Source organism: Vitis riparia, chromosome 13 (genome assembly GCF_004353265.1).
Source record: "Vitis riparia cultivar Riparia Gloire de Montpellier isolate 1030 chromosome 13, EGFV_Vit.rip_1.0, whole genome shotgun sequence".
NCBI classification, from domain to species: Eukaryota; Viridiplantae; Streptophyta; class Magnoliopsida; order Vitales; family Vitaceae; genus Vitis; species Vitis riparia.
This window is the reverse complement of record NC_048443.1, coordinates 17,437,766-17,509,854: the sequence shown is the minus strand read 5'-3', so window position 1 is coordinate 17,509,854 and position 72,089 is coordinate 17,437,766. Positions and strand designations below refer to the sequence as shown.

The 72,089-nt window shown below is 33.5% G+C and overlaps 4 protein-coding genes across 4 annotated transcripts; 2 read left to right on the top strand and 2 right to left on the bottom strand.

Moving 5' to 3' along the window:
- The first annotated feature begins 14,030 nt into the window (after window positions 1-14,030).
- Window positions 14,031-18,213, top strand: LOC117927692 (L-aminoadipate-semialdehyde dehydrogenase-phosphopantetheinyl transferase-like). Its single transcript, XM_034847345.1, has 5 exons — window positions 14,031-14,188; window positions 14,736-14,868; window positions 16,128-16,372; window positions 17,443-17,614; window positions 17,722-18,213. Exons 1-5 carry the CDS (start codon window positions 14,031-14,033, stop codon window positions 17,956-17,958), a joined length of 945 nt encoding a protein of 314 aa, XP_034703236.1. The 3' UTR covers window positions 17,959-18,213.
- Window positions 18,214-21,837: 3,624 nt separating this feature from the next.
- On the bottom strand, window positions 21,838-38,286 carry LOC117928695. The gene is made up of 15 exons (XM_034848675.1): window positions 37,951-38,286; window positions 37,362-37,605; window positions 33,063-33,340; window positions 27,804-27,974; window positions 26,908-27,678; window positions 26,714-26,808; window positions 26,330-26,392; window positions 26,141-26,229; window positions 25,982-26,047; window positions 24,932-25,612; window positions 24,561-24,635; window positions 24,163-24,233; window positions 23,989-24,046; window positions 23,144-23,381; window positions 21,838-22,830 (listed from the first exon to the last, which is right to left on the bottom strand). Exons 1-15 carry the CDS (start codon window positions 38,178-38,180, stop codon window positions 22,100-22,102), a joined length of 3,861 nt encoding a protein of 1,286 aa, XP_034704566.1. The 5' UTR covers window positions 38,181-38,286; the 3' UTR covers window positions 21,838-22,099.
- An 8,909-nt stretch (window positions 38,287-47,195) lies between these two features.
- On the top strand, window positions 47,196-58,285 carry LOC117929173 (ACT domain-containing protein ACR12-like). Its single transcript, XM_034849402.1, has 10 exons — window positions 47,196-47,357; window positions 49,226-49,280; window positions 49,889-50,011; window positions 51,849-51,943; window positions 53,689-53,770; window positions 53,928-53,987; window positions 57,034-57,089; window positions 57,293-57,398; window positions 57,471-57,539; window positions 58,056-58,285. Exons 1-10 carry the CDS (start codon window positions 47,224-47,226, stop codon window positions 58,116-58,118), a joined length of 843 nt encoding a protein of 280 aa, XP_034705293.1. The 5' UTR covers window positions 47,196-47,223; the 3' UTR covers window positions 58,119-58,285.
- A 612-nt stretch (window positions 58,286-58,897) lies between these two features.
- On the bottom strand, window positions 58,898-60,949 carry LOC117927785 (protein trichome birefringence-like 36). Its single transcript, XM_034847466.1, has 5 exons — window positions 60,449-60,949; window positions 60,152-60,323; window positions 59,879-60,060; window positions 59,582-59,740; window positions 58,898-59,489 (listed from the first exon to the last, which is right to left on the bottom strand). Exons 1-5 carry the CDS (start codon window positions 60,793-60,795, stop codon window positions 59,183-59,185), a joined length of 1,167 nt encoding a protein of 388 aa, XP_034703357.1. The 5' UTR covers window positions 60,796-60,949; the 3' UTR covers window positions 58,898-59,182.
- Window positions 60,950-72,089: the final 11,140 nt, after the last annotated feature.

Below are 72,089 nucleotides of genomic sequence, written 5' to 3'. Positions count from 1 at the left end.
TTTCATGTTATTTTTTTAGTCTTTCTAAGACTCTGGAAAAGTCTCTACTAAATAACCAGCCACAAAAGGTTCGGGTAATTTAATGTCTTCAATAGCTAAGTCATTAATCCACAAGTGATAGTCATGGATTTGAGATAATACATCTTTATCCTTGGTCATTTGGAAATTTCTAAAATTCCCTATGGAATATTTATGAGTTTCTGCATCTTCCAAAATATATTTTTTATTCATTGCATCCCAAATTCTTTTGAAACTTTAAATTGACAATAAATATCAAAAAGTTCATTAGAAAGGTACTCAGAATAACATGTCTAACTTGTTTATTTCCAGTTTCCTAGGTTGGTAACAGATGAGAACCATCTTTTGATTTTGGGTCAGTCAAAATGTGTCCCAAGTTCACTACATCAATTGCAAAGAAAACCCTTTCATGTCATCTCTTAAAGAATGTCCCATTAAAGAGATCAATTTTAGAGGTGTCAGGTCAGTGTGAACTAGAAAAGCTTCCATTTGGATATATTTCAAGATTTTGGATTTAAGGGTATGGAAACAAATGACGCCCAAAAGACACAAACAAAGAACATAATTAATAAGAAGAAAAATTTATCAGTTGAGGCGTGACAAACACTGTCCTTGAAATAGATCCACCCTCCTCAAAAAACGAACGTAGTGTACTAGTGTACCAGTGGTCTACTTCCAAGATTCAACAGCCAGATCTCGCCTTGGGTGCACTCTATAAGCGAGATGTGTACAGCTCAGGTTTTGAAAAAAATTCCTCTAGATAGATGTATGAAAAGACCCTTTGAAAAACTCTTTAAAAAATTCTCTAAAAAATTTTATGAAAATTGGTATTCGTATTTAGAGAGTGAAGGGTGACCTACTTTATAGGCCACTAATATAGTCCCAATGGGACTCTACTTGTAATCTGAACATGACTCAAAGTGGAAGGGGATTCTACTTATAAAAGAATGAGACTCCACTAGCACAATCTCAATAGGACTCTTCCCAAAAATATAAGACTAATATAATAAAATAAAATAAATTAATTCTTAATAGGACTCTTCCCAAAATAAAATAAAATAAAAATTATTTACACTCTTCCTACACAATTGACATGGCCATTTGATAGGTTTCAGGAGGATTTCAATGTCGGTATCCAATAGCATGAAGAGATGATGACATTTCTCCAAGCCCAGTTCCCACCTCATGACCCGACCCAGCATTGACCTATCCTAAAATGTTGAGGGGAGTATATATTTAGCTTTATTTTTTTGCTACATTTTGGGAATGTAATGGATTATATGGTACCAAAATAAGCTCTAGTAATTTATATACTTACTTGCTAATGAAGAAAAATTAGTTGGATTTTAAAGACCTATATTGTGTGTGAAAAAGTTAATTTAGCCTTATGTGGTGTTTTTTATAATAATATCCACAAAAATTTTACTAAAATAGATTAAATTAGAATTTCAAAAACAGACCCACCTTATTAGGATTCAAAAACCCAACTCTATAGCACCTTTCCTCCTTCTGTTTTTTGTTCTTTTCTTTTTTTTATGGTACCTTTCCCACCTGTTTAATATTTTTTTGGCAACGGCTTATTTTTTCTCTCACATTTACTTTCTTTTTTTTTCTCTCTTTTTTTCCTTACAACTTATTCCCTATTATTATTATTAATTATTATTATTTATTATTTCACAACTACTCCATATTATTTTTTTTTGTACATATTCCTAAACATATTTCAATTCCCCGAAAATTAAATTTATATTATATATATTTATATTCTAACTATTGATTTTAGTTTTCTAAATTAAATGTCCTATTTCATAAAAAATTAATTTCTAATCATATACTTATATTTTTACCAACTTAATTAATGCTCCAAAACCAAAATTATTAATTTCAATTATAAAAACTAATTAATTCGTTATAATTTTAAATTCAATTTATCTTTTAACAATTCATTATAATAATTCCGGCACTAGTTTTTTTCACTAGGTCTTGGTAAGTACCTAATAATAATTGCAAATAATTCTCCAAAATATACTTAATATTCAAAATTTTAAAATCTATTCAACTAAATTTTTATCCAAATTTAAATTTAATTTTCTAAATTTCCACTTTTTAAGTCAAACATGATAAAAATTTTAAACTATTGACTTTTGACCAACTTTTAGAAGATTTCTTCCAATAAAATATTAACATAGGCCTTTACCATTCATTTTGACCATTTGATCAACAATTTTACGAAAAACTTTTCTAATCTCTAAATTTGACGTGTCATTAGCAACCCGGGTATGAGAACCTATTTCTAAAGTTTTTGAGGTAATTTAGATTATTTATAATAATTATTTCGAACCATATTTTTAATCTACTCATTAATGTACATGCAATGCCTAAGACAAAGAGGTATAGGTATTGTAGAGTGTGCCTCATTGAGAAGGAGTCAAATTCGACAGTTCCCCATTGATCATATCATCAAAGGACAGAACAAGGATCCTGAAATTCCTCAAGTTACAGGTTTTCAATCCATTTCTTATGGTTGTTTAAGCTTTGTTTTGAGCTCAGGAACAATATAGAAACGAAGACCTTGGTAATTTTGATGAAGTCAACACTGCTCTAGAGTTGTAGGTCTATGTATTCTATTAGTTTTAAGGCTATACAGCTTATGAGAAATTGTATCACAATCACACAGGAACTGGGAACATCATCATTCTCTTTATTATATATCAAGCAGTTTGGAATAATACAATGAAGCAAGTAATAATGGTAGTCGAAGTCATTATGAGGAAATACAACTAAGAGTGTCACTCACTTTTCTTTTCTGACCTATCTGATTGATCCTCCAGAAGCATTAGACCTAATTACACAACTTACATCCATTTCCTCGTTCCTTTTAGGAGAAGACAGCCGGTGTTTCGACCATTCTTCCAAGGCTTTGCGATGGAGGGCATTCATTTGAATATAAGGTCGTTTTTCTCTGATTAACTTCTCAGCGTTTTTCCAATCTTCTGCCACGCCCAGAGCGACTAATAGTGCGCACATCACACAAACACTTCTTCCATGACCTAAAGAAAACATAAAAGGATCAAAATGTGGAAATCTATTTGGCAAAAGACAAACATGTGTGAGAACGCTAGCAAGAAAGTAGTAAGCAGCAATATGAACGATAACTAAACATAATGGATTCTAAATTTCAAATGAAATCATTCTTAGTTGCTTCTATGGATACTGACAGCATATGGGATTGTGACATTAAACAAGTCCAAGTTACAACAGCCTGCTTCAACCAAAATGACAAAGGAGCTTTCTTGCTTCAGGGTTCATGCTCAAAGATTATGGATGAATTTCAAAAGTGGTGGTTCTGTTGACATAGAACTGAAATCCTAAATACAAGAATTTGGAAGGTCAAATAAAAGAAATCTCATATAAGCAACGTTAAAGTGGCATAAGCTTGGCCTTTTGGGATATGGAAAAGAGAAACATTATTTAAATTAAAGGAAAAAATACAAAGAAGGATGTGAATATGCTTTGAAAAGGAAAAGGACCCTAAACAAAGGCTCAAATCTACCTCAGCAAAAATCGACAGCAGTGACCATTAATACCCCTACACTCTGTGATAAGGGCAATCAGACTGGCACCTACTCCAAACAGATCAGACTAAATTGGAATGCATGCAAGCTCCTTCGTTATACATAATACCCAAAATAAGTCAAGAAGCATATTACTTCCCACAACTCTGTTAAAGGTCTATGTCTATTCTTAAATATCCCAGCATTCCTCTCCAGCTAGATAAGCTACAGTATGGTAAGCAAGGTGCAATGTCAAAAGTAAGTTACTCTAGAACACCCACCTAAGCCCTAAAGAAAATAACAAATATGTTATAATTTTTTTGGAGTCACTCACCGAATACCTAATAAAGAGAAAATAAATTGCCACAACATGCACAAAGGGGACAATTAAAAACAAGCAGTTTGGTGACTCCCACTTTAAGAACACATCTATCAGGGTTATACACCTTGCATCAATCTCTTGGCTCCATCAAGTTGTTGTACTTTCATATGAGTAACTAGCCCTACAAAGGCTTGAACTTCAGGAGAGATTTAGAATTCCAACTTTAATTTGGCCGGTGGAAAAATAATTGAATTTTTATTTTAGAGAGGAAAACAAAGAAGGATTTAGGAGAAATAGACCTACCCCATCCAAGCCCAATTTGTCTCTTATCCAAGGAAAGTGAGAATAAGACAGTATTCTCAAGTGATGAAAGAGGCATCAAGATCAACAATTTCATGCTGAGGTTTTCATAAAAATCAAAATGTCATGAGGAGAATTAGTGGGAAGAAACAAATGGGAAAATATGGCAGTTACTACACTTCCCAAGAGCATAAAGTCAAGGCTATGAACAAAGAGGATGATCTCCACATCATGATCCTCCTATAATCTAATCCTAGATCTATGTCAACATCGAATTGGAAAAGATGAAGAAAGACCCAATACCCATATGAAATATCTGTTTAGTCTTTGATATGAACTCTGACCCATTATAGGCATCACAACCATTAGCCCACAACCCAGATTACTCTCAATAACAAAATGCCAAAGAGAGGCTTGCACCCTAAGGAATATCCTCGACCACTTAACCTTGAAGACTCAATGGATTGAAGTTTCTCCCCCAACCACAACTCCCTGAGCCTTAGTCTTGCACCCTAAGGAATCTCCTCGACCACTTAACCATGAAGACTTATGATTGAAATTTCTCCCCAACCACAAATACTGACCTTAGTCTTGCACACCACTCCCCATTGAATAAAATTCAATGTCCAAATCAAAAAATTCCGCTGAATTTTCCAAATGCCAGCAACCATGGAAGATGAAATTCTGAAAGGGAGAGAAAATAGGTTGAAATTGAGCAAGACTAGAGTGGATGCGATGATTCTACCTCTGAACAAAAGATAGGTTTTCTTGTAACCAACTAGACACTTAAACGCTTTGTCAATAATAGGCTTCAAAAAAGAAGACACTCTAAGGTTGCCTCCCCAGGGAGTGCCAAGGTAGTCAGCAGGTTAATCCCTAGTTCACAACCTAGAGGGAAGGCTAAATGACTTACTCAATTCTAATTGAGGATAACTCCCAATGGTGAGCTCTTCTTATCTTTACCTTGAGGCAAGCTTGAGACCAAGACAAACATTCTCAAATGAGTTTCATATGGGAGATCTAGAAACAAACAAAAAAATAGTATCATTTGCAAATTGGAGTGTTAGAGAACATGATATACATTGTGAACTCAATCCTACGGTCTTAAGCCTTTAGGAGAATTGGTTGTTCATCATGTTATCAAAACAGAAAGTCTAGCATTGCCAAGATCCATAAAGCCTTCATTGCTTAGCCACATATAGCCTTCATAGATATAACTAGGTTCCTTTTTTTTCAACCAGCCTAATTGTTGGTAACTTAATTCCTCATTATAATTCCCTTGAGGTTATCTCTTGTTTTCTCCAAGAAACAAAAAATGTTGTTGTGATTTCCCCAAAATCTCTGAAACTATTAAAAACACCATTCTCTCAAACAGCCCTACGATTCAATCCCTCCTACACTCCAAACCTTACATGTTCATCTACCATTCACAAAGACAGCCCTACACCAAATCACCAATCAAAGCTCATTGGCCAGAATTTCCTGCAATGATCCCAATCAGCCAACTTTTCATTAAAATAAAGGAAGATAGGTAACATCTTTTTTTGATTGGAGGGAAGATAGGTAACATCAAGGGTGCCAAATCAAAACCTGACTTCATGCAGCCAGATTAACCAAACATGCTTGTTTCTCTCCACCGCCAAAGAGACTTGGGATGCTGTCAATCAAACTTATTCCAAGATTGGAATAATGACACAAGTATATAAGTTGAAATGTCAAATTCATGCTACTAAGAAGGGAAGTTGGCCTATGACTGAATATTACAATAAACTGCAATCTGCAAAGCTTATGGCTGGATTAGATCATTACCAGCACATAGAAACTGTTTTACTAAGCAAGGAGCATTATGAAAAGATGAAAACACTTCTCAACCAGATTGAAACCCATGGCCAAATTCCTACTACAAATACTACTTATGTTCTTTTGTCTAAACAAGTAATATTGAAGCTTTAAGTGCCTCAAGGATTGTTTATCAGGCACTTGAATCATTGATTCCAATGCTACTGATCGTATGACAAGTTACTTCAATTTTTTTTTTCCATTACACAATACTTTCAGGTAGGTCGAAAGTAAGTTGTTGATGGAACTTTTTCTTCCATAATTGTCAAGGCATAGCCTCCATCACTCCTCTAACCTTGCAAACTGTGTTACATATTCCAAACTAGTCTTGTAATTCTTGTTTGTCAATAAAATCATTAAAGACATGAATTGATTTGTAACATTTACCCCTTCACATGGCCTTTTTAATCACCAGATAACAAGGAGGATGATTGGGCATGGTGAGAGGAAAGGTGGACTCTACTACTTTAATACACATTGGAAGATTGATGATTCTATCCCACAAGCTCTTGTTACCACTAACAATACCTCAAAAGTTGATCAAATATCGCTATTGCACAAACAGTTGAGGCACCCACCTTTCTTTCTTTAGGAAAAATTGTTTCCCACATTGTTTGGCAAAACTAAATCTCATGATTTTCATAGTGAGGTTTGTGAGTTGTAGAACACCATCATGTGCCTTTTCCAATAAGAAATAAAAAGGAAACATCTCCTTTTAGTTTAACGCATACTGATGTTTGATGACCCTCTAAAATTCTAAACATTTCGAGTTCTAGATCGTTTGTTACCTTCATTGACAACTACTCTCATACTACTTTGTTCTATCTCCTAAAATCCAAATCATAAGTTAATTCCATTTTCCCAATGTTCCACAAATTGGTATTAAAGACAGGGTCATAGGTTTGGGCCACAAAAGCATTATGTTGGGGGAAGGATTGTTGGGGTGCAACAATGTCACTCTTAAACCCAGGGATGAGTCTTCTAAATGATGGTGGTCAAATGCTATAAACAGCTTAGTCTATCCTCACTAGATACGAATTGATTTTCAAATGAGATGGTCAAAACCCAATCTAAGAATATAATGGTATCAAAGCTTTATTTGGTAGAGGTCATGGTCTCAACCTCACCACTGTAAGTTTATTTCCCCAATTTACTAGCAATTTGGTCGAAGGTTTTGTGTTCAAAACCTTACTACTGTAAGTTTATTTCCCCAATTATTAAGCCCACATGTACACCTAAAAAAAGAGCTACACGTGAGGGAAGTGTTGAAAGCATGATATCTATTATAACCTAATTTTACAAGCTTAAAATTTTAGGAAAATTAATCATTCAACATGGAGAAACAACACATTTATTCACTCACTCTTGACTTCAAACCCTCTCAAAACCTAAGCTTTCAATCTTGTGGACCATGCCACAAAGAATGTCCATCACAAGGGTAAGAAAAAGAGAAACAAAGAATCTTCTTGCCAAACCACTCTGGAAGCCTCAACCCAAACCCACCCTCCTATTAATAAACACTGCAAATTTGGCAGTGAGGCAACCCCACATTCAACTATGTCATCTATAACCAGAAATATGTGAACTAGAGTATGGTCCAAAAATCCCACTTGACATGGTCATAAGCTCTCAAAGTCCATTTTAGCAAACACTTTTTCCTTCTTAAACCACCTTTTCTCCTTGATAATTAATTGCAAGTCAACTGAAATCCAGAATTTGTCTCCCATTAGCATAAGCTCCTTGGAAATAAGAAATAGCATCATGGAGCACTCCTAGAATACATTTAGTGAGGACCTTGGCTATGATCTAACTACAAACTTTTAACTAGGCTGATGGGTCTAAGTTAATTCATACCAGTTGAAAAACTGTTGGAGCTCATTTAACTAAGCTCCATAGCTACTAATATGCTTTTAATAATCCCAAATTTCACTATTAAATGATTCCTCATTCTGTTGCATATCCAACCTAGGGAAAGAATCACAAGAATGGGATTTGGGATCCACTGAATCTGTGATAGGTTCAGCAGTAGGAATACCAAGAGGAGACAGAAGCCAAGTTCTCAAAGGCCTTTAGGTGAGGGTTGGACTTGGGATGAGAGATAGTACTGGGTTCAAGAGACCTACTGAGGCCAGTAGGATTGTTGGGTCCAAAGAAAAAGGCATGTGACAAAGGAACAGGACCAGAAGGAGGAGTCAGGGAAAACAAAAAAGAATTGCAATTTACCAGCAGCCAAATCAACTTGATTTCCTCCATTCCCTTTTGGCCAATATCATAAGCAAAAATAGTTTCAGAGGAACTATAAATAGCCTACATGTCATACCAAAGTGCCTAAGGACCTATCTAGCTAAGCAATAGTAACAGATGACTGTTTAGGTGCTAATTGTTTTCCTGGTCTAGTTGTCACTTAGTCAAAAAACGGATCACTAGCTCCTAGTTCCCACCAAGAAAACACCTTGCTGACTTCAGCAATAATGAGACGCTTCAAAATGAAAGAAAAAATGGTTTAAGACAGAGCAGGTTAACATAACATATATCCAGCCTAAGTAAAGTAAAGTTAAGAGTAAAAAGCAAAGGGTCAAAATTTTAACGCCTATAAGATTCCCAAGACAAAACAATTCACATTATCTAGTTGAAAGGGGAAATCAAAGAGGGCATTGCTCATAAATTTAAAGTAGGGATGTATGCATAGAGATGCTTCAAAGGTTGAGATACATACCATAACTCATAAGATAATAACAAGAATAGTCATGCTTCATGCTCAGAATATGAGGTAATCAAACAAAAATGTCTACAACATTAGTATATAATAAATCATGATGTTATGCAGCAGTGGCAGGAGAAAAATGGAGAATTAGAAATGAAAGGATAGATATTAAGATGAGGAAAAAGATCACAAGATGAGGCAAAAGTATCAGCTTAAATATTAAGATAATGAGTAAGAATGGCCAATGTCTTCACCAATAACAAGTGATGTGATCCAAGTTGAGAATCGAGGCTTAATGCAATTGAGGTTTTTGTTTTTCCTTCTTTTTTTTTTTAAATTAAGATGAAATTGACCTTTTGGGTTAATTATCACATCTCTATTTCAAGTGAAAAATCTAACAGGAGAGCCTCACCACCATCACCTAGATTTCCCCGATACAAGTAGTATTGCAAATTTATATGATTCTTTACCAGCAATTCAAGTTGTATATGAGTGGCACCCAAACCAAGATAAAAGCACCAACAAAAATTACACTATAAAACAAGTATGTTTCACCAGTTAAGGAATGTTCATATCATACCATATGCACAATGAACAAGATAGGCCTTTTCTGCTCTCTCTTTCGACAAGCCCATCGAACAGCCATTTCAATTTCAGAAGGTTGAGGAGACCTCGTGTCCCAGTTGGAACGCAAGATAAGCATTCCCCACAGAATGCGAAGCCCTGGGAAACTCACAAGTGCAATCCACAATGGCAGGGTCACCGGGTGGCAAATTATCAGGCGAAGAAGGCCACCCTCCAACATAGATACCCTCATAAATTTCGGTATAAGGCTCTTCCCTATTACTGAATCTTCGCAGAATGGAAAACAATCGAACAAAATACAAAAATGGACTGAACATAATAATTGCCCAGATGGGAAAACTCCCATCTGGTTCTTCCCCAGAAGCATGGGGAGATTGATCGAGGGGTGAGCAGCTATGGATACTAATAAAGAAACTAGAGAAGCATACAAAAAGGGCATGGATAAAAATGTGAAACCATAGATTCTAAGGGATGCAAACAAAAAGAACATCGCTGTCGCCTTCAATCCTATCAAAACTGATATTCCCACACCCATCGCAGCTTCACTGTTCACACCCAGATGCAATATTCAACACTGAAACCAAAAACAACAAGAACAAGTAGCCCCTTCAAATTACTAAAGAGGGTTCCACAATTGTTGGGTTGTTGTGCCTGCAAGCATAGAAGGCGGATAATTACAGAATACGCAGATTATTTGATGAAATCACAAAAGAAAATATTCAAGAAAGTGGAAAACAAGACGAACCCAGTTGAGGAAAACAAGGAAACGCCCACGATCACTGTTTGGAGGGCCTTTACCTTGATGAAAAGAAGGACTCAACTTGGGAATTGGACCCAATCCCATTTTTCAACAAGGCATATACTTTCCTTGATGACCAATTTTGAGATTCTGAGAACAATGAATAGTTGGTGGCCGACGATTAAGAAGGGCCAATAGTGACCAATTTTTTTCACTAAAAATGAGTCAGGATGTTAGAAAATTTTAAAAATGAATCATGATATAAATATTTAATAAATCCATTAATTGTATTTACTTTTTAAAATAAATAATAATATTTTGATAAATGATTAGTAATAATAATATTTTTATTTAAAATAATTATTATAATAAATAAAATTTACTTTTAAAATATGCAAATAAACTAATTTCTTTAATATATATATATATATATACTCCTCAATTAGTATCACAGTATTGTAGATTGATTTGCTCTTTTTGTAATATATAATTGGTATAATTTTGAGTTCCAAATTATTTTTAAAAACTATTAAAATCATTAAAAAAATATGTCTCATAGGATTTAAAGTCACTTTGCCTAGTTAAAAAATTTGTCAAAAATTATTATATGTAAAGAAAAATTTACATAATCATTTTGAACTAGTTTTGGTTTGAGAAATTATGATATTAAATTAGTCTTTTTAATATAAATTATTTTAAAGAAAAATAGTAGACTTGTTAATGAATCCACTCATTAAGAATTGTTTGATTCATAACTCATTTGCTTAATGACAAAATTGAAAAAAGTTTGCAAATTTATTGAGCAAGTACAATATTTTACTTAATAATTGGAAAAGTACATATATGAACATATGGGGCAATGCATCTTTGAAGAAGTGTTAATACATGCATGAATTTCAAATTAAACAAAACTTAAATGCATTGGATTTATTAAATAAAAGTCTTTGTAAACTAAAAAAAATTATTCAAATTAACATCAGAATTTTTCAAACTTAATGCAAATTAGTCTATTTCCCTTTGAGATTGCTATAGGGCAATAACCATCAATGCCATTAGAAGTAGCCAAGAGAAGACGGGTGATAATAGATGTCCTACAAACAATAGGTTTGCAAGGTCTAGCAAAGAGAAGCTCGATAAAGCAAAGGACAAAAAGGAAAAAACGGTAAGAAAGGGAAAATACCATGGTGTCATAGTGGAAACTGTAAATAACGAATTCGGACATTTGAATATGTGAGATGAAATTTAGATTATTATATGAATATACAAATGAATAAGATTTAGATATAAGGATATAAATAAATGATTTTATAATGCAAATAATGAAACTTCATACTGTAGTTGGACTCCCAAAAAAGATGAAAAAGTAAAGTTAACGAGGGCACAAGACCTAGAGTTTCAAGGAAGAGGGTTTTCCCAAATTAGCACCCAAATATATAGAAGAAGAAAGTAGTAAGACAATGCGGCATAGCCTAATTTCAAAGTATGATGACCCTATTGAGATGATGAAAAGGGTAGGACAAGTTGCTTAAAGAGTGAAGTTGCAAAATCCATTGAAAGAAAATACACCCCAAATTCCTTGTAAGTTTTCTAAAACCATTCTATGAGAATGTTGATCAAGGAAGAGTGGAAGAAAAGAAAGCACCACCTACTATCATAAAATGGTTTTGATCAAGTGGTTTTTGAAGATACAATCATTGCATCATGGGGTAGAGTAAGAAGATATAACTCAGGCATTTTGAGGAGATGGTATCAAGAAGTACATATAGACCAAGTTGAAGGCACTAAACTATTTGATACATGAGTTATATAGTTTTGATATTGTAGTCCCATCAAGTGTTTGATAAAATTCTATATACCATAACATATCATATCATTACCTATTGTTGTTCAATATTATATCCATGATCACATTAGATCATCATTTTCTGCATTGGATTTGTTAACTAACCCCATTTGTTTCATCTTACAAGTTGGTCTAAGGATGTCTAGTATTAAAATTTTAAGTTGAACTCAAGAAAATTTTAAAAAAATGTGTACGTTGCTTTCAAATTGATCAGCATGAATAGCAAGTTCTGCTAAAGAATTCATTTATGATTAATCCACGTTTAAAAAAGACAAGAAAGAAAAATAATAAGTTGGAAAAAAGAGGTGAATGATGTTATTAAATTTTGAAACAGAGCATGCACCACATGATACAACTTCTTAAGCCATTTAGCTAGGCCCCTGCTGCTTCCCACCATCGACCTTCTCAAAGTCGTCGGAAAACCCATCCCCGCCTACCTTCCGCCACCGCCGCTGCTCCCTATTCATTATGACCTTGTGCATGGCTTCCACAAGTCTCCTCACCTTATGGGTGTCACCACCACCACCACCACCACCATCACCACCGTGTGGACTAGCACGCGTAATTGGAGGCGGGTGATCACCGGAGTCCGGTGGTGGCGAGCAGGGGTCATCCTGGCTGAGCTTGCACTTACGGAGCTTCACATACTTGGTCATTTGGACGTCCTTATGGGGGGCGTGGTAATTAGAAGCTAGTGATTGAGATTATGGAATTGGAAGGGCAATGCAGCATTTTATACAGGAATAAAGAGGCAACCACCATTTCCAAAATAGTATGAAAACTCTGGTGGGGTCTTCCCCTTTTTCTATAATTAATCTTTGAAATGCCGTGATGGCAAAGCAGTTGGGGTAATGAAAGCTACGGTATTGGCCCCATGCGGCCACCTAAAACAATGAGGCTGAGTCTTTGTTGAGTCCTAAAATGGACTGGTATGCGTCTGTTTTTAGTGAACAGAGGAGATGACTAATGAGACGTGCCTCCCGGCCATTGGCCATTGGCCCTGACCCCCCATCTAAATAGGATGATAACTCCCACAAATCTTTTTATTCCAAGGATGCGTTTGGCTGATGCGTATGTGATTGATGTCCAAATATAACATTATTACATTTGAGGTGGGTTTGCAGTGTTTCTTGTTTCAAAGTATTTTTAGTAAAAGCGTTTTCAAACGTGGATCAAATATTTTTTTCAAAAAACATTTTAAATAATTTGTGAAATTCTTAAAAGTGTTTTTTTAATTTTATCAAGCATCTTTTTCCTTTTTAAAAAGACCTTTTTTTGTGTTGAAAGAGTTTTTTAAAAGTCTGGCCAAACAATTCTTAATTAGTTATTCAAATTTGAAATTTCTCATATCTTTATTACATAAAAATCTCAATATTTGAGAATAATTATTAAAAATTCATCCTGTATTTTTTGAAACAAAATTTTGCTATTTAACTCAAATATAAAAAACATAATTTTATTTATTTATTGGGTATGAAAACACTATGCACTGATATAATATAAAAATTTTCCACATATTATAACATTTAAAAATACCTAAATTTTATTCTTAAAATTCACCTTGTTTTTTAAGATGAATAGTAAGAGAACTTTGCAAAATATAAGCCCTGTTTGATAAAAAAAAAATTTAAAAACAGTTCTGAAAATTATTTTATAATATTTTATAAAACAAACATACTTTTAAAAACCTAAAATATTTTTAATCTATTTTTAATATTTTAAAAATGATTATATCTAATGGCTTATTTTTAATCATTTTATATTTATATAATTATTTCTTAAAATAATAGATAGAAAATAAGTGAAAAATAATTATAAAATAATTAAAAAATGTTTTTTTGAAAATATTTTATTTTTATTCTTAAAAACATAAAATAAAAAACGATTTCTGATTGTCATACGTGTATTTCTGGTTCTTTCGCCATAGAGAAATAAAAAATTATTCGAAAAAACAATTGCAAAATAAGTCCATAATTTTGAATTTAGAAAATGGATTTTTGTTAAAAAGAACATAAAACTAGATTTAAACTATTTTTCAATAACACGTTCCAAACAGGATATCAAGGCAAAGCTATTTATAGATTAAAAACTAGCGCTATAATAAATTTGAAATAAAAGTAGGCAATATGCGATTAGTGCGTGAGACTGAGAGAAGACAGGGTGAAAGCATGGAGAAGGGAGTAGAGAGATGGGCAGTGGATATATCAGAGTGGAACCCGACTTCTCATCAATTCTCTTTTGCTCTCTCTCTTCTTCCCCAACATCACCACTCCTCTATCACCAGGTCTCTTTTCTTTTCTTTATAGCCCCTGTTTGTGAGCTCAGAAAATTTAAAAGAAAACCAGCTACCCTCAATTCCATCTGTGTTAGGCACGGGTGAGTTGAGGGTTCTTTCCATCTTCCCCAAGTATGTCCATATTGAAATTTTCTATTCCTACACTTTCTCCGCAACCGAACAGGGCAATACCGAGACCAATTTCACGTGTACCATCTATGACTGCCCTTTTCATGGTTCTTCCAGCAGTTGTCATCATTGTTCACTAATGTTTTGTTTGGTTGCTGAGAATATGCTAGAAAAGAAAAAGATTATGAAGTTTGATTCTTAAATTTCTCGTTGTCTAGGACTGTAGGGGAAAGGGCACGCCATCCGGTAACCCTAAGCTACCTTTTTTGGCATGGTTGTGTTAAGTTCTTCATTATCTGGAAACAAAAACAATAAATTTAAATAAAAAAAATTAATTCTTTTCTTTTTGTCCATTTTCGTACCAACCAAACAAAGCATATGTGAATTCTCCATTTTCTTAAAATTTTCATTGGTTTTTCATTGTTAGATTTGTGAAAATGGAAGATCGGAAACGAGCACTTGTGAGCCGGTTGCTTCAGTATGCTCTAGTGCATCAAGTGTTGGGAATCCCATTCCACCAAATAATCATTAAGCGCACAATTGAAGGCAAACCCTATCTGGTATCACCAACTATAAGATGCTTGTTTTTATTCATTTATTCATCTCCTTAAAGGTGTAGCTTATTAGAGTTCATTTGTGTGGTCACAACAGTCTTTAAACTTGCCAACTGTAATAAAACATTCTCCTCAATTCCAATGAGTTGCCTAATCAAATTGATGTTAATGTTGATGGGAAAGTTCCACCTTTGGGAACTTGGTTAAGACAGAAAGAAAAATTCTTGGGAGAATTCTGCTGGGGTTGGGGATTATTTATGATAAACCAATAGGTTCCCTCCCATGTAGATATTAGTCACTTTAGGTCTAATGAGTTCTCATGGCTTAAAAATGCAGTCCACAGTTAGAGAGACTTTTCTACGCTGACATGGTTCCTTTGTTGGAAGAAAGCGGAAAAAGGTTTGGAGGGCAGCTCATTTATTCCTCTTCTGGACTATTTGGAAAGAGAGAAATAGAAAATCTTTTGAGAATGTGGAACTCTCAATCCAAAGGCCGAAATACTTGTTTTTGTGTGACTTGTTAACTTGGACCAAACTGTTTATAGGTGAAAGATTGATATCCATAATAGATTCCATTGATTGGTTGGGGTCAGTTTGAGGGAGGGAGTATCTTTTTGTCTTCTCCTCCTTTTTTTAGCGTTTTTTGGCTGCTACTGTATACAACGTGTGTACTTTGGTTTGCCCTTTTTGGCGTTTTTAATACATTTATCATTTACTGATCGAAAAAATGGCTTAAAAATGCATTTACATGGTTAAAAGGAGCCTCGTACATATATAGTTTTAGGAACTTCTTACTTTAACCGATGTGGGACATCACATATATACATGCATTTGCCTTCTTCCGAACTTGGATGAAGGTTTATATTTGACTTTTCTAGTTGCAAAGAATACATGTTGTATGGATTAGAAGTAGTTTTCAATGCTGTAGAGGCCATGAATAACTCAATGAGGCAGGAAAGACTGAAGTTATAAGACAAAAAAAAAAGGGTAAATTTTACTAGAGTAAATTCATATGCATATGGAAATGCGTGGATTATGGGTGTGTGTTTGTCTATGCTTGTCTATGTATCTGTTTGTGACTGTATCTTGTGCATCCTTATTGCTTTATTGTTAAGCATGAGGATTCTAATTGTATAGCACAACAGATAAAATAAATCTTCGTTTGTTCTTTATGAGCATTCTGTGTGTGAAAACCTATCTTGTCTTTTTTATTTTATAATGACAATCATGTTACATTTGATGCATTTTGACATTGTTGTTTTTCAGGAATATGATGAAGTTAACCTGGAATTTCCCAATTTTAATTTCAATACATCCCATCAAGGTGACTATGTGGCCATAGCTTCTGAACCACTATGCCTTGTAGGATTGGATATTGTTTCTCCTGTCATTCCAGGGAAAGAGACAATTCTAGTATTCGTCCAAAACTTCTCGCAGTATTTTTCTGCTTGGGAATGGGATTGTATAGTTAATGCTGGCACTAGTGATGAAATTTTGGTTGAGTTTTATAGGTAAGATTGTACTGTGTTTATATGGTTCTTCCTGGGAAAATACTTGCTCAATTTCAAAGATTGACTTAAAATATTTTATTGACGTTTTACACCCAATGTCAGGTTTTCTTAGTATAACCATGAAGTTCATACTTCTTTTACCTTTTTGTGGTAATATAAGTTTTGTAGATCTAAACATCTAGCAACTGATGTTTAGGATCCCTTTGGTTGCCAAGAAGATAGGCAGAAAAAAAGAAAAAATAAATTTTTTGTTTTGTTCTTTTTTCCCGAAACATATAGTGGAAATCAAATAAAGAATTGTAGCACCCCTGTCCTTCTCTTTAGGAGCATAATGTCAAGGACTTATGTGTTTCCCAAATAATCCATGTGGCAGGCTGGGTGTGACAATAAGCCCCCTGGTTTACTTGTGGAAGCACTTTTACTTGTTTTCTTCTAAGTTGTTGCTTAATACATACCAATTTAGCTTACTTATTACATAGCAATTTAGCTTGTATAATTCCATTACACTCATTGAATTTGACCCGTTTAACAAAAACAAAAACAACTTAATGAATATGATACATAAGACGTTAATTATGTACAATTTTTTGTTCGCCATCAAACTTTATATTTAGCTTCTATCTCCTGGTTCTCTACATTTAGTGCTTTGAAACCCTGGATCAATGCAGCAAGTTCTCCAGGAGCCTATTTTGAGTAGAGCTGCAAAAGGATTGACCCAGAAACCCACTAATCCAGCCTGTTCAATTGGTTCATCGTCAAGCTATTCATCTACCAAGGAGTTGGCCTGTCCAACTCATTATCAATTATGGTTCTTAAAATTGTCCTTATTATATGGCTGTTTGTGTTTGATGTTTTTATAACCCAGTACAGATGGTTGTGGTAAAACAACCAGAATGAAACTCAACCCCGGTTGGAACCCACCTAAATCTGATCCACTCATTTCCTCAGCATATTTTTTCTTGGCAAATGTATAGTCTGTAATGTAGTTTCCTTTCTATAGCTGAAGTATGAACAAAGTATGAAGCACTAACAATAACAAAATGTTCAACTGACTGAATCTTGTTCTACAGATATTGGTCTCTAAAAGAAGCATTTGTCAAAGCCATGGGGACTGGACTGGCATACAGGTTGGACAATGTGGAGTTCCGTCACACGAACTGGACCAACATATATGTAAACATGAACGGTGAGGACAAGAATGAGTGGAGATTTTGGCTTTCAGAGCTAGGAAAAGGACATTTGGTAATTTCTCATTTAAGTTTGTATATATGACCGTGGAGGAATGAGTATTTGTGTTGTGAAATTGCGTGTATCTTATGAGTGTAACAGTTTTACATGGAATAACACAGGTATCCATAGCAAGAGGTCACCCAAGGTTAGCTGCTGAGAGTTATAAGAGAACACTTAAACGGGTGGATTTTGGGGAAGAGGAATATCACTTAGGTCTTCATCTTCCAAATGCAAGTTTCAAGTTGCAAACTGTGGAACAACTCGTTTCAGTCCAGGGCAGAGCAGATTATGGTATTCCTACTGATAACAAAGTTCACAGGTTTGAAGCTGATGAAGTAGTCAATGGTGAGATTTGAACATTGTAATTTAAGAAAAGCATACTCAATCAGTTTATTATGTTTAATGAAAGTAAAGATTGAGGGTAGGAAGATGTTTAGAATCCTACTATAATACCAAGTATACTTTTTTGATACCTACCGAAAAGGTACCACCGATCAGGTCCACATGTGCAACATAGCTCTTGTTGCTTCGTACCTGAGTCCTATTCGCTTGTACCACACATGGGGTTCTATAAGTATGTATTTTTTTTAATACAACCACCTATTTATTCATCTATTCTTCTTTCATTACCTTATGCAAAAAGGCTTCTTTTCTCATAATACTAATTGCAAAAATTGTTATATTTATACTAGTAATTGAAATTTAGATGAATAACAATGTGGCAAATAAATTAATAGAATATAATATATTTTCTTTTTTTTCTTTTTTGTCTTAACCATAATTTGACTCAAATGCTTTTATGCAAACACTTTAAGGTATATCAAATTAAGAATGTATTTGACAGTAATTTTAAAAAATGTTTTGGACCTTTTTTATATTTGAATGATAAAAATTTTCAAGTATAAGAAATATTATAAACACTTCTTAACATGATTTCGTAACTCTAATAAGATTTCAAGAAAAAGAAGGGAAAAAAAAAAAGTTTAAAGATGAAGTCAAGATTCTGGTATAAATGATCACTAAAAAATATAAAAACTTCACTAAGACAATTCAGTGATTAATTTATAAACGTCTTTTATATAAGCACAAGGCCCAAAAAATTCATAAGTGACAAAAAGGTCCAAAGAGCAATCCAAGTTGAAAATTTTCAGACGGAATTTTAAAAACTTTTTTTATATGAAAAATAAAAATAAAAATAATAAATAAATAAAACCATGGTTCCTAAGATATTTAAAAAAATTAACAAATAAATAAATATAAACCAAGCAAAGGATTGGGTAAGTGAACTCTGATATACCTCAAAAGAGAGTTGGGCTGAAGTTGCAATTGTGAATGCAGTTTTCAAATACCAAAATGTTTTAAGAGTGTAGATTAGTGGTAGGGAGCAGGGGTGTGTCACATCCCCTGTTTCTAATCATTCAGCTGGTCTTCCAATCCAAAAGACACGAGGCTCCGGGAATACCCAAAAATTCTTTGATAATAATTATTCCACATATAATTCAGCATCGCCTTTTTATCCATGAAGATCTTAACATTTCATTCCGGCCAAAAAAACACAGGGTAATGAAGAAATAGATGGCCAACATATTCCCCACTCTTCCTCCATATGTCAAACATCTTTAAGGGATTAAAACATGCAAGGCCTAACTAGTTATAAGTATATTAGTCAATGCCATCCTAACGACCACCAACAATGTAAAAGACTTTTTGTTTTCCAGACAAATTTAACCAAAGGAAAGTTGTTTCAAGTTTGCATTCAAAGAGAGCAATTGCAACAACAATCCAGCATCCACCATCTTCCATCAGAACCTGTCTTCAGCCAAAGAAGAAGAACCGATTGCCTGCAAGACCTACCGAGTTAAAGCATATCATTAGTTAACACCTTCTTAAGAGCTACCAACCATGCAAAGGCTTTAATCAAAAGGAAAGTGGTCAAATTAGCAGTAGAGGAGAGTACTACTACTATGCAGCATCCAACATCTTTAATCACAACCTGTGTTAGGCCAAAGAACTTCTCCAGCTCGAGATCCTAACAAGAAGCAAAAAGAGAAATGGAGAGGTTGATTCCCCCACCAAAATGTCATCTTGAAAATGTGTTTTAGACCCCTTCCCAATACTGTATTTGATATGAAGAGAGAAGGGAGAAAGCTATGATCACAAGTACCAATCACGTATCTGATTATCCTTTTAACAACACTAAGATGCCCCTTTGGACTTGATTGGTATCAAACATAAGCCATTACACTAAACGCAAGATGTTAGGTAAAGAAGACTACCTATCATTAATGTATAAGAGGATAGATCTTTTTCCACCATTATTCCAAAAGAGAAACATATTAGAGTAGGGTGATCACCAAAATGGCCACAGGTTTCCCATCAGCTAGCTAAACAGAAAGAGGACCTAACCAAGCACAAGCACAGATTCCCCAACGCTTGTTTAAAAAGGGTCTTGTGAAAGTGGGTTTAAACTTGCCCAAATCTGCTCAAACCCCAAAAGAATATACTCAATTAGATTCAACAAGCTGGATGCCCCCAGGAGATACCCTCCTGGAAAAATTTCATATAACGTAATGTCAAGACGACTTCTCTCTGCCTCAAAGCTTCTTGTCAGTTTGAGTCTCTAAAAAAAGAGAAAATAGAACAGGGGAATAAAATCCTACCACCCACCTGTTGTGATCAACCTTGATTTTATTAACAATCAGTATTCTAGTGAATTTTTTGAATTCCCCCAGAATACAAATCAATTACTTCCAATAACATGCTAAGAAAACAAGCAGATAGCAGAAGCAATACAAACAATAAACTATAACCAAATAGACAGAAAGTACAACAGGAGCTAGAACAGTTACGGATCAATCTAATTAGTATGACCAACCCATGATTTTCTGAACAGACAGATTAAATGCAATGACCCAAACACAGAAAAATATAAAAAATAAATAAAAAATAAAATCAGTCACAGATACTAAGAAAGGAAGGAGACACCTGTTGATTACAATTATGCATTGAAAAATAATATCCACATGTGAAAAAAATACCTGCTTCATGATAATCTGAAAATCTAAAATTGTCTGTTCTAGTTCATGATGGTATGAGTACCAAGCACTGAAACTGGAGGACCATCAGTGCAAGAACCTGACAAGACATTCAAGGCATGCATCACTGAGGCAACCTGCAATGGCACAACAACATGATAAATAAAATTTCAAGATAAACATTTGAACCAACTTAGAAGAAGAATACAAAAGTAACAAAACTATTATCCATGGGGCAATATCAGATCCATCAAGCTCATATTATATATAGGGTTCAAAAATATCATTAGATAGAGAAATATATGATTGTGAGAAATTTTTAAGTAAACAAATGAGAGCAGTAATTGAACAATTGATGGAGAAGTGTGTTTTAATTCCAATTTTCAGTACTACACAAGGTAATGAATATTTTGGTTAAGGTACAAGAACCAATCACAGAATAGAAAAGTTAACATACCTTAACTCCCTGTCCAAGCCTTACATGGTAGATTTAAAATGGAATCAAAAAATGGAGATCAGGTCCAGTTCTCAGACAGCCTAGAAAGTCTCAATGCCAATATGTGCCCATCCACCAAGCAAGAGTAAATATAAACCTAAACATTCCCAATACCATGATAACAGTGTTGTTGTGCTAGATAAATTCTGCATAAAAGAGCCAACAATCTTCAATTGCTAGAAGCTATTGTCAGCACCCCTGAAGGATCCAGAACAAAGTTCCTTATACATGTAAAGCAGCTACAAAATCACACCAGAACCCAAAAGCGATAGATCTGTGTCCCTTTCAACAACTGTTAAAAACCATATCATAAAATAAAAATAAAAATAAAAAGATGAACCTCCTCAAGGCTATTTTCCAAAGAATATCAAGAAAATAGATATCAAAAGGAGAAATACACTCCTTTTAATGGTGTACAGTCTAGAATCAAGATACTTGATATGAATTTACTCCTGTTATAAAAACTAGAATCATCTTACTCATGCATCAGACCACACTGATCACCTGCATTGGAACTTGTTCAATCTAATTTTAATGTACAAATGCAACATTGGTGATATAGTTCACCAATCAACCAAGTGTATCTTATAACATGTTTATACATGTAAATGAAACACCTCATACATCAACATGCCACTTTCACTGACAAGCAGAAACCAGCAGTCCCATCAATAAAGCAACTTAAGAGATGAACAGAGTAAGAATTACAAGCAAGAAGCAGGATGAACATATATGGCTCTGAAAGAAAACTGTAGTGTTTTACAAGGAAAGAAATTATCCGGACCACTTAAGCAATAATGATTCCTAAATCGACTTCTTTAAAGAAGTATACAAAAAGAATTGCCATAATTACAAGTGCCAATTTGCCTGAGATAAAACTCAAAACAGCTGTTTTCCCTTGACAACAGCACTATCATTCTCATCTAAACAGTTGAATAATCCACAGGAATATACAGTGTACAGTCCTCACAGAATCATATTTAAATCTGAGAGGTCATCCATAGGTATTTCAAGGCCCATTGAATCATGGTCTTGTAAGCCATCCTCGTCAAAGTTCAACCAAGAACTGAGATCTTGAGGCCCACCCAGGTCACTGCCTACACCTAGTTCTTCTATCGAGTCTAATTCATGAATCTGCAAGCTCGGAAAGTCCATGGGTTCCTTGACTTCCTTAAATGAATCTTGGGGAACATTACCAGGAGACATCAACCCGACTTCTCTTTTTTTATTGCTATCATTGGTAATCAATTCATCGGAACCACTAAATGAAGGGTACAAAGGAGGTGTTGCTTCTGTATTCCTGCCAACAAATCCATTTCCTGAAGTCGATATCTGAGCAGTCTTCTGCTTGGGCTTTGTTTTTGTCTTGCGCTCACCTTTGAAGTTTCCAAGTGATGGACGGCCAGCTTTGGCAGCAGAATTTCTTGCTAGACCATCCTTGTCTCTCTCTCTCTCACTTCTTTTTCCCTTTGCTCCACCCAAAAGATTGTTGCCTAGAGTTGATGTGGCTCTCAAGGAGGCACTGCCACCAACATCATCAAGCAGCACTTCCTTCTTCTTTCCTCTGTTCAATATTGGGCCACTTTTGGCAAAATCTTGGTCAGATGAGTGGTTTAGTGTTTCATGTGTGTCTAATAATCCCCTTTCAATTTTATCATTATTATAATCATTCCGCCCAGCCCTGTTGGTAAAGGAGCCTGCAAAAGAAGAAAACTTATTACTTAAATACAGTTGAGCTGAAAACCACGAAACTGATTAAAGACGGTCCATAACACATATTGGAAGGTGTTTGGAGCAAAGGCGCTCATGATGAGGAAGCAAAAAAACAGATTCTACTGAACTTAATTTATAAAATGGCCCCTGACCAGACACCTGGCTTTTAGTGTCTACCAAAACTAGAAGTATTATACTGATAACTTTAACAAAAGCATATCGTACAAAGAGAAACTTCTTAAAAGCAAAAAAGAAAATTACTCCATGTCATAGCATCAAGTATTTAAATAAGCAGACCTGATGCCCTGGGCTCTGGTTGACACTTAAGACCTTCAGGATGAATTATAGATTCTGCATCATTGCTGCAAAGAGGTGCAGCCAAAATAACATCTCGAAGTGCAGGCTCACTAAAGCAACTTTTGCCTGTTTCTTCAAATTTCCTACATCTATCAAGAGTCCTCTTCATAAAAGCCAATGCAAGTTGCTTTGAGACCTTACTGACACCACTTTTTGACCCACTGCTTCCTCGAGTGGCCTGTAAAAATTATTTGAAGAGACATTTCAATGTTTAACCCTACTGCAAACAAGCTATTTTATATTTATTCAAATGAAGGCAATCAACTATTAGAATAGAACAGCTCAGAGATATACACATATTTTAGAACACCTCATTTCTGCATGGTGTCTGAATTAAATCGCACTCAAGTATGGTTATTAGAACAACAGAAGCACTAGACAGTCTTACATTTATGAAAGAATCACTGCCTCTGAACCACTTAAAAATAAAATAACAAATAGAATGTATATCTTAAACCTAACAGAAATAACAAATGAATAAATAAAGATATGCTCAAGTGGTTGAGACACATTCTGGCACAGAGTTCAGAAATGCTATGCCACACATGCATAGCTTGAAGACAAGAACAAAGATGAACACACCTTAAAAATCAGCATTGATGAAGCCATAAATTTCAGCTTCTTATCAATAAACACTTCCATGCATATGCTCAACCATATATATATATATTAAAAGAACCATCAACAAGCCCCAATATCATATGAATATGTAATGATCCAGTCACAAGGCAAAAGGCTCTAGTTTGTAGGAAAGAACAAATAATGGACACAGATGAAATACTAACCAACTGCTTTTTGTATGCCATCTCAACAAGTCTATTCAATGCAACCTGCTCAAGGGCACTGCAAATTGACCACATAATATTAAATAGAGCAAGGACATAAAAAATGTTTTCATAATTAATTTTCATAGTTCAAACTAATCTGAGAAATATTTTCAAACTATTGAATAATCCTACCGTTCTTCCACTTGCTTCCCCTCTTGAATAGCTTTAGATAATTTGTTTAAGTGCATCTTCTTCTTCCCAACCTATAGAAACAATACGATCCTCAGCAAATATATATATATATATATGTGTGTGTGTGTGTGTGTGTGTGTGTGTGTGTGTGTGTGTGTGTGTGTGGCGCGTGTGCGTGTGGTGTGTGGCGTGTGCGTGTGCGGTGTGTGCGTGTTTAAAAAGATAGAAAAGTAGAACAGAAAAAATCACTAAAAAAGGTTCAAATAAGTTGCAATAAACATTTTTCTTGAAGTACATGACTTTGACAAATGCACTTTCTTTCAGTTTCTGCTCAAATATAGTGAAATAATAAGTTTAGGAAAGTAGATGTGCTATAAAGAACAAGAATGTAATCCAACCTGTTGGTAAAGTTTCTTTTCAAGTTCCATAATTTCTTGATTAATTACTTCATCCTCTCCTTCTGCTAGATCAGGCTGTAACAAGGCAACCAGAAGTAAAAGGAGAAGAGAAAAAAATGAGAATCTTGAAAAGGACAAATTCTAGCCATAAAGTATGCCATTGTACAAAGAGATATTTTACCATGCAACCCACTTACAGATGCCTAATGATAAAAAGAAAGTATCCCTTACATGAATCTACTAGAGTAAAGATTTGGAAAATCCATAAGAAAAAAACAAGTAGGGGGGGGAACATTAGGAATCGACTTTAATGAAAAGACAAAATAATAATTTTGATAAACATCATTTCTTGTATAAGGTAAAAGTCATACCACAGTCTCTGGATTTAGGCCTATACTATGCAGCTCCAGCAATAGTTTGTCTTCCAGCGACATCTGCTCATATCGGAACTCAAAGGAAGAAATGCCAGAACCATTTGGCTGAACAGCTTGTGGAACATCCAGGCAGTCATGAAAAATATCAGAGAGAGACCCAACATCTGAATGCTTAGAAATATGAACTCCATGAAGAAGGTCATCACTACATGAAAGATTGAACACAGTTGGGGCCTTGTTAAAGGTGGTACTCCCATTACAAGAAAATTTCTCAGGGGAATATATATTCTGCAGTCGAAGACCCAAGACAGAATCATATTCAGATTCCATCTCATCCCTTCTTTGAGGGTCAATATCAACATTAAGGCAAGCGCCAGCAGAAGAGTCATCTCTAGAATATTGGACAGACATATTTCTTTGTCCACCATTTTCTTCTTCTTCAGTTTCATCTTCTATGATAAGAGCTGATAATACTCTTTGGTACAGTGGGGTAACTTTGTTAAACCTTCTTTCTGCATTCAATCTTCCATATATGGCAGCATCACCATCCTGGAATTGATCAACCAAATTCTCAGACCTAGCAGACTCCTTAGATCCAATTTGATTCATCGGGTTTTTCTCTCTCTCTCCAGAAGCATGGGTTTGAGACCGAGAACTTTCTTCATGTACTCGATCATTCTGAGAAAGCAAGACAATTTTAAAACTAGTACATGGACCCATAAGCCATATAGATTAATTGAATAATTTTTCAAAATTTTCACACAAAAAAATAGCGATGCATTTATTAACAAGTCCACATTCCAAATGATGGCTTCATGACTTCAAATGCTGTGGCAACAAAATTACCATTTTATTACCATCAGACATCCCACTGCTATTATAAATTGCATAAATCAAACTCAAAGTAGAGGTTTGCAGCAATTCTAATAATGAGCTACAGCATGCCAAAATTTCACCATATGAAATAGAGTGTTGGTTCAACACTAGTAAAGAGAGAAACAGGTGAAGACAGGAAAGGCATATGTTAAATTATTGAATAGAAGATACCAAGGCATTCTTGCCATTGCCAGACATCTGAGATAGGCTTTCATGGAGCTCCTCCATGTGTTGCAGCTGATCCAGTTTCAAATAGGAAAGTGGAAAGAATCAGTGAGCAGCCAATTAAAAATATAACTCATAATTATAATCATGAATTCTAGTAGCTACCTCTTGCTTCAAATAGGATGTGTCCTCCAAGTTGACAGAAGCGAAAAAAGGTTCCATTTTTTTCCAGAATGAACCAGAGCAGGCAAGATCTTCAAAAGCAAACAATACAGAAATCAACAATACACTCATGTGCCAGGGGAACAAAAATATCTTGTGCGGAAACACCATAAAAAGAAAAAAGACACATACAGTTAGCATCACCAGTGAATTTTGCAGCTGCTAGTAGTTCTTCACGATCATCATCTGAATCACCTGGAATATCATGAAGAAGAATATTAATGCATCGAAGAAATAGCCAATAGCACCTATATCTTCTAATTTGGAAAAACAGGAGCTACAAATTAGAAACAGGAAACTGAACCTTTAAATAACAAATATAAAGAATAAACTAAATGTAGAAAGATTTTCACCGAAACATTGGGAAAAAGTTAGATGTTTAACCAGCACCGAAACCTAAGGAATACTGAAGTTGACACTCTACTCTCAAAATGTATAAGAACTGTTAAGAATCATGGAATTGTTAAAATGCACACCCCAAATGCATGAAATGCAAATTTGAGGTTTTAAACGCACCTGTGAAATCTGGAGAACCACTATTTGGAGTTTGCCCTACACGTGTAAGCGCCTTTCGATCTGACTGTTTTTTAAGAGGAGGACGGCCTGACTTGCTGAAATGAACAAATAAACAATTATGTATATAAGAAAGGTAAATAATAAATGTTAAAAACATAAATTTGTTTCCAACGTCAGAGAAAAGCATTCAACACCTTCCATTCTTATCAGAACCAGGCCTTGCACTTCGAAGTGGTTTTGTTGTAGTTGGATTCTCAAACTTTTCCCTCATTGGTGATATGCTAGCCCTAGAAAATGCCGAGCCCCTTCCACTTCGTCCTTGTCTCCGCACACCATCTCCGATTTCTTCCCTAATTAGAATTTTGTTCTTCTTTGCAAGCAACACTGAAGGCCCAACATTCTGAATTCCATTTACAGATCTTTCCTCTGCTTCACAACTGCCCATTCCTTTTTCCTTTGATCTGTTTTCACCAGCACCAGATTCTTCACTTTCAGATAATCTGGCGGGAGAAGAAACATTTTCGAGTTTCATTTTACCATGTTGAGAGCCATTACCCACACCCCTGGCAAGAAGCGACCCACTGTTCCCAGTGGAAGCCATTCTAGCGCCAAAATCAGGAGTGCAGCCTTCGGATGATATTTGCACTTCATCATGGTTTGAGACAGGAGAGACAAGATTTGCTCTCCTAGTGCGAGAGATTTTTTGTGGTCTCTGACCTCCCCATTGAGCCATGGGGGGAGAGGATGATCCTGTGGGCATAGGACGCTTGCGATTATTAGTTGCACCTATTGAATGGATTTTGTTTACACCTGGAGACTGTTCCCAGCCTTCCAGTGCTCCAGATGTGCGAGGAAAATTAAGAGATGAATTTGCCGCCACAGGGCCAGTTCGTGGTCCCCTTGAAGCCTTTCCTTTTATTATTGGGCTAGGAGTGACTACATTATTGTCCTCGCGGATATTTAACCTAGATAATTGTGATGGTGTTGCACATCAGAAATTAAAATTAAGAACAAATTATAATGTCAAACAAAAAACACTGTAGAGGAAGCCTGATTTTAGTGAGATAAATTTAAAGGAGTGAAAACATACTTATTGCTTCCTTTTGCTACAAGCCTTTCCTTATTCAATCCAGCTGTGTGATCCCTTGAGAGAGAGGCCTTTTCCAGTTCAGTCTTCTGTGTCACACGGGCATTTGAACTGGCAGACAAGGATGTACCATCTAACTTGTTAGCACCACTACTACCATTAGAAGATCCTGATCTGTGAGAGGCATTTAGCAACATTAAGAATAAAATTTGATTCTTATATAAATCAATAAATGTAGGTAATAAAGCTATATATTGATGGAGGACTAGAATCTCACATCAAAGCAAAACAACAAAACCGAAAAAGGGTTGATTTGCAAGTAACCTCATCCAAAAGGTATTGAAGTAGAAACTTCATTTTCGTTATGAATGAGGGCACATGGAACAGAATTTCTCAAACAATCTAGGAGTTTTGCAGGGAACAGATGAAAAAAAATTGGAAAAAACAAGAGTAAACCTCTAGTATTCCCATTATCAGAAGCAGTAATAGTATAAAATAGCAAGTTCATAAAAATGTACTGCACGATTGACAAAAGTATAAAACTGTAATAGCATTACAATGAATTTCAAAGATAGAACAAGATTTCAATGCCAGGATACAACAAGATTACATCACTAGCAATAGCTATTTTCTAACATCAGTAGATATAAAAAATATCGGCTAAAGAACTGATGGGATTGAAATTTGTTGTTCACTTGGTTGGATTTGGGAAAATCGAATTACATCTGAAAATTTCAAAGGGAATCTTCCAAATACCCATTCCTCTCATTTCTTTCTCCTTTTCTTAAATTTAAAAATATTTATCATATCTCAAAATAATGGGGTTATTCAAATAAATTTAGTGTCTAATGTCCAACTCCCACATTCTTCAAAATTTGAAGACTTTGGAAGTGAGATCTCAAGCCATCAGGAACCATTTTAGGACAAATTTAGTATTCTGTAAACTTTCCTCCCTTAAAATCAGTGCAATTCTCCAAGGCTTAGAACCCAAGCTAGTCTTATTTTATTAACATTATTATTTTTATTGTTTGAAAAATATCCAAGGGCTTTTATTCCACCCAGAGGGTAAAGATGTACAAATCCAAAAACAGAGATTCTTGGAAACAAAAACGTGACTGAGAAATCTTCATCAGTTACTATAAGACACTAAGAAAATAAAACTAAAGATTGGCAAAGTAAATGGGAAAATACGATGATACTAAATGCAAGAATATGTAAAACAGATTAACACTGTTTGCCTTTCACCAAATAAATTTCAATGTATAAAACCTACGTTGCCCAAAGACTGAAAGTTTTCGTCTGCTCAATACGGAAAAATTCGCCAGTTGAACAATGCATAAATTGTTCTTGGACAAAAAGAAAAAGAAAAAGATAAATAAAATAAAACTTCTAGATTCACAATTTAGCCGCCCCTAGCATGCTCAGGAAACAAATTTATGCTTCCAGAAAATGTACGCATTTCAAACTTAGCAAGATGGAAAGGAACCAAAAAAGAGGCAGCAAGTTCAAAAATGAAATGTTAAAATTCTAAATACCTCTTTAAATCTAGATTTCTATTTAAGGGAAACTTATTAATATTCACAATACTGATATATATATATATATATATGCATTTTGATAGACAAGTCACAAGTAGGATCAATCAATGTTATCAAACCCAAGAGTTTTTTTTTTTATAGATAAACGCACAAGGATATATTAGATAAAGGGTGCTTGAAAGGCGACCCAGAGCATACAGAGAGTATACAAGCGTCACCTAAAAACAGGAAACAAAAGGGACAAGCACTCACCGGCCCTCAACAAGAACCCAACCAGTCCACAAAGTTAAGGGGCCTACAACTATAGAAGATTTAGCCTAGGAAAAGAGATTACAACTATATAATGATATTAATTATAAAATTGGCTTTGCATAACCCAACTCTTGGGTTTGATATTAATTATAAAATTGGCTTTGCATAACCCAACTCTTATGGATTGGACAGTTGCTGGTACCTTATCAACTCAATATGACCCAATTAATATAATGTTTGGCAAGAATCATGTGCATGTAAAGATGTAGCCCAACAATGGGCTTGGGAAAATGCTGCTGCCACAAGGAGTTTTTGAATAGCATAACAGGAACAAGTTTCATAATAGGTGTAACTAGATCAAAGCTCAATTTATGTACATGTCTGCTGCAAACACAGATGCAGATGGATAGTGTATGTATTTGTGTGTGCATATAAGATATCAACATTGGAGTGATGCCACATGATTTTAATAATGAACTCATTTTTTAATTAAAACGTGTTGACCAATTGAGGTGTTCATATATAAGCAGTGGAAAAGGAATATTTGAATCCAATTGTTCTATTTATCTGATCAATAAAAGTCAATATCACAGTATTGCAAGTGGAGGATTCCAAGCAATGTTCTTTAAGCTTTTCCCCTTTTAGGGTGATCTGGGTCTTCTTAGAAGGGTAAAGAGCTTGGTTGGCATGATGGCTATGCAGGCAAGAGATGCAAGAACCTATGGAGGTTGGCTCCTTTATGCTTATTTTAGTGCATATGAAAAAATAGAAATAGCACTTCTGAAGGTCTTGAGCATTCAGACATGGCCCTTTTTTGATAAGTAAGAGATTGTATTAATAAAAGCGCAAAAAGTGCACAAGAGTATACAGGTTGTATACAAGTAAACCAAGCAAAAAACAGAAAAGAGGGTACAAAAAAATATTCTCCCCCCCTCACCCAATACCCAACCACTCTATGAAATCAATCAAATGCATATAGCCACCACCTATATACACCCTAACCCACATAGAGAAATTGTTTAGGAATTAACTTTTTAGCCTTTGATCAGACAATTCATCACTATCAAAGTATCTCCTGTTTCTGTCCTTCCAAATTGTCCAGAAAATGCAAGAAGGAACAGCTCTCCAAGCCTTAATACATCTTTTCTCTATAAAAGACTCACGCCACCCTAGGAGGGTTTCCCTAACTGACTCAGAGATAACCCACAGTACACCAAAAATGAAGAACACCAACTGCTATCATAATCTTGCCTTGTCACAATGAAGAAGGAAATGATCTACGGACTCTAACTCCTCTCTGCGCAAAGCACACCAATTGGCGAAAATCCACCCTCTTAAAGATCACTTCCTCAAAACCTTTTTCCTTTGGACGAGGGGATATGTTAGGGGAAACCTGCTATCATTTCAAAATTTCAACAACTATTTGGGCTTGGGTGCACTTAGTTATGCCCCATTTTGATAGGGACTTCTCTATAAGATTTCGACTTGCCTATCAAAAATTAAAGTCAATATGTAATGTTCAGGATAAAATCCACATCAAGTACAATTAGGTTGCTCTAAATAGATTTAGATCAATACAAACTGTGTTGATGAATACACCATCCTAACAGCTAAACTATAAAAGGGTGAAAGCCAATAATAGAGATGGGATCTGTGCCCCACAAATAGCCTCATCTGTATACATCTAGATATACACGCATTATATATATATAGGGAAAATAGAGATTCTCTCTCCTTTGTGTTTTGCATGTCTCTCAAACAAACCTCCCATCAAGTTTTTCATTTTTTTTTTTTTTTTTCTGATAGGTCTATCCCATAAAGTGTCCTAATCTCTTTATAACTCTATCCTATCCTTTTAAACCATTTCTCAAATCTTTTTTCTTTTCAACTTTTGTTGAGTTGCACAAGCAACACATGTGCCATACGTCAAGTATGCATAAAGCAAAGAGGGAGTGTGGTCTTTTTACACTATTTTAAAATATTTAAATTACCTTCATAATATTGAAAATAAGACAACTACCTAAGATTCCCCATCAAATCAACCATCCCTACAACTCTAACAATCTCTCCAATCTAATACTCCTACTTCACTTCTTACTTTTCACATTTTGAGGCATTATAGTGTTGTTGGGGATGCACAGACAATGCATGTGCCACAACCTCCAGCTTTTGCATGTGCTTGTGTATGGAGAGAGAGAGAGAGAGTACTGCCATTTGATAATATTATATCAACAGGATGTTGAAATTTGAGTTGCATATACATGATTTCTTTTTTTAAGAATGTCATATTATTTATCTAAAATAATTAATTTCAAGAGCTATTAGAAGTCATTTATTTCAAGACCTTGCATACTTAATTTGGTTCTTAAGAAAAGTTTATTTCAGGAAGAATGGTTCAGTGTGAGGGTTATTTCTTTTCTTCTTTAATTTTCTTACTTCATTCATCACAATACACACACAAAATTTTTTTTTTTTTTTTATCAATAAATACACACACAAAAATTATTAAATGCGGTAGAAATACAATAAGCTTGCATCACAATGGCCAATAGCGAAATGGCAGTCCCTACCAAGGCCATCTACAGAATGTGGTAGATTGTCTACATAAGACTTCTGGAGCCTATTTGCCTATCAAAAAAAAAAAAACTTATAAAAAATTGAGCAAGCAGAACACAGTAATCAAAATTTAACAATTTTCTGCCAAACTTTACCATGTTTCCTCATTTTATCCTCCAATTTCTTATTGTTGTCTGTTGGATTTACTCTCACAATTCATTTCTGAAATTGTTACATCCATAGAAGACCCCTTCTAAACTTAGAATCATCATCACTCATCAGTTCGTGGGTTTGTCCCTATTAGTTCCCCATCTCTGACTTTGATTCAATATGTCAAAATGACCTGATTTTTGAGACAAGTGGGGCAAAAAAGTAGAATTCCAGAAGTAAATTGAAATCTTAATATTAAAGCAAACAATAAACAATTATTTTTAATTAATGAATCAATTCTAACAGTATGGAGAAAAAAATCTCTTTAACCAATAAAGTAGAGCAAGAAAAGCATGGCATCCGAATATAACCACCCATATTAGCACTAAACATATGTATGTATTTATACAAATCTATAGCAGCGAGCATTCATGTATATGAGTGAGCTTGTGGAGGAGAGAGGTCTTGGTATTAAAGGAGTAGAAACATTAACTCAAATCCTCTTCAAAAATATAGATTCACTTAGGAAAAGGGACATTTACCTACTTTCTAATAGATTAACAAATTATTTTTTTGGCTGAACTTCTGAATGCCTCCAAGAAAATTGTATCAATATTCTTGGAAATAAATCTATGCTGCTTGAGAATTTTTTATAGGAACGCTCCTTGATAATTACTATCAAATTAGATTCCAAATCAAGAAAAAAGAGCCTTAAACCACTAAAACAGGATCATGACACCACAAAAATGATCTGATAAAAAGTTACCTGATACCCTGAGCATCACCAGCTAGCAGACCGGTTTCATTGTTAAGCTTATGATGCATCGCTCGTTTTAACTCTCCATCGCTATCCATGGGTCTGGTAAAAACAGCACCTACTGATCGTTTCCTTTTCATTTTTTTGTCCCAACCCTCACCTCCAGCAGGCAGTCTGCGAATCTTTTCTTCAACCAGATCAGATCCCACACCACCATCCTTAAGCATATCTCTGTCTTTTGCCATTACCATAGTCTGCCTTGGGGGACCACTACTTCGGCCTTCTGGCTGAAAAGTTTTCATGAAAATTAACTAACAATTTGCAATAAATGAAACACTAGTGACTGAAACCTAGAAAGTAGTGAATACAATTGGCTGTCCCATCAAAATTAAACAAACTCATTCTGTTTTATAAGCAAATTTATTTAATTTTTTTTATAGGAACAGACAAGATATGCCAAGAGAGTATAACTACATGCGAAGTGTATGAGTTTCACCAGCAAAAGATTCATGAAATCAAGAAGAAAGCAATTCTCCTTCTGAAAAAAAAAAAACAAAAAAACCAAAAAGGGAAGAAGAAAGCAATTCTCCCAGCATTAGACTCAACTTTCCAAATAAATAATGACCATAAAAAGACTTTAAAACTGTTGTGTTGTGTTTTTTCATATAACCAAACAATACAATAGGTAACATTCCCATACAATACAGTGAGGAACCATCTCCCATATTTTACATAAAAATGGAAATAAGTCTTTTTTTTTTTCTATAAATAAGCAAAAGAATTGTATTACGAGGAGGCACTAACATAGCGATCCAAAGATGTACAGTATAGAGGCACTCACCCCTTTACAACTAAACCCAAAACAACAAAGAAACAAAAAACCTTCTCCCTCACCAAGAACCCACCCAATCTATAAAATCTATTAAGGTCAAAGGACCACCTTTCATCAACAATTTGGTCTCCAACCACAGTAAACACACAAAAGAAGCTTTCAGCCTTTGGATGGACAGCACACTATCTTCAAAGGCAATTTTATTCCTTGCCTTTCAAACGGACCAAAACAAACATAACAGACCCACTTACCACACAGCCTTACACTTTTTACCCACAAAGGAACCCCTCCACCCTTAGAGGGTTTCCTTTACAGAAGAGGGAAACACCCAAGTCACTCCAAACAATGAAAAGAGTCATCCACACTTCCTTTGTCTTTTCACAATGGAGAAGGAGGTGATCAATAGACTCCTCAAACTTTTGGCAAAGAAAGCATCAATTAGCCAAAGCCCAACCCCTCTTTTGCAACCAGTCCAAGGTTAGAACTTTTCCCCACAAAGCCTCCCAAGCAAAGAAACTTAATTTAGGTTGCACACTAGAGTTTCAAATAATCTTCGAAGGGAAAGAAACTTGAGAATCTGACTGCAAGGCTCTATACAAGGACTTTACCGAGAACAAGCAATCCTTCGAGTCCATCCAGCTCACCCTATCCTCCTCACCCACATTTACCTTCTTCCCACCCAAACAACAAAACAACCTTTCCACCTCTTCCATCTCCCAATCATTGAAAGGCCTAGTGAAGCAAGGGCTCCGACTTCCCCCATTTCCCCAAAAGCTGTCCAAACTTCATTCATTCAAGCCTCTTAGAAGTTGCTAGGGCAAAATAAAGAGGGAAAAGACTCACACAAAGGAGTAGTTTCGCACCACTTATCCTTCCAAAAGCTCACCTTCCTTCCATCACCCACCACAAAGTCAAATCTAGGGGTCACAAGGTGCCCCAACTTTCTAATTGCTTTCCACAACCCAACTCATAAGCCTACCTAGCCTCACAAGAGCCCCACCCACCTCTTTCCCCCCCATATTTCCCTCTAATCACTTGGTTCCAAAGGGCTTTTCTTTCATTTGCAAAGCACCAACTCCATTTGCCAAGGAGAGCCCTAATGAGTGTCGCAAGACTCTTAACCCCCAACCATCCTTTCTTTTTATCTAAACAAACGACCATCCACCTTACTAAGTGAGGTTTTTGCTCAAGAGCTCCACCACCCCATAGAAAATCCCTTTGAATATGCTCCAATCTCATTCTAACCGCCCTAGGCAACTGGAGAATAGACATGAAATAGATCGGCAGGCTAGACAAAGTACTATGAATCAAGGTGGAACTCCCCCCCTTTTAGAAATATATTGTCGTTTCCACATACCCAATCTCTTGCGGAGTCTCTCTTCAATTCCATCCCAAGCAGCTACAGATTTAAAAGGAGCACCCAATGGCATTCCTAAGTGAGTGGATGACAATCTTCCCACCTTACAACCAAGCTCTTTAGCCAACTCTTCCACATTCTCTACCCTACCTACCGAAATCAACTCACTTGTATCCAAATTCCCTCTTAACCCCAAAATTGCCTCAAACCACATTAACAGTCGGCACAAACACGTCATTTGCTCCTCCCTTGCCTCACAAAAAATCAATGTGTCATCAACAAACAGCAAGTGAGAGACCTGGACCCCTTCACCCCCTCTTCCCCGAACCGAGCAAGGCGATAAGAAGCCTCTAGAAACTGCTCTCTTCAACAAACAGTTGAGTACCATCATCGCTATTACGAACAAATAAGGCGAAAGGGGTCTCCTTGCCTTAAACCCCTTGAGCTCTAAAAAAATCTAGTAGGGGTTCCATTAACCAAAACAAAAAACCTAGTAGTGGATAAACACCACTTAATCCAGCAACACCACTTTTCCCCCCGAACCCCATCTTCTCCAAAACCGCCAAAAGAAAAGACCACTCCACATGATCATAGGTTTTCTCAATGTTCAATTTGCAAAGAATCGCCCCTCTATTGCTTTTCAAAATCAAGCCTATTGCTTCATCAGCAATAAGCACTACATCCATAATTTGCCGCCCCTCCACAAACACATTTTGTGACGTTGAGATCACCTTAGCTAACACCCCCGTCAACCTATTAGCCAGCACCTTGGTTAGCCACTTGTACAGCCCTCCCACCAAGCTAATTGGCCTAAAATCCTTCAAGCCCTCAACCCCCCCTTTCTTTGGGATCAACACTAGAAAGGTTGCACTCAGACTTCGCACAAAGCAACCGGAATCATGGAACTCTCTAAAGAAGTTCATCACCTCCACCTTCACAAAGTCCCATGAACACTGCCAGAAAGCCATTGGGAAACCATCAGGGCCTAGCGTTTTCTCCCCGCAAAACCCTGACAACACACCAAAGATCTCCTCCTCCGTAAAAGGCTTCTCCAACCCTTCTATGTTTGGCTTCCATCCTCCAAGATCTAACAACAGACCCTAGAAAGCTCTGCTCACTTCCTCTTTAATTTCACTGTCCTCAGTAAACCACCTCCCATTGACTTTAACTCTAGCCAACCAATTCCTCCTCCTATGAGCATTAGCCATCTGATAAAAGAACCTTGTATTTCTATCCCATTCCTTAAGCCAAATTTCTCTAGACTTTTGCCTCCAAGACGCCTCCTCTAATAGGACCCACTTCTTATAAGTCTTTTTTGCCTCCTTTCTAGCTTCCTCCTCTTCCAGAGACAGCGAGCAAGCACTCTCCTCCTCATCCCAAAAATCCACCAGATTCAAAGCAAGTTGCTTCTGGGTTTCAACCTTACCAAATACCTCTTTGTTCCAACTTCTCAGAATCAGTTTCAAGGCCTTCAACTTTTCAGCCAGAATGAAGCTAGCCGACCCACTAACCTGAATCCCCTCCCACCACTAAGTCTATTAGTTTTCTTTAGTTTTTTTTTTTTTTTTTTGATAGGTAAAAAGAGTGATTAAATTAAAAGCGTATACGAAGAGTGATAGTTTTCTTTAGTATTTTAAAAAAACTATTTTTCATTTTCTTTTAGTAGTTGAAAAAGCTATATTACTTTTTTCCTTTTAACAACTCTATCATAATCCTAGAATGCCCACTTTACAAGTTCCAAGAACAAATAACATAACTTTTCCCTGCTGTTGCTATGATGATATCTCCATGTTAAAAGTATACTTGTGATCAAATTGCTATATGAGATAAGGCCATGAGACATCCAAACCTCACCCGCCAACTACATCCCAAAATAAAAAACAAAAAATACAACTGCAAATTAAATTCAGGAAAATTCACTTTCAGATTCCTGATCCCAAAATTGAAGAAGTTTCTTTTTTTTCTAATACACAAAAATAATCAAAAAATAAAATACAATCACATCAACCAGATGCCATAGCATGGAAAAACACCCAAAAGGATGCAAAAGGTAGGGGTTGTAATGCCAGATGTAAATAAAGGTTTCAAAATAAATCCTAAGAAGGTTTCAAATACAAACCCGTATATCTGCCATCGATGTGCGAACCCGCTTATTCATAACAACATTCTTTGTCCTGTCCTCCAGTCTTTGAGATACAAGGTCTGGAGAGCTTCGATGAATCTGAGTTCCCATTTTCAATGAGCTCAACCCAACTGATTTTTCATTTGGTAATAGATCATTACGCTGTTGCTTCCTTAAGTTTAGGGCATCACAATATTTGTTCAATTTGTCTATGGATTCATCCAGCCTTTTTATTCTACTCCTGGTGAAAAGACATTGCAACATCAACAAACAAAAGGTATACAAAAGACAACCAATCATAATTAACTATACCCTAGCCCTAGGTTTGCATTTTTTTAATCAAAGTTCCATTCTATTTACCCTAAGATTTATAACCCAAAAAAGATTAAAAATCCATTCCAAGCATCCCGGGACATGATCAGAAAAAAGGCTAACCTTGAATTAGAAGTAATAGTTTTAATTATCTGATCTGAAGACAATGAATGACCAGAACCAGATAAAAACATGCATCATGAAGGAAAAGAGGACAACACTTTCTACCAAATAACAAAAATCACCAATAAACATTTCTACAAGATTAAATTACCTGGCCTTGTTAATGGTGTCTACCACACTTGCCTTGAAACGTTTTAGTTCTTCAGTAGCCACAGGAGGGGGAGGCTTTGAGTGAGCAGCTCCAAAGGAATTGTCTTCCCCAGTGCTTCCAAAAGGAATCCCCAGAACTCTCCTTATTTCAACTAACCTAGAGCACTTCTGATCCCGCAGTGTAATTTGCTCCAACATCAGACATTGTGACAATGGAGGCAGATCCCCCATTGCTGATGTAGCATTCCCACGGGATATACCAGTTCCAGAACTAAATAAACGGCTCTCCCCACCCTCTCTGAAGCTTCCAGACCTATCCAAACAGGCATTTTGATAGTTCCCCTCTGTCCATTTGGATAACTCCCAGAAAAACCAGCTTCCTCAGGAGTGCCTGAAGACAACTCAAATCTCATATTTCCAGCCATTACTCAAAAATAATTGTGGTAGTTCATCCTTCCCAAACAACTTGTGTCAACATCTCAAGCAATTGCTTTTGAAGCTGGGCCTGTCATAAGTATTCAAGAATATTAATAACATTGAAGTAAAGCCCACTAACAAGCATCCTGACGAATCAGTAAAACCCACGATTCAGTCCAATTCTGTGCAATTCAAAATGTTGCTTTCACTTATGGAAATTTATTTGTGCATATGCATTGTGGAATTGAAATTCAAACCTACACGAATCAGTACATGAAACAACCAGACTATACTGTTTTAATTATGGGCCTCAAATCCCAATCCTTGGCCCCAATTCCATGCAACCAAACACAATATTCAATCATTGGTTCTTTAAACTCTTTTATTCAACTCAATGCCTCAGCTCATTCTAGTTAAACAGTAATAACTATAATAAAGTCTTCGAAATTGAGATAAAACAGTAGCACAGAGTTGACCACTAGAACAAGCAAAAACCAACCCTACGTTTGGCGGCTACGCAAAATAAGAAATATTTCAAATATATATGTTCTAGAAACAATTCCCTTTTCCTTTCCCACACTTTCGCAGCAACCAAACGAAGCTCAAGACCAAACCCAATCGCCAAAACTACCAATACCAGCAAAATCAATTAACAAAACACCAAAAACGAAAACTCTAAAACAGTGGTCAACCGCAAGAAACCCTGAACGCCAAACGTTTTCCGAGAATTCAGAAACCCTAGTCGGGCCACAAAAAAAAAAAAAATCTAGGGTTTTTTCTGAAAAACACCTACAATTGGATCAATAGCGATAGCAAAATTAGGTCAGCAGAGTAGAAGAGAATCGAGACGAACCCACATTGACCGATCGGAAGAGATCGAATTGTAGAGAGAGAAAGTGTTTGTAGAGAGAGAAAGTAGGAGTGAGGACGATGGCTGATTCTTTGCCTTGGAGCTGTCGCCGTGGAGATTCCTCGCAGGAAGAGAGAGAGAGAGAGGGAGAGAGAGGTCTTGTAGGGTCCCACAACACCGCTAAATTTAGGGCTAATTCCGCTAAAATCAGGGCCCTTTATCTTTTGGGATTGGGCGACCTTCTATTTTAATGGGGAATTTTGGGCGCACCATATTCTAAAAGGCTAAAACTGTATGCTTATATCCTCTTGGGGATGATTTTTGCAGGGCAAAATTTGAAGGGTTTTTTTATGTCCCTATTATAATAAGTTATGATGGGTCCAAAGGGATTAGACTAGTTGTTATGACTTACAATATTAGTAGATTTGGGGTTAACTAAAAATTGACTTTGAGTTGACCAGGGTTGACTAAAGCCCCCTTCAATGACTGTGATGCTCTCTGTTGGGATATGGAAGGCAACTTCTTACAATTCTCAACCCTTCCTTGTCTTTAATTTTGGTCCCAGTGTTAAAAAGAGTATTACTTCCCTCAAATATCATTTTAATCCCACATCGCTTTCTAGTCAAATTCTACTTTCAAAACATCATTGTCCCTTTTTCCTATCACATGTTAGACAAGAAGAGTAAAAGCCCAACTAATAATGTACTTTTGTTGCTAAGCAATGAGATGGTGTAAATCAAACGAGTTTCATGTGTAGTATTAGAAATTTCAGAAATGGCACATGGATGTATACGTATGATTATCAAGAGCTCCTATGAATAATTTCTCAAAGGAAGTTGTAAATGGTTAAATGGCTTTGATCTTCCATAATTTTACATCTATGATAATAGTTGACAAATCAATCATCAATCGACCCTTTTTTTTTATCTTATTTTATTTGGTTGGTTTGGCTTTACCTTTAGCAGTACTATCAATATTTGATTTCATAGATCCAAATTGAAGAATTGTTGTTTCCAAAATCAAAAATGCAAAAAGAAACAAACCAATCATATGGTATAACAATTTGGTGATCTCACAAAAACCATAAAACCGGCACATTTGTTGAAAGATTACCGATTTAACCAAAACTAATTATCTCAAACTAAATTGAACAAAAGGAATGATTTTTATGAACTAAACTAACATGAACATAAATACGATGATTGTAAAAGTGAAATATATGATAATGAATTTTACAAAGTAAATTGTACTCCGGTGTTCAAATCTCAAAGGGAATAGGATCTAGTTTTCCTAAAGGTTGTGACGTACTTTCACACTACTAGCTCGGTTATTTTAGTCCATAACTCATCTTAAGTTCGAGTTTGAGGAGTTTGCATATCAATAATCCAACTCTATTATCAATTAATCAAGTCTAATGACTAAGGATTCTTTATATCTGTGTGAAAATCATTCATTATTTATGATAATTGACTTGCAAAAAGTTTATTTTCCCATTAACAAGAAGAGATATACGAATCTTGGAATAGGGACCTAGTGGATTTTATCACAAGTATTTACATTTTGTGTCATTCGTATAGTCAATAACTATATGAAAAATATTTCATAGTTTTAAGTTATACACAAATTTGTGCATTTTATCGGAGTAAAATATGTAAAAATAATTCATACCTAGAAATTATTGAAATTGTCAATTCTCAATTTTTATCATGTGAATGTTACCTAATGGTTATGTTTTTTTTTTAACATATTTGTAATAATATTATTGCAATAGATATACCCTTCTCATATTCTTCATACCTTCCAAATTTTTTATTTATTTATTTAAATTTTTTTTCCCACTTCAAATAGCAATGATAGTGTTTTTTCCATACCAATTATATTTATAATTAATGGAAATGATAAACACTTAAAAATTAGAGAAGACACGAAAAATGTGAGAAAAAAAATGTAAGGATTTCTCATATTCTTCGTATCTTCTAAATTTTATATTTTTTAAATTTTAAGAATTTTGTCACTTCAAATAGCAATGATATTTTTTTTTTCATACCAATTACACTTATGAAGAAAAAAACTTTAAAAATAACCCCACATTTTTTGTAACCTCCAAAATTTTCAAATTTTTTAATTTATATTTTTTTTTTCACTTCAAATAGTAATAATATTGTGTTCACACCAATTAAGAATTAATGGAAATGATAAACAAACAATTTTTTTTTAAAAAAAAAACAATTAAAAATTGAAAAGGGTATGAAGAATGTGAGAATAATTTGAAGAATACATTCTTTGTACCATCTCCATTTTTTTAATTTTTTTTTTTTGAAGTTTTTTTATTCATAATCTTCATCAATTGTAAGTGTAATTGGTATGTAAAAACAATAGTATTGTTATTTGAAGTGAAAAAAAAATATTACAAATTAAAAAAAAAAGTTCAAAATTTTGGAGGGTACTAAAGACGTGGAAATGATACGAAGAATGTGAGAAAGTTACAAAAAATATAAAGATTTCTTATATTCTTCGTACCCTCCAAATTTTCTAATATTTTTCCATTTTAAGAATTTTTTTTCACGCAATAATATAGTTTATTCGCATTAATTACACTTAGAACAGATGAAAATGATGAACAAAAAAAATGTAAAAAATAGAACACTTAAAAATAGGAAAGGGTAAGAAGAATATGAAAATTTCTCATATTTTTCGTAACATTCTCATATTATTCATGTCATTCTCACATTTTCCATATCCTCTAAAATCTTCAATTTTCTTTTTATTTTTAGATTTTTCTTTTTTTCACTTCAAATAACAATAATGTTGTTTTTTCGTACCATTTACACTTACAATTGACGAAAATTATGAAAAAAAAAAAAAAAAACTTCAAAATTGGAGGGGTATAAAGAATTTGAGGATGGTATATTATACTTACATTCTTTGCAATTCTCACATTTTTTATACCCTACAAAATTTTCAATCTTTTTAAAAAAAATTTCCAGTTCAAATGACAATAATATTATTTTTTATACCAATTACACTTATGCTTAGAATTGATGGAAATTATAAATAAAAAAAACTTTAGAAAATTAAAAATAAAATAAAATACTCCGTACCCTTCATATTTCTCATTTTTTAAAATTTCAAGATTTTTTTTTTTTCAAATAACAATAAAATACCTTTATTAAGTTACAATTAATTAAATATTTGGAAAAAAAACACATCAAATGTTAATAAAAAAAATTTGAAGACACTCCTCACTTTTTGTTCTTATCTTCTTTACATTATTGGCATCATCTTCACATTTCCTTACCCTCAAAATTTTACATGCTTGTCTTATTTTAATTTCTTTTAAAAAATACTTTCAATCTTTCATCTAATCTTCTCCATAAAAAAAATTATAATAAATAAAAAATTAATAAAACAATTTTCAATTAATAATAGATTAGATCACCATCCTAATTTTTAACAATAAATACATATTTTAATTTATTTAAAAATAATTTTTTCACAACTCTTAGATGGTGTTTGTTTTTTGGTTAAATAAAAAAAATCAAAATATTTGATTTTTTCGATTCAGCTAAAAGTAACTCATTGACATCAACCAACATAATTAAACTAAACTTATTGATAACGAGTTCACTTTAATTATGTTAGTTAATATCAATAAAATACTTTTAGCTGAATATAAAAAGTCAAATATTTTGGTTTTTTCTATTCAACCAAAAAACAAACACCACCTTATTGTTTTAACTTTATATCATAAAATAAGTGACAACATTTCTTTCACAAAATTTAAATATTTTACAATTTTTATAAAATATTTTGTTGAATAATATAATTGGCTGTTATAAAGATAATTTAAATGTGAGGTGCATGAGATTGCACCCTTTTAAAGTGCACGGTTATCTTACTTGTAGCATTGGTTTTTTTTTTTTTAATTCATGTAAACTTTACAAGTGTCTTATTCTCATTGGTCACAAAAGTAGGGGTATCTTTTTGAAAAGTACTTTCGGTACCATAGAATGACATGAGAAAATATTGCATTAGTACTTGAATCTTCGTTGACTTTGACCATACAAGTGAGATTTTGATGTGATTATTTATTCTATATGAATTAGATTGTTGGTGGTTTAATCAGCAATATGTTCCATGAGTGATCCTAAAATATTTATGATCATCTAGAGTTACCGTGGTAATTTCTTTAGTCAAATTTGACATTTATCCTCGGTGGATGAGAGTATATCAATTAATCATGATATAGGTAAATCTAAACTCAAGAATTAGACCGATAATCTTGTGAAGGTTGATATTTACAACCTTGTCGGGTTATAGACATTAATTCATGGAAAACTTTTATACAATCAATAGTAAGTCACGAACTTAAGCAATTAATTAATTAATAATTAATTTTAAATTTTGATTTAATTTCATAGAATATTGCAATGTGTTTGATTCTTAGTAGAATGATGAGTCAAATATAGAATTATGATTTTAAGAGAACTAGTATTTTCCTATGAGTCCAATAGTTCCCGCTCGATCTGATATTCTTGGTGGAGTGAGAAAATTATATTTTAATTAAATTAATTATATTATGTGCATTATGGTACATGACGTTGCACAAGGTTATATTAAAGCGTACAATTAATTGAGTCTTGAGTTTTATTTGGGTTATTTAATTAATTGAAGTCCATCTTCTTAGCTAATTCATTAAATAGACTTAGGTGGTGTTTGTTTTTTTGGCTTTTTGCTAAAAGCAATTTGTTTTCAGAATTTAGGTTATTTGTTTTTCTACTTTTTCATGACTTATTATAAACTTTTTACTAAATAGAAAAAGCCAAAATATGTAGCTTTTTCTAAATAGAAAAAATAACATATTGGTTTTTTTTACTTTTTAATACTTAACATAAATAAAATACTATAAAAACAAACAACCTAATATTTAATACTATTAAGCATTAAGGTTCTATAAAAGAATTAAGTAAAAAAATAAACACCACCTAAATATATTGGATTAAATAACCATAGCACATATCTTGAGCTTTAGTCCCTTAAACCCACCTTTAATCTATATTTTATTACTCTTACACCTTTTGGAAAAAAAACCTTAGCCTTTGTTTTCCTCATAAGAGAAGAACATTCTTCTCCAAGTGCCAAGATCCAACTAGGAGCTATCGGGTGGAAGACACACGATGTCTTTGAGAGCTTCTTTAAATCACAAGTGATTGCTCATTCACTTCACTTGAAGTGAACAAAGGCTCATTTCATCCTGAAGAAGGAAATGAGGAATTACTTAATCGTACCACACCTTAATGCAATTAGGGCACTAATGTATTTTGCAAATTGTAATTAATCATACATGGTTCTCTATCATTGTTAACAAGATATGATTTTGCCCGATCTTGAAGACATTGAGATAGAATTAAACATATATTGCCATATCTTTGTGGAATAAGTGATATAGATCTAATTTACTCAAAATAATTTGAATATGTAGTTGTTTAGGTATGTAGATGTAAGATATTTTATATCATTGTAAAGTTTGATCTCAAGATACATATTTACTTATGGAAGTGTTATGATATCATAGAGATTAATTAAGCAAACAATGACAATCACCTCCTCAAGTCATTAAAAAACATACTTGAGATTTATGAAGCAAGTCGTAAATGTGTGTGGTTATTATGAGCCAATATATTCAAGAGTCATGTGAATTGTCCTCTATCGAAGACAATCCAATAGTATTACATGAAAACAGTATTACATACATCACACTAAGGATGAAAATATTAGTAATCACGGATATATCGGTACTTGGATTTTACAGATATATCGGAGATATATCGGTGGATATTTTGACACAAAATATCAATAGACAAAAAATTTATCAAAACTTATAAAAATGTAAGAAAAAACTCTTAAAAATGAAATTAGAAATATAATAGATATTTTAAAGTTGTTTTGTTGAAATAATTAATATATATATATAGGATATGATTTGCGATATTAAATTTAATTATATAGTGTCGATCAATAAGAAATGTGAATTTTGTAAGTTAAATTATTACAGATATACTAATTATATGATTTAAATATATTATTATATCAAGTTAATTTACTTACCTCTATTAAAAATATATTAATTAGTTGTAAGAATGTACTAATTTAAATTCAATGTTATACTAATTTAAAAATATACTAAGTTAATTTATTCTCGATATACTATTATTACACTTAAATATCAAAATAAAATAAAATTATTAATTTAAAATTAAATTATCACAAATTTACTAATTATGTTATTTAAATGTATTTATGATTTTTATGGTAAAATATCGATACATTTTGATACAAAATATTTTTATTTAAAAATATTGATAATTTTATTTATGATCTTATATTTGTTTTATATTTAATTAGTATACAAAATAAATTATAAGATAATTAAAATAAACTGATTTATAATAATTTAATTTTTTAATATTTTTCATCGATATATCTTGGATATATTCAATACATCTCTGAAATTTTAGCGATTTTTTCCCATTTAGGACCGATATTTTGCTTGTATCACCGATATGTCCGTGATTATTGATATATCGCCGATATATCGGTGATTACGGATATATCGCTGATATGTTACCGATATTTACTATATTTTCGTCAGATGATATATTTTACCGATATATCGTATCCACCTTCTCTGATACACGATATATCGCAGATATATTCCGATATTTTCTTTATTACATCACAATAATAAGAAGATGATAAATTAAAAGCGATTGAACTAAATACATTTTATCAAAGTTCTTATTTACACATAAACTTTAGAAAAGTGATAAAATCGGTGTTTAACAAATAAGATCAACTGATAATCTAGAAAACTTATTAATAAAAGATCTTCAAATTGGAATGCATCAACTCAAAGATCTTTAAATTGAGTCATTATAGATAACATAATCAACATCATTATGAGTCATTATAGATAACATAATCAACATCATTATGAGAGGAAGTATAATAAAAAAATGTTATCATACTTCACTTCTTTTCCCGTTGTTTAGATTTTGTCTCAATGGGCTCTATTAACAAGATATTTGTCGAACAATTCTAACAATTCATATTTAGCTAACTTGTCTTTTGTAGGAATGATCATTCAAGATAAATGCTATAATGTATAGAGGTAAGTGTGAATGATCACATGATTATCCGTGATGAATTTTATTTTTCATTGTACTTTATTGATGAAATTTTAATTACATAATTTTATCATAATTCTGTTTTTCTTTTATTTATTTATTTATTTATTTATTTCTTCTTCACTTTTAATAATTATATTTTTTATTTGTCTTTTTAATAAGGCAATGTTGTACCATAAGTTTTAAAATTTAGTTAAAATGTCTTAATTAATTTTTGGTACCTTTGAGATTTTATTTTATTTTTAAAATTATTTTCTTAACTAATTTTTATAAAATAGAAAATACTTTTCCAAATTAATTTTTGAAAAATTGATATTTTATTTTTTAAGAAAATTCAGTTTCCAACTATAGACTTATATCATATCTAAATAAATTTTTAAGAAAATTATTTTTTAAGTCAAGATCTCTTATTATTTCCTAATATCTCATATATCAAATATACCATTTTTAGACTGATAAATCCGAGTATTTTGATTAGAAGTATTAGATATTTTCTATGTGTTTGATTATTTATTGATTATTCCCAATTTCTTTTAGAATTTTATTGTGATAAAAAAAACTTAATTTTCATTTATAGATTTAATTTGGGTTAAGTTTTTTAATTCTTATATTATAAAAAGTCCCATTCGTATTTTCTTTTGAGTTTTAAAAAAGACACCCTATTTTTAAAACAAATTCCGGGAGTAAAAAGGATGGAAATTAGACATTGATGCGCTCGCCTAAAGCGGGTCCAACACGTAGACACTAGACTACTACTATAAAATGACATTCCCACTCGTAAGTCCTAACAAACGCGACCAAGAAGCTTTCACAATTCTCCATGGCCGCAACTGTACACGCCGTCCTTTCCTCTCCCTCCTCCATCCTTCGATTTAGGGCTTCCGCTTTCCACTTCAACATTCCTCCAATCCGCTTCGCCTTTGCTCAACCCCGATTCACTCTCTCCGCAAGCACGTAAGATCGCCTCACCTTTCTCCTCCTTTTTCTGCCTAACAAATTTCTCCATTCTTCACCTAATTAATCTTCCTCTTCTTCTTTTTCTGTTCCGTGACTTGGTTGCCGATGAAACTGAGGGAAAAGATACGGAGGAAGCCTGATTTTTTTTGTTTGTTCTGAGGTCCCGTCAGTGACGAAAGGGACGGAGGTTGTTCCTATTTCGCTGCAGGTTTCTAGAATCTGGCGATCAGGAAGTGTGAAACTGAGGAGCATCCTCCAGTTCTGTTTATGTGGTCCGATTGGTTACTGAGAAAAATTGTGGAATTCATAACATATTGAGTTAGAAAACTGAGGAAGAAATTAGAAAGTGAGATTTAGAGGTTGAGTGGAGGAGTTGCGGTTGGTTGAGTGGAGTGTTCTGTCTTCTCAGGTTCTGGATGAGGAAAATCGGTGTTTGGAAGTTTTGATTTCTTTCATTTTTCATCACTTTCTAAATTTCTTCAATAATTGAAAGTGCTAAGGTTGGTTAAGGATCATGATTTGCATATTGAGCCCAATCCTGTAAGCTTAAGCTGTTAGAAAAATCTGTTAGTTAGAAAAATCTGTTAGTTAGAAAAATCTGTAGTTCAGCATGGTATAGAGCGCATGTGCTAGTGTGGGGCTGCATGTGAGGGAGGGTGTTAAGGAGCATGATATACACGAATCCTGTAAGCTTAAGCTTTTAGAAAAATTGGTAATTCAATAGTTTAAATGTTTTTCTTAATTAGCCATATATATATATATATATACACTGAGGTTTATGTATTCTGTGTTTTGTTTTCTGGAACTGAGGAAATATAAGCAGTCATGTTATACTTTTTTGAATTCTGATATTTTGTTTTTCTCTGGCGGTGGATATAGAAAAATCCATTCAGAATTTTGATTTATTTTATTTTTCTCCTTGCATTTTCTTAGCTGCCGCTCTACTGAACCTAATCTGACCGCCTGGTGTTGTTGATTGCTGTTTCCATTTCTCTAAACTTGAAACGGAGAGCATTAGCACAAAAATTTCAGTTGCTTTTTCTTTAACTCCATCTTCTTGGCAACTGCAGTAGATTTATCTGTAATATTCAAAGTTTAGTTTATTTAGCATCTTATCTTTTTTTTTTTCCTAAATATTTCTTTGGATATGCCAAGAAAACTTGAAATTGAGTTGGAAACTTGGAATCTGATAAGTGGTTGAGGTTGGAGTGGTATTTTTTTTTCTTTTCCCAATTAGGTATTAATTCAATTAAGCATGAGGTTCATCCAGAGTGATGGATGATTGCTTGTTGGTTTTGATTTGTGAATGATATTCTGGTCGGTTGCTGTAGACCATGTAGTGTTTGTGATTTTGTCATGTGTTTTCATTGGTTTCTTCAGTGTCGTATGATAAGGATTGATATTATATTACTTATATCAGCCAGCATTAATGTATAAGTAAATATACTATCAATTGTTGAAAGCTCTTTAGTGGATGAAACATAAGCAAAGTTTGGAGCCTTGTTACTTTATCCAATTTACAAAACTTCTGTATCTAATTAAACCAAGTTTACTGTCATCGACGAATTAATGTATTCATTGGATCTGTTGGGACTGATGATGCTCCAACCCACAGCTTCTGCCTTGACAGGGTAGGGCTCTAATCAATTAGATTATATTCCAGGGGAATATGGTGTAGAGGGTCATTTTTTATGCAGACATCTTATGAACCCTTCTATTTTCTATATGCATACAGACTGAGCTTTAATTCTCATCATATATAATTCATGTTTTGTCTTAGGTGTTGGGTCTTGGTTCTTTGGTCTTGTGTATTGAGCCTTTTAGGTATTTTTTTGTTGCTTAAGATTGCTTGAAATTTTGTGCAGGAGTGCTCTACATGCTTCTAATGATGGCATAGATTCAGTTCCTTCAATATCACTGGTCAGTAACATGCTTCGGGCCCCTTCAGTGTCCTAGTATTTCTTTCTGTGTTTTTGTTATTATGAGAAATTAGGTATGGAAAAAAAAATAAAAATACAAATATACTGATATGATTATGAAGAAATTCTCCTATCAAAAAAATTATGAAGAAATTCTTTTGTCTGGATGGGCATCATTATGATTTATTACATTTTGTCCTATAGTTGTTTAATTGCGGTGTCTCATGCTCTGAAATCAACAGATGAAATAGGCTTTGTTTGAAATCTTGTGTAGCTCACTAATTCTCATGCTTTTGTAGGACATTTCCATGTTCAATCTTATTTCTTTTTTATCACTTGAAGCTTTTTCAATGCTTGACATCTTGGCGATCTGAATGGTGTGTCTGAGTTTTTTAGAACAGACCTGGATCTTGATTCGTTAGCTGAAGTATGGGACCTTAGTCAACTCCCTTACTCTAGCTATATTAGGAACTTCTTTTGGAAGTGTTTGACTGAAATTCACCCTATTTGCCATATGGTTAGCACTTGCAGGTTGTAAAATATTATGACAAATGTTTTACCTGCATTATATCCATTGTTATATCATTGATAAGATACTTTTAACTGCAGAGTTTTGACCCAGATTCTGATCATGTTCCAACTCCGATGGTTCTGATAGATCAAGATTCAGATTCTGTTGCAACAATTGTACAGCTTAGTTTTGGAGATCGACTTGGGGCTCTTGTTGACACGGTAGAGTAACTACTAGCACGTCAATTTCATTCTGTCCTAAAAGTTATAATGCTTCTCATAAGAAAAAAAGGTCATTGTGAGTACTCTTTATTTTTTACATTCTTCTATTTGAGCTTCCAAATGAGTTTGTTACTTGTTATATGGAAAGAGGTTTGGCTTTCTTATTGAGTGAACTTGGAACTCTGGGAGAATACTTAAGCAGTTAATCTGTTGAAGAGATGGTGGGGGTGCATGATGCAGCCTTGAGAAAATGCATTGTATAATAGGCTTGTGCATGGTAGTAGGCAGGAGATTGGGCGAGCCTTATCAAGAAGGAAGGGATTGATGTTGGAAGGATGGGGCATGGGTGGACGTTCAGGAGGCAGTGGGCAAATTTGGAGGTTGTCAAGGTGAATCTCTCTTTAATTGGAGAAATATCTTGTGTGAGGTTTTGGCAGCTCAAACTGATAATTTGGTGATGGTGGTTAGGGATGAACGGTGAACCAAATGAATAGAATTTCTTCTGCAGTTCAGGGCTTATTGGGCTCCACTGAGAGGAAAGGTCTATTTATGGGAGGATCTTACATTTAGGTCCTGTTTAGTGCTGCTTTTTTATTGTCTAAAAGCAGTTCCTAGCTGTCAAAATGCTTTGTGTTGTGTTTGGTTGCATACTAGAAAACTTTGAAGCAAAAAGATTGGGGATAGTATGTTCTTTTCCTGTTGGGCTATCCTTTATTAAAGGTTCAGTTTCTTGGACCTTCTCTGTATTTTTTTTGGAACTTCCTAGATTATGCCTAAATCAGTGCAGGATCCTTTTGGGGTATGGTGGTTTAGGCTAAGTTATGAATTGTTGAATTACTTGGAAGGTGGCTCCTCTTTGTCTCCTTTGGAGCATTTGCAAGTATTAAGTGTGAGGGTCTTGCCGATTGTGGAAATTTCCTTTTTGAAGTTATATTTTACTTGTGATTCTTTTCTTGTGTTCTTCCTGCCCAACATTCTCATGGACTTTGTTAGAGAGCATGGTATACAATGTAGGTTCTAATCCTACCAGCTTAAGCTTCAATATGGTAACTCGTTTAGTTGGAGGTTATGTGTTAGAACCTCACCACATGTTTATTTACCTTAATTTATTGAGCCTTGTGCAGGTACGGGCTATGGGCTTGACTTGTTTGCCTATGGGCCTATATCTGTGTCTCTTGATGTGCAGGTATGGTATGGGCCTGTGTGTTTGTCTCTCCACATGTGGGTTTGAGGTCACACCTAAGGGAAGGGTGTAAGAGAGCATGATATACATTATGGGTCTAAATCTAAATAGGTTAAACCTTTAGAAAAATTGGTAGCTCAAGAAATTTCAATGCTACATGTGCTTTTCTTGATTAGCTCGTGGTTTACAATGGTTTTCTACTTGCCTATTGCTTCATTTCATTTAGCAAAAGATTTCACTTTATCGGAACGAAACATCTATTGATCTGGTTCACACATATATGTTGGAATTCAGCAAAGTGATTACTATTAAGTGTTTATTTGGGAATCTAGTCACTGAAAATGTTAAACAACACTATTCATAAATTAGAATTAAGAATTTAATCACTTGAAATAACAAATACGAGTCTGATAAAAAAAAAAAAAAATAACAAATACGATTGCCTACAGATCATCTGCCGGAACATAGTGACCATATATAATTTTTTTTATTGTACTTGCTTACTTAGTATTTCTCATGGTAATAATTCTAGGCAATTGTTGTCCTTGTGTTTGTGGAGGCTTGGAGGCCTAAACGATCTTCTTAATTTTGGTTATGTTGAATTATTTTTTAATATTGGTGTTATTTGACTTCTTTTGTTTTGTGTCATGGCAGATGAAGGCTTTGAAAGGTTTAGATCTAGATGTGCAAAAGGGAACTGTTACGACTGAGGGATCAGTCACTCAAACAAAATTTTTCATTACCCGAATGTAAGTGTTTAGTGCTTGGAGCATATCCTTGTCCATGCATTTTTTTAATCCCTTTCCTGCCTTGCTTATATGTGTAGGCCATTGAGGAAAATTTCTCCATTTCTTGGTTGTGATACATGCAATCATTCCAACCTGTAGCGTGTCTGTGTGTATACACACAAGGTTGCAGATAATCTGGGCTCAGTGGTTCAGAGTCAGCTTGTCAGACTCTGAGCATTTCTGAGCTTGATTTGGGCTTGGCCAATCCATTCCAAACTTGTTTCAACTAATTTATAAGCACTTGCTTATGGCTCTGTCTGGCTTTGTTGAATGTCCACTAATTTAATAAGTTCAGAAAGTTTTACAAAAGAATCTTATAATAACCTTTATAAAATATCAGATTCTCCTTGAAGAAAGAAATGTGTTCTATGGTTGATGACAGATGTTCAAGAATTCTTGGAAGAGAAGAAAACCCCCTTCAAAGAATGTTAAAGCCCTTTCCTGCCACTTTACAAGTGAAATAACTTTAGTGTCATTATGCCAGAAAGTATTTTATGGAAGAGGGCATCTCAATTACTAGGTATATAAAGAAAGCATGCTTTGAGGATGTGAATGTTGTATTCCCACCATCATATGCTGAACGAGCCTTCAGAATAATATTATATTAGAATTATCTTATGAAGGAAGATGTCTCAATTAGAGGTTACTAGGTATAAAAAGTTCTTGGCTGTTCAATTTCCTTACCAAGCTTATTTGAATTTCCCTAAAGCTTTCATAGTTTATGTGACCTGTACTGGGGGTTGCTTTCGCTCCAAAACAAGCTTGAACATGAGTCTTCAGCCTGGCTTTTTTTTTTTTTTTTGACTGGACAAGCTTGAGTCAAGACTCACATAATTATCAAGCTGAGCATAAAATGCTTATCAACAGCTTTGTTGATTTTTGGCACCACATGCACATAGTTCTGCACGATTACATTTGGTGATACGAAATGATCATTGCTTACATGAAAAACAATTATCCACAATGAACATTCAAACTCTATAAGCTCTTTGATTGTCTCTGGATTTCGCCAGCTTGCTTATGCATAAAATTTGGTTTTTTGAAACTAATTATGATAGAGAAAAGCACATGTTTATATTTAACTGTACTAGAACACTAATCTAAATTGTCCATTGTTCTTAATCTGAACTATCAAACAACTGTACTTCTAGTTGTCACATGCATTTGAATAATAATAATATATTGAAGATAATAATAATATATTGAAGATGAATAGAATAGCTGTAAACAACTCATGCTAATTTACTGCTGGAGCACTAGTGTATATTTCACAAAAACTGCTAACAATTTTGCTTGAAGTTGATAGTCCTTATTGGTTTTTTACCATTTCCAAATTTCAGGTACCCTTAGCAGACCCTAAAAGTGAAACATATCCAAAATTCAAGCCAATCCAATAGTTAGATGCTGAAATATAAGCTTCTGAGCAGAATCTAATTTTTGAAACTAATCATTTGGAAAGATGAAGCACATAATTCCTTTGTTCTTCTTTCTTAAACTAAGAATAATGTATTATTCAGCTGGAAGGAGCATCTGTAAATGGGATTCTGATAAATATGTTCTTGAATATTTCTCTAAAGTGGGAACTTTGTCAAAACTAAACATCTGAAATATTTGCATTAGTTAAGTATTTTAATCCAGTTATTCAATCTTTCCTGTTTTTTTGGGTGTTATCATCCTTTACAAAACAATGTTGATTAATATGCTAGTGATGGACGCAAAGTTGAAGATCCTGACATGTTAGAGAGAATTCGACTTACAATCATCAACAACCTTTTGAAGTACCATCCAGTATGTATTTGAGTTGAACACTAATTTCATTGATGTTTTATTTTTATTTTTAGTCTTACTGGTGGATGAAATGGAAGAATCTTCACCCTCACTTTCTTTACATCTCTTTCACTGTTGCATTTCTTTTTTAAGTATCCCTTTTTGGCATCCTTTCTAGGAGTCCAGTGAGCAACTTGCTATGGGTGAAGCTTTTGGAATCAAAGCTCCAGAAAAGAAGGTGATATTGTTAAACATTCATTAGGCTTATATTTTCTTCTCCTTTTGTTTCTGTTTGCTCCTAACTGATCTGCTGTATTATGGACTTTGATGTTTTTGATATTCAGATGCTGGTTCTTTCTTCTTTCTGGAATATTTATTTTCTGTATGCATTAAAGCGATTTAGTCTTTTGCTAAATATGAACATTTGAAGCATGATACTATGGATTTGGGCATATGTTTTTGACATAATGTATTATTTACCAACATTTTAATATATTATGAATTTATAACAATACTTTATAATACTTTATAATACTTTATAAGCCATTTTGATGCATCCTAGATTTCAGTCTAGTAATTAGTTCCTTTAGCCTGTTTTCGGTGGTTCAATGTTTTAGGATCAGTTTGAATTTTTATCATAATTATTTTATTTGGGTGGTATTTGTGATGCTTATTGTCACAACTTGCTCAAATGACCCTCCCTTGATCTTTTAAAGGAGAGTAGGAAGCTTTTGGAACCTCCTGGAGCCACCCACACTTGACTACTAGTGGAAGAGCATGGAAGATTCTGGAGAAGTGAGACACCCACACATCTCTACACAAGGGATGAAAGATGAGGGAAAGGGAAGGTGTGTTCTAGAGAGTTACAGAGTGATCTTGTACATACTTGTACATAGAATTTGTATAGGGTATTCTAGGGAGTTTTAGAGTTGTAAGGAACCTTTGTGGGTTCTAGAGAGTTGCTTGGGTGCCTATAAATGGGTGTGACCTCATTTGGCTAAGGCACCAAACAAGTTGGGAGCTTCTTATTATTGTAAAGCATTCTTGTATAATACAAAGCTTCCTTTCTTAAGTGTTGCCTTCTTTGTGCATTATAGCTACCAAGTCGTGTAGCATTGCTTAGCATAACAAGTTACGATTGGGAGAAAGACTAACTTAGCAACATCAAGTGCCTTGAGTTGTCTAAGTGCCACACGTGAGTTTAGGAAAGGCCTAGACATTATGCTATGTTACTTGACTGAAGCATCTCACTTTATGGTATGAGGATTGTCTCACATCTTTACTTCAGTTGTCGTTTGACTCCCATATGACTTGCATAGGAAAGCATCAGTAGATACAACATTTTACCCTTCTTATGACAGTATAAACAGGATACAATCAATTGGAAGAGAACAGACTACCACAGACAACAAGGATCTTAGGGTGAGAATAATCTGAGACAAATTGGGCAGATAAGGACCTTGCCTATTCATTTATTAAACTTGAAAATACTTTGCTGTTGAGCAATTGAAAGTTATGGTTGTCTCTTTTATCTCCTTTTCTTTGGCTTTTTTCTTGTCCACTTTATTCTTCTTTGTCTTTGTTTCCCCCCATCATCTTCTTCTGACTGTGCTTGTTAAAGATTTCAACCTTGCATGTACATATCCTCTGAGTTGATTTTTATGCTTGGAAAGCTTTGAGAACTGTAATACTTCCATTTCCTGTTCTTCTTTTCCTGCATTTGTGTCCAACCCTCTTTTTTCCTTTTTCTAGATTTTTATTCATCTTGCTGTTGTACTGACCTCCTATTTGTGGTTATATTTTTCATCACTGATTGTCCTTGTTGATGATTTGCCCTTGAATTGGGCCCTTAGGGTAGTAATCTTGTTACCTAAAACCTTAGCCGCTAAATTGCCTTCAATTTATGGTGTTTCTTTGTATGTTTTCTGCTTCTGATTTTTTTATTTATTGCTTTGGTTCCAAATTGTGCTGATTAATAAGAATCTGAAGTTCTCTAGATCTTCTCCTTGCTGGCTAAGAATTTCAACATAGTTCTGATTTCTGAGCATACTATTGAACTAACTTGATAAAATCGGTATTCAGGAATGAAGGTTTGTTTACTATATGTCATATTTAAACAAAATAAAAAATGGTTCTGACAACAAATGCAGAGGAAAATAATAATATGCTATTATTATTTGATTCCAAATTTCCACTAGATAATTTGTCATAGAAATTTTTTAATGTTGAATCAGAATTTATGATGGCAATAATATGTTATTATTTTTTGTGCTTTTCCTTTAGGGTTGATATACCTGTCGATATTGATAGTTTAATTTTTGCTCCAGCCTGCTATGAGCTGAAGCTTTGATATTATGTTATACTATCACTTGCTGTGAAAGCTTAGGTTGTTAGTTTACAAGCCAATGATGTATGATCATGCTAGCATATATTTTGTTTTCTTGGGGACAAATTTTAACTTGAAGTTGAGACATGATTTTTGTGTGAGATGTTGCTAGTTTGTTCAGAGGTTCCCCAAATGTAATGTCCAAACTTGTTACATAAATGACAATGTAATTTCTGGTACCTAATTACTGATATGTTAATATGGTATGGTTGAGACAATCAGTTGTAAGAAGAATTAAAGCAAGCTAAAATTGATCATGTAAGATAGAAGGAAGCTCATGGGAATCTATTTTTATAGCTGAGAAGAGTACTAAGCCTTATTTTCATAAGCATAACTATGTGTTGCATGTTGTAGAAGCAACGGCTAGCTTGTGGGAACATGAGTTGCTTCACAGCTAATTTGTGTGCTTCATACTATCACTTCAAAAGCATTTGCTGTAACCCCATAATGTGAAGAAACTGAAAACTACCTGCTCTTTGGAAAGAGAGTGCCAGCCTTCTTGTATCCATGCATGGTGTTTGTGTTTGTGTTTTAATTTGCACTACTTGCATCTCTTATATCTCCTTGCTAGTTTCAAAAATAAATTTTTTTATTGGAAAAATAAACATAAATATTTCATTGTTAGTTTCAAATACAATTTCTTCAAGACAACACACTGTCAAAGCTGATAATTGGTATTCTCTGCGCTGTGCTACATTTTGAGGTGCATATTGAGTGGAATATATTTCCATTTGATCATTAAGGCCTGCACTCTGTGGAGGTATCTTGCTTTGGAATGCTGTTAGGATTCAAATGAAATTCTCGTAGCACATGTGTCTTCTTGGTACAATTAGATGTTATGTATGTGTATATAACCTAGCAAACTTGAATTTAAATTTGTTGATTTTGTCAAATGCAGCTTGATGTTGATGTTGCAACTCATATACATGTCAAAGATGATGGGCCAAAGAGGAGGTATGCAACTGACTTGTGATTGGAATGGCTTTTAGCATTGTTATGCTTTAGTCGTTAATGTTGTCCTCTTTAATTCTACTTCATGTAAGCCAACACTTGGAAGGAAATAAATGGAATGGATCCTGAGAACTTGAACATAATAGGTAATTAGTTAATTGTTAACCATTTCATTTTTTTTTCTCTTTTTCTTTAAATTTCTACAGCTTGCTTTATATCGAGACAGCAGATCGACCAGGATTGCTATTAGAAATCGTCGAGATCATAACTGATGTGAATGTTGATGTGGAATCTGCAGAGATTGATACTGAAGTATTCTCTCCCTCTCTCTTTGTGTTCTGTGCATTGCTTTCTTTTCTCATCAACTTCTCTTCTGTCTTTCAGGGGCTTGTGGCCAAGGATAAGTTTCATGTCAGCTACAGGGGGGCTGCATTGAGCAGCTCCTTGTCTCAGGTAACTGGTTAGCAGCCAGGACTAGTTGTTTAACAGTGAGCTATCTTTGTGTGTCAGCATAAATTTTCAATTTTCATGACCTCAACTATGCTTTTGTAGATTTTACTTATTAGTGAAGATGATAATACTAAACTAAACAGTTAAAACAGTTATTGTCTATCATTAGTATTACTATTGTGTGTCAGCATAGCAATATCTTATTACTGTCTATCATTAATATTACTATTTTATAAACTACTCTTTATCAATGGCTAAAACAGTTATGAGTGACAATTCCTATGAAAAGGCCCTTGATTTCTTTTTACCTTTGGGATTCATTGTTTGTTAGTGATAATAGCACACATATTCCTACTTCCCTAAGCTGTTGTGGAATTACTTTAATTGCTTTTAGGTCGAGAAAAGTTTTGGTCCAAGTTATCTCAGGAGCTTTTACTGGGCCAAATTAAATAGGTTGTTTTTTTTGAATAGTTGGAGTTCTCTTCCGCGGTCTCTCACAAAGTTCATTTGAACATGTAGGTAATGATAAACTCTCTGCGGTACTATCTTCGAAGGCCAGAAACCGAGGTGGATAGTTACTGACTATACAGTTTTTTTTGGTACCAAATCAATCCTCCCAAAGTAATATTTGACTAGATACTGTGATGATGTTCGTTTCTGGGATGTGAATTTTGTCCTGAATGATACAATATGATAATAGGAAATGAATAATAGAAAACAAATAACACATGCCTCAGTTTTTTGCTCCACCAATGTTCTCATGGATTAGGGTGTGGACAAGCCTCTAGTTGATTTTTGCTTATGTCATTTTTCATGGGTTTGGAATCCTGAAATTTTTTTCCAACTTTTGATCATTCTCAAATGTGTGTACATGTTTTTTGTTTTTGATCCAGATGACAATTTGGCTGAGTTTGTGTTCTATTCTTTCTTTTTACTTGTTTTTTAAATTTTATTTTCTATTGATTGTAATGGTGTTGATGAGATTTTGACAAAAATAAGGATTATTTTTTTAAAATATTTAAAAATGTGACATTTCAAAACTATTTCCAAATCTACCACATTGTAGAAAACATTATTTGGAAATGTTTTTAAAAAAGACAATTTCAATCAAAATATTGAAGTTGTCTTTTTAAAGTAGAATTTTAACTGGATTCTTCTTGATTCTATTAGATTTGGAAATTTTTTTTTATTTTCATATTTTATAATATAACAATTTTAAAATATGTTTTAATTGCCATATATATTTTCTGGTGTTGATGTTGATGGTATGGGTGTGGAGGGCATTGGAATGGAAATAATGTCAGAAAGGTCTCATTTGGTGCAATTTTTGAATTGCTTTACATGTCATGTTGATTGCAATAGGATAAAAACACCCCCAATCGAATAAGTCTGGCAAGATGGTTATTTCACAAATTTAAGCTTTTAGGTAAACCGAAGGTAGCCTATGAGAAACAGCAGCAAAAAGCCAACAAGTCGATACAGACACGGAGAAACAGTCACAAACCAGGCATACAGCACTAACCCAGAAATCCCAAAAAATAAAAATAAAAATCAAAGCAGCATAAACTGATGATTACAGAGTCTAAGACAGACAAGACAGACACTAATCTTCTACCCACATATAGCTACAAAGATGTCTTGATTGTTCATACTTGGAGCAATGCACTCAACATCTCATTCCAAGCATCAGGGACCCCAGGCAGGCACCAATGGCTACAGTCTGATGTAAAGTCTCTTGGGTGCTGCTTCTGTTCTTGGTCCATCGCTCTGGTATACACAGATGGATGCCCGTCTTTTCGGAGAGCCGACATCATTGTGATGTCTTGCAGGTATACTGGAAATCTCATCCCTTTCAGCACCCCTTTTAGCACTACCATTTGCTCTGGAACATGAAGTTGGTGGCTGAAGAACTCTAGAGGTTGCTTCTGGTTGTAGCATTTCCAACCATTCTGCCTGCAAGTGCAAAAACCCCCCATACTATTATGACTTTTTGTTTCCCTGAATTCTGAGTGTGATATATGGAATTTGAAGGTGTGGTATGGTACCTGTTGTGTCTAGGTGATACGCTTCGGAAAATCACCCTGGTTTTGTGGGGGTCTAAGTTTAAGTCCACCCATTTAGCCCATGTTGTGAGTCCTTTCTGATAGGCTACCATTGGGTTCATGCTCCTCAACACAGTGTTTGCCTCCATGTAGTAGTCCCACCTGAAATTTGTAAAAACCCCAATGTGATTCTATCAGGGAAACAATTGGTACTCTACTTTTTTTTTTTCTTTCTTTGCAGCCAAACAGAAAGGAACCCAAAGAGAGAAAAGAGAAAGATTGTTATGAAACTTGTCTTACGAACTCCATTTGTCAGAATGAGTCCACCAGTGAGCTGAATCATAGACCAGAACATCAGCTCCTCTCCAGTACTTGGCATTCTCTTCTATCAAATCCAAATGCAAAATTCTCTTGTTTTGAGGCCCTTTCTTCAATTCAACTAAGAATGGAGCCCAACAAAACTCAATTGAGGTCTCAAAATCCTGTGAAAATGTCATTGCCCAACTACATCATCCCAAGGCTCATTATACCAAAATAAAAAACAAGAAGAGAACCAAAGTAGGAGAATCTTACTAGGGCATGGAAGGCCATGGAGGGACCATCATAGGTAACTGTCTTTCGACCAGTTGGGATCACTCCTTGGACAAGGCAGACCAGAGACTCCCATTGGTTCCTCATTATTGAATCCCCTACCAGCATTATTCTTTTTCTTCTCATCCTTCCAAGAAAGTGCAGTGCATCAAACCTGATCAATCAACAACCAAAACAAAACATATTTGAATGTATCAGTATTATTTACATGTTTCATTTTCCAAGCCTTTTTCCTCTCATTTCATACTTACAGAGCTCATAATTTCAGTACCATCATACCTTGGAATGGAGCAACCATGGGGCTTCCACCTCCATTTCTCATAGTCAGAATCCGGCCTGCCATTCTTCTGACAAGTCACCGGAGTGCTAAGATACGGGCAGCTCGAATCATACAGAGGGTAGGACAGATCATAGACCCACTTGCCATCTGAAAACTCACAACTAGAACCCAGTGAATCATGCCCACTTTGGACCATGTTAACTTCATCATCCTTCTCGTCTAGCCATGCCTCATCCTCTAGCTCAAACTCTGATGACTTCCCATGGAAGAAGCTCAGCTGAAAGGGTGTGAAGAAGACCAACAGGAGTAACAAAACCTTGGGACAAATACTACTACGCTTAGCCATTGGAGAGAAATGGGGGTTGAGGCTCAGAAAAGGGACTAAACACCCTTTAAGTGGAGTGCACTGGTTCCATTATTCAGGCATGAGTCAAGGTGGAATGGTGATATTTGTAATGAATGGGGCATTGCTTGAAGTGATTATTGAGATGGGTAGAAGGTTTTTACTTTTTATGGTGTTTGCCACCAAAGTGGGGGGCTTACGGTGGTTGGAGGTAGAAAAGGAGATAGAAATAAAAGCTGGAGCTTCTTTTAAGGGGCCGTGAGTCTCGGAAAGAAGATGGAAATCGAGTAATAGAAGGTCAAAAAGGTTGAAAAGGAGGGATGATGGTGTAGGCAAGGTGGGAGAAAAGGCACCCCCTACGCCATTATTACATATCTCTGTATGCTGCCACTCCAAAGCTCTATCTCTACCCAACACATGCTTGCCATCATGCATATTAATTATTCATAGTAATTATCGGATGGGTAATGCTTTTTTTTTTCCCCCTCGTATTCCTTGATCTTTGACTTTTGAGTCCGCTAAGTGAAGAGATTTTTATTTTAGACCCACTTTTGTTTTCTATTTTCTACTTTTAGAAAACACAATTTAAATAATATTGTTTTTAAAACAGCCACAGTTTTGGTTGATGCTTTTACCTTTTCATTGTAAAAATTTAATGACATCATTTTTTAAACTCAAAATAGAAAGAAAAAAACTTGCAGCTTTTTATTTATATTTACCTACTTAATTTCAATCGAAAAGAGATTTGAATCATTGAAGTATATATGATGAGATTTAAATTATTGAACAAAAGTACAGATGAATGAGAGCAAAGTATAATGGTACAAATAATGAGACAACAAATATCTGTGTGATACCACCTAATTGGTGATGTTTTACGATATTATTTATATAAAAAAGAAAAAATAGATTTGAAGAAACATATAAAAAAATTCATTCAATTTAAACATATTTTTTTTATTTTTTTCTTCAATTTGTCCTCTATTTTCTTCTTTTTTGAACTTATTCATTAACCCTTCAAGACTAAATCATCTAAATGGAGCTTAGATTGAACTAAATTTAAGGAATTGGAGGTAATATGAAGTAAATGAAAAATAATCAAATTGTTGTGTACATCAATATTGAAGTAGAGGTCGATCAACAAAATAAGAAACAAAAAAAAAGTAATCATAGACAATGGAGCATAAAATGATGGGTAGGATATTCAATCAACGCTTATAGATTAATTGTTGACTTAGTTATAGGGATATTAACTTAATTATAGGCATATGTTAGCATAAATAAGGACTTGTTTCTCTATAAAGATAGGGAGAAAAGAATCGGTGAGACATCTAGAAACTTTGAAATTTGATTCTCTAAATTTTATACCAACCACCAAGAGGAATTTGTTGATATCATTGGTATCTTTTTCCTACTCTTATTGTTAAGTATCAAAACAATGATTTTGCCTTGGTAGGTGGAAGGGACTGCATAACAAGAGTTAGACGCATAGATGAAACAATCAAGAAGTTGAAGGAAAACTCTGAAAAGCAAGCTACAACCTTGAAGGAGGGATCCCAACTTATGTAGTAATGAACCTTAAATGTGATCAATGGGTAAGTAAATTGGGTAAAGGAGATCACCGAGATCCTTTGAGCCACACTAGTTCACCTCAACAATCCAATAGAGATTTTGTTCAAAGAAAATATACTAAGCTTGATTTTCCTCACTTCATTGGCAACAATCCATTAGTGGAGTCTATAAACGTAATAGATATTTCTCTTTAATAACATAGATGATGCTAATGGGGTTTACATTGCTTTCATTCATTTAGAAGGATGGGCCTTTAAATGATTTCAAGGATATGAAGTCTCTAAGTCACACATTGGGTGAGGATATTTCAGTAAAGATATTATTAATTGGTTTAGTCTAGGTAAATATGATAATGCTTTTAAAATTATTAAGATATAACCCTTGAAAGTATGACATGATATAATGAAATATAGTTTCATTAATAAATTTATTTATTTATGATTTTGGTTCCCTTCTTCCATCCTTATTTGCATTAATTATTATCTAAGCATTCGCACTCCTATCACTTGCATTATATGACTTGGGTGCAAAAGAAATTGTATAGATGATTTAAGTCATGAATTCTTTACAAGATGATATGTAGTTCACAGTCAGTTTATGAATTTGAGCAATTCATAAGAGACTGTAGTGCATTATCTCATAATTGGAGGGATGACTTGTTTTGGTCATTGAAGGTTTTTCTATGGTGAGTGCACTAGTGTGTATGGTTTCATATTGGACAAAATCTTTGTTGAATAATAACATTAATTATCGAATAGTCATGATTCACCAAACTACTATATTACTTGGATTCTCAACCTTAAGAGAATATTGAGCTAGTGCTAAGATCATCAATAGTTTTAACCTATGGGTAAAACCTTAAGATGGTCATATATTCTTTATGGATTGAGTCATTGTTGATTAAAGCAAGTGACAATAGGTATTCTTGATAGAGGCATCTCATAGATTTGAGACAGTGCATCCCTTTGTATGATCTTAAGGACATTGATCAAGAAATTATTTATCACTTGCATTGTAGATGATTTAGGTGCATTAGGAGTTACATAAAATATCTAAGTTATGAGTTTCTTGCAAGATAATAAGTAGTTCACAATCAGTTCATGAATTTTGGTAATCCATTAAGACTATAGTTCACTACCCCTTAATGGGAGGAATGACTTGTCTTAGTGATTAGGATGGTTTTCCCATGGTGAGTACATTAGTGTATATGATTGCATATTTGATGGGACCTATGCGATGAATCATGACCTTGGCTACCAGATAGTCATGATTCATCAAGCTACTATGCAACATGAAGTCTTATCCTTGAGGGAATATTTAGCTAGTGCTAAGGTCTTCAATGGTTTTGACATATGGGAAAGGCCTCAAGGTGATTATATATTCCCTATGGATTGAATTATTATTGATTAACGTAGGTGACAACAAATATTTTTTTTATAGAGGCACCATGATATCTCATAGGTTTGAGAGAGTATGTCCCCTTTGGGTGATATTAAGGCACATACCTAACCTCGTTAGGTTATAACACCAGTTTATGAGAAATCTGTGATTGGAGCCAAAATATGTGCTCTAATGGCACATATTCGATATGATTTGTGCACCAAAGGACACTCAAATCACCTAACTTGACCTAAATCGATGTTGAGGCCTTAACTATAAGTTTAACTTTTATTTTGGAGATTTATCTTAGGTTTAAGAGAGGAAAAGGGTGCAAGTTGAAACCATTTTAGATTTTGAAAGATTAAGGGGTTAAATGAGAAATTGAGTGAGTCAAGACTCATGGAATTTCAGGAAATGTAAGACGAGGATGCCATGAGTTTGGGAGATGAAGATTGATCATTATGAAGAAAGAAAAAAGGCATGCAAACATGGACAATGAGGCATGAAGCAAATTCATTAAGTTTGATGGAAATTTGGAACTCAAAATCTAGTGGCAACATGTACTCTGAATTTGAGGCAAAATTTGGAGCAATTTCCAAAGTCCATTTTAGGCAAGCTATACATTGTTTTGAAGCTCTGGAAGTCATACCAACGCTTCAAGCAATACACAAATTAGAGCTGAAACGAGGATGTTATGCACGTTTAAAGCAAACTGATAAGAGAAAAATATTGAGTTCAAAATTCACTATGCATTTTGAACTAACCCCTTGATTTTGAATTGGACCTCTCTCTTCCACTTATGAGTTCAAAATTGACTTAGAACTCACCCAAATTTCAAACTTAGCCACTGGTGATTGAGTTTGAGCCTCGAGACACGTCAAAACGAGTTCCAAACGCCTCTATCCAATTCAAATGACCTTGTCCTCATTTAAAACTTGTAGTTTTAGAAGGTTTTTTAGGTTTTTTTTTATGAACTTTTCTTGTAATAAGTGGCTAATGAGAGTGTGCCACATGTTTGGTCATTGATGATACCATATAAACTCTCTTAGTTCTTGGGTTTAAAGATCTTTTTCTAGGAGTTTGACATTGGAGGCGGAAGAAGACAAGAATTTTTGTTTGCTTTTTTTCTTTTTTATTAAGTATATTGTTTTTAATTCTTTTTTATTCAAATTATGGAATTTTACTCTTTTATGGATTGTGATTGTGACATTACCCCTATGAGAGGCTAAAAGCTAACTCGAGGCTCAAAGCATGAAAACCTAAGGGTTAGGAAACTTATAGAGACAATGGGTAAATCATTATAACGATGAGATTAGTTATTGGTTGAGTTACAATTTATCAATTTTGTTTTTACCTTATCATTGTGAGTTAGTTTAGGAAATGATATGATAGGTTATTACCCAATATTAGTGATTCTTTGTTATTAATTTAATTTGTTTTCTTAGTTTTATTTCATAAAAGTTAATTTAGATTGCTTTTCACTTTAAGATTTAAATAAAAGTGATTTATTTATCCTATTATTGACAAATTCCGTAAGTTTGTCCTTGATGATGATACCTGAAATATTACAGAAGTCATCATAATTTTTTCTCTAATTTTTCTTGGTTAGTGCTACTACATATTAGGCTTAAGTATTTTGGTACAACAGGTAAGATCAGTCAATTTGTATGCAGTGGATAATAGGTCACATACCTGAGTTTTATCTCGTTATAATATCATAGGATATATAAATGTCATCGACTCTTTGTAGTGAAATGTTGAGTCAACTTCATAATTAGATTTTGAAGCAACCAATGTTTTCCTATGATTGCAATGATCCTTACTCTAGCTCTTGACTCATGGTGACGTGTTTTTAGGGAATTTTTGGGTTCCTAATACATATGAGTGCATATAAGTATTTTGGTAAAAAAACAAAATTGTACCAGATCTTATGAATGTTCTTTCTTAATTGAAAAAATTAATTAATTAGAGCCCAATAAGGTTAGTTAATTAATTAGGACCCAAGTGGGGTAAATTAAGTAACTCAAGCTTAAGTTGGATTCAATTCACTTAGGCCTATAGGGAAGCTTATACCCCCTTAGGGGTTTAAGGCTTCATTCTTTGCACCTCTTGTCTTTTAGACTTTAGAGAGAAACCCTAGACCCTGAAAACCATCATTCTCTTGTACTTATATCCATGAGAAAGAGTGATAAGGAGAAAGGTTGCTTGGTTGACAAGACTAATTGTGATACATTTTACATGAGTTTATAGAATTGGAATTGATACGGGAACATCCAGATCTAAAGTAAACACCCTTAATCTCTAGATCTAGGCTTTTGAATGCCATGTTTTCTATAGTCCATATATTGTAGGACTAGTTGCAAGTAGCTTAAAAGATCCAAGGCTGGGAATGAAGCAATCTAGGTATTCATTACAAAGGCAACTTACTAAGTTGAAGCAACGAGTTTTATACAGGAGTACATAGAGTAGTTTGAGTCCCTCATAGGTTATGTCTAAGATTTGCCTAAAGATTTTTTATAAGCTAATTTCTTAATGATTTACAAGTGGAAATTCAAAATGTTGTTAAAATGTTTCATCCCACCACTTTAACTTAAGCAATTGGATTAACACACCTTTAAGAGGGAACTATGGAGGCCATGATTCTAAGAGCCCTAGGTTTCTCCATTCCCTGTCCCTGGATCTTCTAAGGTACATGCATTTATCCCTAGGCATCTCTAAATCTATCGTAATAGAATAAAATGACAATAAAAAACCATTATTAACTATAAATATAAAGATATAGCACTCATACCTAGATTTGGATGTTCCTAGATCAATTCTTTGCAGTGAAGAACATGCTTGAAGGTCTTGTACACCAAATATCTTCTGCCTGATGACTTGAACCACGATCTTAATACTTTAAAGTATGGGCTTTGGAAGGGAGTTCTAAGCACTCTCTCTTTGGATGTGGAAGACGACTCTTACACTAAAAATTGATGGGTTCTTAATTAAATGTTTCAAATCTATTTACATTATAATTGATTTAATCGATATTTTGATTTTGGTAGAAGTAGTTAAATTTTTTGTAATTTATTTCAACTCATTTTCAATGTTTTTGATTCTCAATATATTCTCTTAATATGAAATTAGAATTATGAACCCACACTTTTTACATGTGTTCATACTCGAATTGCGAAACTCGCTTTTATTTGTGAATTTTTTTTTTGAAAAAGTTGGAGTCATTACTTATTTTAGTTTATCTTTTTTTTTTTTTTTTTTGTTTTAAAAAGGGAAAACAAAATAAGAAAGAAAACTTTGTGTGACTCCTTATTTGGAAAAGACATATCTATAAAAACTGAGTCTAAATTTGTGGGGTTAATTATCAAGAAGATATAGTGCTAAACCATAGCACTCCTCGAAGCCAATTTTCTACTAAACGAATGGAGGAAACTCTAACAATTCATTAATTAATAATGGATATTTAGATTAATGACGCAAATCAATATATAGGAAAATAATCATAAAAGCATATTATAAGAATGTACAAGGTAAATGACAAGAGAAGTATGCAAATTCATTTGTTAAACTAATTAAAAGAAATATTTTGAAAATTATTTTTTGAAGAAATTTCAAAGGAATTTATTAAAAACAATTTCTAATTAACGATTTTGATTTATTTATTTACAAACAAAGAAAATGAACTTATATTCAATAAATGATTTGATTCAATTTTCAAGGAAGATATTTACACTTACCATTGGTAAAAGAATTTATCAGAAACAAATAAAGAAAGTGAATTCGATTTTATTTATAGGAAAATAATTTTTATTTACCATTATTAAGAAGAAAATTGTTATAATTTCGTTTACAAAAGTATTTTAATTTAATTCCCGATTAAGAAAAGTGATTTTTACAAATTATTTAAAAAAAAGATTTTTTATAAATTTATCTACAAAGTATATTTCAACTCAATTTTATTTACACTAAAAGTGATTTTTATTATTATTATTATTTTTTATTGAAAGTAAGACTTTTACGATTTATTTATAAATTCAACTCAATTTTATTAGTAAAAGTTATTTCTAATAGGAAAATGGTTTTTTTACAAAACTTTTTATAAAAGGTATTCCAATATTTTATTTTCCAAAAAGATTATCTTTATTTGGTTTAAGGATTTTATTGAAAGAACTTTGTGGATTATTTTTATTTCATAAAAGAAATTCAAATTTATATTAAAAAAAGTCATTAGCAAATATTTTTATCCAAGTTTAATAATAAAAAAGAGATTTTGATTTTCTTATTTATTTATTTTAAAAAAGGAATTTTTAAAACTTTGATTTTAAGAGAGTTTTAATTTAATTAAGAGAAAGACATTTTCATAACATTATGGGAAGAAATAATTTTGCTCAACTTTATTAAAAGTTACTTTTATTTACAAGTTTAATAAAATAATTTTATCTCTTAGAAATGATTTTTACAAGCTTATCTAATAAATAAATTTGTCTACTTTTATGGTAAAGGATTTATATTCTTATTAGGTAAAGATTTTCACATATCTATTTACTAAAAAGAAATAACAAAAAAGGAGATTATTTTGAATTTTGTTTATAAGAAAATGATATTTATTGAAAATAAAGATTTTATCAATTTATTTACAAAAACAAGTTTTTATTAGGAATGATAATTTTTATAATATTATCTTATCTTTCAATTCAACATTTTTGATAAAGTATTTTTTTTTTTGAATTAGGCAAGATTTATTAAAAAGAAAAGAAATGTTTTATTTTTATTATATATATAGTTTTTTTTAAAAAAAGGAAGTTTTTTGATTTTATTTAAAAGATAATTTTACAAATTTTACAAGAATGGGGGTTTATAATTTCATTTTAAACAGAAAGTTGTAATTTTATTTTTATTAAAAAATAAATTTGGATGGTTTCATAAATAAATATAAAATTAAAGAGATTTATTTATTTATTCATTTATTTATTTATCGTTTCATGGTTTAATGAAAAAGACTTTTTATTTTATTTTATTTGTTTATTTACTCACTTATTCATATATTCTTTAATTCCATGAATTGACATTTTGGATTTTTGTGGCTATGTGATTTGATTTTCTATTTTATTTTATTTTATATCCAATTACATGATTTCTTATTTCAACTTTATTTTTAATTTTGCATGAGACTTAGAGCCATCAAGGAGAGGAGATCACGGCCAAATAGGGAAACTTGGAAGGAATCCGAGCTGCATATAGAAAGTGGCCAGATCACGGCTTTAAGAACGAATCCGGGCTGCACATGATTTGCTTTAAGAAGGAATCCGGGCTACATATGATTTGCTTGAAGAAAGAATCTGGGTTGCATATAGAAAGTGGGCAAATCACGACTGAGGCACATCCGGGAGCATATGGAAAGAAGATTAAAGGGGGTTGATCACTTACCAAACAAGATACGGCTGCATCATTGGGGAAATCTCCAAGTGAGCCAATCATAATAGACTTCCCATATCCATGCGCACGTAGGAAAAAATGGAAATAGGATATTCCATAAGGAGTGGGTTGCCTTATAAATAAAGGAGAGAATTCAAGCATAAAAGAACTTTTTTTTTGGAAGAGAATAGGCGGAAAGAATTTTCACGTGGAACTTTGGAGGAGAGTAAGGGACTTCAAGTAGAGACCGGGCTATCACCTTAGTCACCAAGAGGGGATTTTCTCTTTCACTTCACAGGTTAGTTTTCCATATAATATTTTTATTTAGTCTAGATTTCTTTTAAACAAATTTCAGTTTTTGATTAATTCTTTGTATTATTTTGTTTTTAAAATTCTCAATTAGTTTAGTTCTAATCCACCTCTTAATTTTAGTTTATATTTAATTTAAATGAGTTAGTGATTTTTATTCCTTAGTTTAAGTAATTTGTGAAGTAAAGTTTATTTTTTTAAATTCCGGATTAACTTAATTTTAGTTTATAATTTAATTCGAATGTGTTAGTGACTTTAATTCCTTAGTTTAAGTAATTTGTGAAGTAAAGTTTTTTTTTTTTTTAAAATTCCGGATTAACTTAATTTTAGTTTATGATTTAATTCGAATGCGTTAGTGACTTTAATTCCTTAGTTCAAGTAATTTGTGAAGTAAAGTTTATTTTTTAAAATTCCGGATTAACTTAATTTTGGTTTATGATTTAATTTGAATGTGTTAATGAAGTAAAGTTTATTTTTTTAATTCTGGATTAACTTAATTTTGGTTTATGATTTAATTTGAACGTGTTAGTGACTTTTATTCCTTAGTTTAAATAATTTGTGAAGTAAAGTTTATTTTTTTTAAATTCCGGATTAACTTAAGTTTAGTTTATGATTTAATTTGAATGTGTTAGTGACTTTAATTTACTAGTTTAAATAACCTTGTGAGATAAAGTTTATATTTTTAATTCCGCATTAGTCTAGTTTTAGTTTGTGTTTTAGTTTGAATGTATTAGTAATTTTAATTCATTAGTTAAATAATTTTATTAGATAAAGTTTATGTTTTTAAACGAGGTTTGATTTTGTTTCGTTCCATCTTTTTAGTTGATGTATTTTTATAATCTTAGTTTAGTTTATTAGATTAATTAATTTTATTGATAAAATTTATGCATCTGATCTTGCTTTAGTTTAATTGCAATTTATTTGTTTGGTTTGCATTTTTTTTTTTATATAATCTTAGTTCATTAATTTAACCAATTCTACTGATAAAGTTCATGTTTTTAACCTTGATTTAGTTTTGTTTTAATTTATCTATTTAGTTTAGTTTTTTTTTAGGATTTTAGTTTATCAATTTGGTTGATCCATGTAATTAATCTCATGTATTTTAAAATTGTTTATCCTTGTTTTGATTCTTGTTATCTAGTTTAAGTGGTTTTAGAATTCTAGTTTATTAGTTTAATTGATCCTATGTGATTGAAATCATGTTTTTAAACATTAATCTTATATTTTTAGTCATCTTTTTAGTACATGAGTTTTTAGGACTTCAGTTGTTTAAATTGATTGGTTCCATGTCATTTTCATATTCTAAATTTGTTAATTTTATTTCTTGGTCGATCCACTTTTAGTTTGTATATTTTTCAAAGCTTTAGATAACTTGTTTAATTGATCTTAAGTTGTATTATTTCTATCTTAAATATATAAATTTTCATTCTTGGATTGATCATAATTTAGTTCATATGTTTCTCTAAAATTTTAGTTAATTAGCTTAATTGATCTTATGTTAGTTTTTTATTATTCTTCAGTGTTCGATTCCCCATTTTTAATTCTTGATTAATATCTTCTAATTTTATTTGATCCAAAGTCATTTAGTTTATTGCTTCGATAGTTTTTTTTGTTTGTTTGTTTGTTTTTTTTTTTTTTTTTTTGTGAAGTTTAATTTTTAGAGGTCATTGGAAAATCATGAAGATTGGCCTCTACCCTCACCTTTATTAGTCTTGTTGATTACTAAGAAAATTTTACTTAGTGATTTTGTTTTATTTTGGGTTGCCTATATTTGATTTTTGCGAATTGTTTGTTTGTGAATAATGTCTTTCCCTTCAAAATAAAATACTTTCCTCAAAATATTCCTTGTAAAAATCTATTTTAAAAATTCATTTAGAGTCCTTAGAATAAAAAATCTCATTTTCTTAAAATAATATGCAACCATTTTTTTGATCGGTTTGCATCTTTCTAGGTTTTTTTAATGAAAATTTTGGTTTTAAATCAGACACGAATCCAAGCTTGTGGTCCCACATAAATGGGATAATTCCAAGTTTGATTTGTGTATATCAATTGAGGAATTGGTGAAACCCCTACATAAAAAAAAATATTTTCAAAACTTATTTTTGCTACCACCTTTGTTGGCTGTTACAATCATATCTCTTTTTTTAGGAATTATATACAAGACGTATGTGATAATTGATGAATTAGTATACTCTGATAATTTTTGCTATGCTAATTAAATAACAAGTATGCTAGTATTTATCTTATTATTTATTATCTAACCCCTCATGTCTTGTGGAAGCACATTACGAGTTACCCATGCTATTCAGGTATGCTTCTTACCTTCGTATCTGAATAGCATGGGTAACTCGTAATGAGTTTCCACAAGACATGAGGGGTTAGATAATAAATAATAAGATAAATACTAGCATACTTGTTATCTAATTAGCATAACAAAAAATTATCAAAGTATACTAATTCATCAATTATCACATACGTCTTGTATATAATTCTTAAGAAAAATAGATATGATTGTAACAACCAACAAAGGTGGTAGCAAAAATAAGCTTTGAAAATATTTTTTTTTTTATGTAGGGGTTTTACCAATTCCCCAATTGATATATACAAATCAAACTTGGAATTAT

Bases quoted from the DNA above. Each gene is read 5' to 3' on its own strand.
- LOC117927785 (XM_034847466.1), bottom strand. From the start codon at position 60,795: ATGGCTAAGCGTAGTAGTATTTGTCCCAAGGTTTTGTTACTCCTGTTG. The intron at 60,324-60,448 runs GTATGATGGTAC...TTGATTGATCAG, and splicing joins CATGGTTGCTCCATTCCAAG to GTTTGATGCACTGCACTTTC. The intron at 60,061-60,151 runs GTAAGATTCTCC...ACATTTTCACAG, and splicing joins CCATGGCCTTCCATGCCCTA to GATTTTGAGACCTCAATTGA.
- LOC117929173 (XM_034849402.1), top strand. From the start codon at position 47,224: ATGGCCGCAACTGTACACGCCGTCCTTTCCTCTCCCTCCTCCATCCTT. The intron at 50,012-51,848 runs GTAGAGTAACTA...GTGTCATGGCAG, and splicing joins TTGGGGCTCTTGTTGACACG to ATGAAGGCTTTGAAAGGTTT. The intron at 51,944-53,688 runs GTAAGTGTTTAG...TTAATATGCTAG, and splicing joins AAATTTTTCATTACCCGAAT to TGATGGACGCAAAGTTGAAG.
- LOC117928695 (XM_034848675.1), bottom strand. From the start codon at position 38,180: ATGGGGGATCTGCCTCCATTGTCACAATGTCTGATGTTGGAGCAAATT. The intron at 24,636-24,931 runs GTATGACTTTTA...GCCTTGTTACAG, and splicing joins GCCTAAATCCAGAGACTGTG to CCTGATCTAGCAGAAGGAGA. The intron at 23,382-23,988 runs GTTAGTATTTCA...TAATTTTTACAG, and splicing joins TGGCATACAAAAAGCAGTTG to GCCACTCGAGGAAGCAGTGG.
- LOC117927692 (XM_034847345.1), top strand. From the start codon at position 14,031: ATGCGATTAGTGCGTGAGACTGAGAGAAGACAGGGTGAAAGCATGGAG. The intron at 14,869-16,127 runs GTATCACCAACT...GTTGTTTTTCAG, and splicing joins TTGAAGGCAAACCCTATCTG to GAATATGATGAAGTTAACCT. The intron at 16,373-17,442 runs GTAAGATTGTAC...CTTGTTCTACAG, and splicing joins ATTTTGGTTGAGTTTTATAG to ATATTGGTCTCTAAAAGAAG.